The 71,227-nt window shown below is 43.7% G+C and overlaps 2 protein-coding genes across 3 annotated transcripts; one reads left to right on the forward strand and one right to left on the reverse strand.

Moving 5' to 3' along the window:
• Positions 1-5,242: 5,242 nt before the first annotated feature.
• Positions 5,243-19,010, reverse strand: MTPAP (mitochondrial poly(A) polymerase). The gene is made up of 9 exons (XM_068934477.1): positions 18,799-19,010; positions 16,554-16,726; positions 15,765-15,998; positions 15,236-15,460; positions 11,621-11,832; positions 9,396-9,622; positions 8,107-8,199; positions 7,921-7,994; positions 5,243-6,127 (listed from the first exon to the last, which is right to left on the reverse strand). The coding sequence occupies exons 1-9, from the start codon at positions 18,974-18,976 to the stop codon at positions 5,789-5,791; spliced, it is 1,755 nt and encodes a 584-aa protein (XP_068790578.1). The 5' UTR covers positions 18,977-19,010; the 3' UTR covers positions 5,243-5,788.
• Positions 19,011-20,921: 1,911 nt separating this feature from the next.
• Positions 20,922-42,775, forward strand: MAP3K8 (mitogen-activated protein kinase kinase kinase 8). 2 transcript variants are annotated; one of them, XM_068934479.1, is made up of 9 exons: positions 20,922-21,174; positions 24,673-24,797; positions 25,782-26,142; positions 28,912-29,076; positions 30,657-30,918; positions 34,574-34,680; positions 38,827-38,979; positions 39,610-39,856; positions 41,422-42,775. In XM_068934479.1, exons 2-9 carry the CDS (start codon positions 24,763-24,765, stop codon positions 41,547-41,549), a joined length of 1,458 nt encoding a protein of 485 aa, XP_068790580.1. In that variant the 5' UTR covers positions 20,922-21,174; positions 24,673-24,762; the 3' UTR covers positions 41,550-42,775. The 2 variants fall into 2 exon arrangements, with proteins under 2 accessions (XP_068790580.1, XP_068790579.1); XM_068934478.1 differs by lacking the exon at positions 20,922-21,174 and adding an exon at positions 23,742-23,997.
• The last annotated feature ends 28,452 nt before the right edge of the window (positions 42,776-71,227 follow it).

Below are 71,227 nucleotides of genomic sequence, written 5' to 3' on the forward strand. Positions count from 1 at the left end.
ACAAAGAACATCTTTATTATTTGTATCCTACAGGAAATATAAAGTTAATTGCTTGCAAAAAGCATTTCAAAGATTGAGAATATTGAAGAGGGGACCTATGGGGGGGAGGGGGGGGGACTCTATATAGACCTTATCATACAGCATAAGTTGAAAAAACATGTCGGCTGCTATCAGTAAGCATTTGCATTTTTAGGGTAACTGAAAATCACGATGTTCCGCATTTCTAAGCCAATTGCAATGCAAACTCTCTTAAACATGGATTTTAGAGCAGAACTACAATAATTGAGGTCTTTAGTGGTTCAACAAAACAGATCACATTCATTTCAAATCAGATCATACTTTCAAGCTCATATATCAAGCAGTTATAGCAACCTGTCTTCTGAGAGGTGTCTAAAGATAATTTTCAGAAGAAAAAGGTATGAGGCAGCTAAAGATCTACAGAGCCATTCTCTATACTGTATTTCTGGAGTCATTAGATCTGTGAATCCCTTTCCCAGATGGAGTCATGAATGCTTTTATTTACTTAGGTACCTAAATGATCACCTTCCCATAAACTGGACACTGTAATTTCTATTCAGTGTGCTTTCCCAAATCCCATCCTTTTGTAAGAAGTGGTGGATCTCACAGAAAATGTGTGATCTGTGGTGGCCGGCAGAAAATTGAAAGAGGAAATTGGTTCGGAGAGCCTGGGCAAGATTTCCTGTTATTGCTGGATTGCTATAGGTATTAATTATCAAAATTAATTATATATTGGAAATCTAATCTAATATCAATTACCATTTATCTAATTACTTGAAATATGAAGCCTTTTTGTATTCACCAAGTTCTTCCTCTTGTCCTGAAAGTCTCTAATATGAGTTCTTAGAAAAGCACTTTAAAAATGAAAGATGTAAATATACAGAAAAAATGTAAATAATACTGTTTTTCAGTCAACATCTAATAAATATGCACCTTCTTTCTGCAAGAAGAGCAGTTTTTTCTTGCGACACAGTTCCACGGAACCAGCAAATGAAGAGGAGTCTATGCCTTAGTAATTCATGGTGGGTTTTTTCCGCCTGCCAGCCTTAAGGATTAAACTTAGAAGACATGTTCTGGGAGATGCTCCATGCAAATTTTCAACATAGGGCCACAATGTTTGCATTTAGTACAAATTTGTATCCACAAGAGAGCTCAGCATGGGAACAAAAACCTGTCTTTGAATGTTTCTGTAGAACAAGTTGAAAATAATAACAGGGGAAAACAGAAATCATTTCAAAGGGCAAAGCATCTCTCAAAAAGTTTTCATGGAACTTCTGTTTTCTAATATTACAAGTTTCTTAAATGAACAGACTTCTTAAAATACGTGCTCAGTATAGGTGCAACCCATCAAGTCCAGCTAACTTGACCACTCCACAAGCCACTGAAATGGCAATATGAAAGAGAGACTCAATCTCCACAAAAAATTAAGCAGTAAAATTGCACTGCAATGAGAGCACCATGCCTTAAAAACAACCCGTTTCTTGGACACGGCTATAGTCACCATTACTCCACAAAACACTATGGCCAAATCAACTACTATTTTTTTTTTTTTTTTTTTAAAAACAGATCAAACCAGATGAGAGATGATGAAAAGAGCGAGCACAGGAGAAAAAGAAGCGGAGAGGAAGGGGAGTCTTTCAAACCAAAAGCACTGAATATAGAGATTCCACTAAGAATTAATTAGAAGAAACGCATATGCATATCTGCTGCAAACCCATCTCCCAGAGCAAGCATGCCGAACAGCATTGCATTCCAAGAGTGATACTCAATGCTAAAGAAGAATTTAAATTGCTTTAAAATGTCACTTTTAATTAAGGATTTTCATATTCACATCAAACAAGTTACCCACTAGACATGGAGAACTAGTTACCATCTATTTATTGCAGAGTAGCAAAGAAAACTAACTTCTGGATCACCTGATATGACATCCAGCTCAAATCACTGACTAGATAAAGGGCCGACACGTTACAAAATGAGAGACAGCTACAAAACCATGGACATAGATTTCAGTATACAGGGTGCTGAAAAGACTGCCATGCTTAAACCCACAGGTCCTGTCCCACAATTCAGTACACAATACCAAATCCTCACTGAACCAGGAGGTCTTAGAGAAAAAACAGTGGATCAGCACAAGAGGACTATGCAAATCATAGCATCCCTCCCTTGATATTGATATCTCCAGGCATAGGTTAGTCTTACATAAATTATAGTCTTTGTTTTAAACAAACCCAGTAGGATGTCACACCAGGAGGCCTAGGATGTACAGACCAATTCTGCACTAGGAGAGAACTTCAGCAGTAATTCTGTGATGAGAAAGACAAATCATTTGGAAGACAGGGGCTTCCAGTTTTCATTTTGAGTTTTCACTTTGTTGATTCATCAGATCTCCAAAGCAGCTCAGACTTGAAATCCTAGGCTTGCTTGAGCTGAACTCAGCAGACATGTAACTAGTTTGTTGGCAAAACTATTTAAATACAAATTGTTTGTCTATCTTTTCTTTTTCCAAACACACAAAATTGTGTCAAGTAAAAACGAAGCCCAAACCCCCAAGAGAGTATAAACTGAACTCGCAAATTAAAGTTGCAAGAATAAAGACATGCTGCGGTAAGAACACAACTCCTCTTGAAATACAGGCCCATCATGAGCGCTGTGAATATAGCTACGCTGCAGCTGAGAGCCTGACTGCTCTGGACCCTGAGGTAACACAGCATCAATACGGTGCCAAATTCAAGTTAACAAACTGTTGTGCAGCAGGATGGGGCACAATGCTGCATTTACAGGGCTCTATTGCTTCTACATCTGAACTACTGTCTCTACATTGTGCTGTGCAACTCTATAGATTCATCAGCACATCCAAGACTAGCTCAGATTTGTGTGCTATGCTCCACTGTGGTGGCACAGATTTATTTTCCGTTGCTCTTCTGTTATGCCATCCCTGTTCTCATAGCCTCTTATTGAACTTATGAGAAGTAACTATAACTCACTGCGTCACTCTTGCTGAGGCATCATTTTCACATCATTAGAGCATAGGAGCAAGCTCTCAAGTACAGACCATCTCCATACTCCTCTCTTGACAAACATCCAACCCTTGTTTCTACTGACAGAACAATATTGGCAAGACTGATTGTTTCTAGCCCTCTTCAGTGTGAGAAGGCTTATGCCCTCAGGAAATCATGATCACACTATCTTCCTTGCGCGGCTAACCATCCTGCCCGCCCCTTCACACCTTGGTCCACTTCCCTGTCTGGTTCTCTTCCCACAGGTGGCTCCAGTCCCAACAATGTGGCTCTTCTCCCCGAAGCAACCGATAGTCCAGAGAAGCTTACAGTTTGCTTTCCACCCCCAGCTAGCAGCTTCCTCTATGAAAGCAGCCAGGCTGGCTTGTTTATAACACCAAAGATGGTGAAGCCTACAGACTTGCAGGACCAGCCGAGAGCAGAGAACAGTAATCAGCAGTAGGCCTCCAGCTCCCTGGACTTACAGATACTTAAAGCAATCACCTGTGTGTTTTCTTTTCCACAACAATGCTTTTGACTTCCATCTTTTCTTTCCCAAAATTAGCCTGAAGCCACAACAGCTGCTCAAACTTTTCCCAAAATGAACAGAGAGTTTAAATAGACAGATGCTGTGATGCTAAAAAAGCTCTGCATATATAGTAACCATGCTCTGTCTTCCCTTTTAAGGAATACTAAGCAGCTGGAATGCCTATGCACATTTGCATAGGAGGCATTTTGACCAAAGTCATATGTTTCAGAATGGCTCAACTGTTTAAGTTTATTGGTCTTGGACCACAGGCATCTTGTGTCTCGGTGTCAAAATTCTTACCAGATCTTTCTTATCTAAGTCACAGTGAACCTATATATACGTGTGTGTGTGTGTGTGTGTGTACATTCTTAAGAGTACACATACACTGTCACAATTCTGGTGTAGGCTTGCATTGCTGGTATGCCATTTTCTTATTACTGCACTGCAATATTACTCATTCTGTTTAACTGGAAAAAATATCAAGTAACCAAGTACCACCCTAATAGCTTCAATAGCTATTTCTGGAGAAAACATCTCTCTAGGTTGTGTAAAGATCAAGGTTCCTCATAGCATGTTAGTGCCAAGCTTAGTACCAAAAAGTTTGGTTTAATGCCAGTAAAAAGTAACAATAAATTTCATTCAAGCCACCAAAAAGACGTTCACTCACTAGCACAGGGTTTTAAATTGAATTTCAAGGCTCAGTCTTGAAGAAGTTAATATGAGAATTAATTCCCATGACCAAAATAATGAATATGCGAAATTTTACACAAGTGCTCAATAAGTATCTCAGGAAAAAGAGAAAACACTCTTTTCAGCTGTTAATACTAACACACCAGTTCAGATGACACGAACAGATAGGAATTCCACATGAAATCATATACCACTGCAGCACAAAAAAAAAAAAATCTAAAAATATTGAAAATGAAACTCATCATGAACATCAATATTTCATCTATATGGTGTTCTCTGAGTTACTGTAATTTCTTGTACTGAATTTCTCTTAAGAGTAAAGACAACAGTCTGTATAGGTGTTCATATCACAGTTGCACAGTTTTAGGGTACATAAGTGGCTCTCAAACTGGGCAGATAGAAGACCTAAAAGCCTACCTAGACAATCTATCTGTCATTTGTTTCTGCTCTCCATCTCCCTTTCTGTCTGACTTCCCTACCTCCAAAACACACTCTTCTGTGGCAGACACACCAAGAACTCAATGGTATCTTTAAGCCAAGGAGAGACATTGACTCTGATGGTCAAGCCAATCTGGGAGGGTGACAGGTAGCGCTCTGCTTAGTATCTGAAAAACAAGGCAGGACTAAGGACCGCATTCAAGAATGGCAGGTGATTGTCTATGGGTTAATGTGAGGGACAGAGAGAGATGCAGGGATTATGGAAACTGAGAAGAAGCTTTTGGTGTTCCCCAGTGTGCAGCAACTTTGAGGAGAGAGATGAGGCAAAAAGTGGCTGCAGAAAACCCTTACAGAACCCAAAATACCAGTTTAAAGTGAAGTTGAAGGCAAGATGACAGAGGAGTGTATATGTATGTGGGTAGGAACCAGCCCTATGAATACTGACATGAAAAAAAGACCTGATTGAAGAAGTTTGAGAACAGGTGACATATACAAGAGCAAATCAATTTTCCAATATGAAACAGTTGCGGAATCCCTGGAGAGCAATGCCTGATGAAACTGCAAACCCTACTTATCCAGTTCCATTCTCTTTATTGTGTCTTGGCACTATCTACATGAACGGAAAACAGTTACAAAAATAGACTCATGCACTTCGATTTTATTGGCTTCCAGATTGTGGCTGCAACGGAAGCAACAGTACCAACATTCTTCTTCTTTTAAACCGTGGTTTCACTGAAAGGTGGCTACTTCCGGAGCTTCTGCTTAGCACATCATTTGTGCGCTAGCCAACAGAATTCTGGAGGCTTTTTCCCATGGTCCTTCTGTCAGTATTTTTGTTAAAAACTATGCCCAACTGAAGACTAATTCCAAAAGGTATCTGTAAAACTTGCATGTGAATGTTCTTCATTCATAGCATAGATGGAGAAGTGGAGAGTAAGGAGGAGATAACGTACAGAGAAGCAAAGCAGACTTGTCCGAAAAGCATGGCAATGGAAAATAGAAGTCATTTGACTCTCCATTTCACCATAATAGAAATGTTAAAGTAATGTCCTTCAGACTGCACGTTGCATTCAATTCCTAAAACAGAATAGCAGCTACTGTGTTTCCACACTGAAAGTCATTTTCCCACTGCTTTTTGTAGATTGTTCACATTACTTAACTTTAAAGAGTCCAAGAGACTTTTGATTGTTTCACTTCCTATTCCCTTCATCCTACTCTTGATCTTGTTGGGATTACTTTTTCCAAATGGTATCAGTAGGGCTGCCAGTCCCCAGGGCTCTTTACTGACCATTCGCTGAGTTTTATCTTCCTTCTGTAAAATCCAGGCACTTTCTCTGGCCAAAGCGACAAACTTCTCCAGCTGGGGCTGATTAACATTCTTGCTGATATTAAGGTCTTGTTCAAAGGGATTCCAGATATAAAGAGGAGACGACTCAGGTTTATTTACTTCCTTTCCCTGTAGACAGTTAAAAGAGAAAGCTAAAGCTGCACATGTGTTAAAGGCACAGCAAATAAGAAATCACTTGAGTTATTACATTAGCATTAACAGTAAAAGTGTTTTGACCTACTCAAGACCTTTTTGTGGAAAAAAAAAGTGATAATTAATCAAGTTAATTTTCCCTGTCAGTCTGACCATATGACTCCTGCTCTCTGAATCTTCTTAGAGGTTGTTTTCCTTGGTACGTTCAGCGTACGTTTCCTTCAAGACAAACAACACACAACCAGAACTTAGATTGTCTTTTTGGCCGTTCCCCCATTTACTTTTCCACAGGCCTGAAATCTCACTCACTACAGCCTCCTACTCCTGTCTCCATTTGGGTGTGGAGCATCATGAGTCAGTCATATTAACCTCCACAGCCCAGTTTGCTAAACTACTACAACCACTCCATACGTTCAAACCATTTCTCTCACAGTCCTTATCAAGAGCTAGTATAGCAAAACATGAGTACTGCCTTGGCTGAAATTCCTCACGTTCATTCTGGCCTTTAAGTACAGAGATCTTCAGATCATGGTCTACTTTTGGGCACTTGGCATAGAGAAAGACAAGTTGTTGGCACTACGTAGTTTGCTATTTAAATGCACTGCCGTCTCTACGCTTATCAGTACTCCTTTGCTGACCTTTCTTTATTACAGATCCTCTGCAAGCCTTCCATTGCAAGCACTAGCAAGAAACTACCAGCTTACTCTTGCCCAGTAAGGAAGTGTCCACATACATGCTACAACATACACTTGCCCCAGGGCCAAAAGGATTGGTTAGACAGGAAGCACATGAGCAGCACAGACAATTCACCTGTCTGCCCTAGGCTCCACCATGTGGAGGTTTTTGCTCGTCTTTTTTGAGTCTTAAAGGCAAAAAAAGGCCCCCCAGCTTAATGAATTAGTTTCCAGAATCAACCTAAGCACCGCCCCCCCCCCAAAAAAAACAAAAATAGAAACAAAAAAAAAAACCACCACCTTTTATGCAAGTAACCCACAGTGCCAAAATAGAAAGCAGAACACCCACAAGAGTGTCCACACAGCAACATTGCACTGAAATCCCCTACCTAGTATCCATATCCTCTGTGTGTCTATTTATCTATGTATATACACACACACACAAACACCAATAAACAGCATGAATGAAATGCATACAGAAATCAAAACAATAGTGCAGACCCCTCAGCAAGCACAGAATGATCCTGTTAACTGTCATGCTTACTGAATTGTAAGCATCCACACCGTATGCTGCTGCGAACCGCAGCAGGACACTGAAACGTCAGAAGAAAGTTGCAAAACTCAGTTACAAGACTTAATGTGGACACTGCTTGGGTCTGGACTCCCAACTATAAGTGCAAAGCCTGCTGACGTACACGGTTTGTAAGAGACTTCTGCTATGACATATGTCATGATATTTAAAAAGTCTTCCTCTCACAAAATCAAAGCAGTAGTCATTTTAAAACAGCCACTTTTGATACAGAGTAGTCAAAAAAAAAAAAAAAGTCATATAGGCAGACTCAGCATTAGAGTTCGTGCTTTCCAACATACCCAAGTAAAGCTACAGCATCACTAAGTTATTACATTACACTAAGTGATGACGTTCTGACAAGAAAGTTCACTTCCTTCATAAAAAGGACTCAGTTTCTGGATATCACCAACTTACTTTGAACGTACAATTACAGATCACAGAAATGGTTGTTTAACATCTGTAGTTTCTCAAATGACAAACAGAGGAATTCAGTACACAACGATGAGAGATTAAAATGAGTTTACCTTTCGAAGATTTATGGAATTCTTTCTGAAATCAAAGTTTCCAAAATATTCAAAAAAGTCACACAGCAATACATCTAAAGGGGGGAAAAAAGAGCCAATAGTAACAGTAAGAAAAAGTTTACTCTCAACATAGTTGCAAAAAAAAAAAAAAAAAAAAAAAAAAAAAAAAAAAAAGAATCTACCTACCAAGTGTTTCTGTATTTTTTGTAGGGTTGATCTTGCTTAAATCACTAACAAATGAGCAATCATAACCTCCAATTATGTGCTTGTCTTTTTCACCTGAAACAAAAATTGCAAACATATTTTGAAGTGATAAACCACAAAAATGCCCCTGTAATTAATACAACCGAATGCAGTCACATTTGATATTTACGACATGACTGAATTCAATGAATGCTATCATATAAAGTAAATTAACTCATGAGATCACAAATGAACTCTCAGGTCAAGATTCAAGATAAATGGTTAAAGACAAAAAAAAACGTACAGATAGGCAGAGGAAGATAAGCACGAGTAAATGCAGCATTTTCAAAAACTTACAGGAAGAAAGATATTTAAATTTCTGAGAAAGAAACCTGGTGTCTTTGCATACAGTTGTTTATTATCCACTAAACAGCACAAATCTCCAAGGTCAATAACTATATAAGCCTTTCAGCAATCAGACCTGAAGTGTTCAGCCCCTTTTTCTGAAAAAACTTACGAGGATTAGGAACATTCTTGTAAAATCTAAAGAAAGGTGTTTTGTTTTGTGCATAAGAATCCTACAATCATTTTGAAAGCTTGCTGATAAATCTGCTCAAAATTTGGAAGGAAGCATGCCAATAAGCACAAGACGTAAGTGAGGAATTCAGAGTTTGGGATGTCATTCTCTACATTTTCGTTAGATTTACTGAAGATAAGTGAAGATATCATACCCTGAAAACTACATATGAAATGGCTAGAACAGCTAACTTGCAAAGATGTAACAATTATTTCTGGATGTCATGAACAGTCTCAAGAATACTACAAATTGTGAGAAAAAATTTAACCCTTCTTTTAAGCACTTGAAACAGTACGCATGATTTCCATCAATGGACAAAACTGATAACAAGTGGGGAGATATTTGAGAGTTTACAAGTCTTCTTAAAAACAAAAATCAAAACACACCCAAAGCAGCCAGTACGCGGAAGGAGCACTGAGCCAGCTTTGATGAAAATAAACGACTTTTTATTTTCTAAGGTTTAGAATAACCTTAACTCCTCTAAGCAGAACTAACATTGTAGAGGAAAGGATTTATTTTGCTTTTAAAAACGTGAGGCTTCTTTTCCCACAGAAAATACAAGCGAAACTTGTATATTCCCACAAACATACGGTATACACAATATACATGGGTATTTGAGAGCATAAAGAAACGGTATGGGTTTATTCATAACTTTAGAGAAGAGAAAATAAATGTGAGAGTCACTCCAATTTCTTTCATAAACAACTGTCCTTACCTGCTAGTTCTCTAAGTTGGTCTAGTGTTGGAATGATAGGTGGTGATCTCTTTTGCAGAAAAAACATGACCATCATTGTTAGAGAGAAGTTTGTAATCCAGGCACCAGGAACACTATTTGTAAGTCCATGAACACGGGCCCAACATCGTACACTGAACACCAGCGCTCTTACACGGGGATCAAGACAACCATAGATATACAACAGTTCTGAACTTCTTATAGCAATGCTGAGGAAGAAGAAGTATGAGACACATGTAAATAATGAGAGAATTGTGAAGTACCAGGTGCAATGCTGGCCGTTCAATCCTAGAGCATCAGTTATAAGTGAAGAGGATATTTATAAAACAAACTAATACCAATAAGTTTTACCCGTTAAAAATTTAGAAGAGAATGCCTGAGATTATCCAGGATTAAATTCCTGATAGGTTCTCATAATAAGAAGGATACAATTAGGGGTAAATAATAATACTGGACTTGCATTGTTTCCTTGTTCCTTATCACGAGGGGAAAAAAAAGCAAAAATAAAAACCAAAATCAAATGCACAGGAGTAAAACTATGCAGAATCAAGGGTGAACGCACACATTTAATTTAGCCACAAATGTCTCTGTAGTACATTAGACAATCTCTACATCCTAATAAATTATAAAGTACAAACTAGAAATTCTTTCACAACTCTAATCCAAAGAGTTACAACATGACGAACTGCAAAATAAAAAAAGTGCAAATAGACAGTGAAATCTGCAAAACCAGTAAACTTGGTAGTTTCCAAACGACTAACGCTTGAAGTTTGATGTCCTTTGTTATAGTGCAGAACAGAGTTCTGAATTTTGAACTGTACAGTATTAAAGACATTTTTAGTGCGGTTGGAATAAATCTGAGGTTGTTGTGCAGTAAATGCTTTAAACAAACATAAGCAGCCACTGCTGCTAGACGTAGCAGCTTTGCTTGCAGACTCTTGCTCTCATTCCCGCACTACCACGTCCATATTTTTGATAGTTATTGCTAACAATTATCCAAATCCAGCTGAAAAGGAACTCGTCGAAAATGACAATAGTTTTCAAATGGATCAGTTTCTGATCTGCTTCATCATATGGTCATACAATTGTTCTTTTACTGTGCAAGAGCGAGGGGAAGAAAAAGCAGAAAATACTAGAGTGGAAGCAGGGTGCAAAAACAAGACTTACTTTGGGGATAGTTTTAGTCTAAAGTGCTTGTTGAACTACAGTTGCGGGAATTTTTACTCCCAATCTTGCACTTAATTCCTTTGAAAAAATGCATTTTGGGTAAATTTGCCATGTCAAAGTTTTGTAAAACCTTGACTTTTCAAATTTTGACCGCGAAGTGCTTCCTTGTAGCCACAAATATTTGTTATTACTCCAAATGATAACAAGAGAGCACACAGACAATCGCAGCTGACCAACTGCTCCACAGATAAGGAAAGCTTACAGAAAACCGCATGCGAGTGTGTATCCTTAATCCAGTATATAGCCGTAGCACTGGCATAAGCTAGGTATTTCTTAATAAAATAAGTGACAGCAAAACAAAATAATATGTCTTGCTACCAACCCTTTAGGTGACCTAAAAATGAGAGCAAGCTGGAAGAGGGAACACACAGACAAAACGTTATTTTTAAGAAGCCTGCTCCCTCTACTGGACACTCTTGTGAAAGGTCCTTATGACAGTAACAATTAAGATTTATTTTCTGAAGCAGTGAGTTAATTGATCACTCAAGATACCTGGCCAGCAAACAGGTGTACATACGCCCTTAAGAAAAAACAAAGAACCCTGAAATAACTAGAAATCCAGTCACTGCAAAGCAGCTGAAAGACTATAATGAAAACTAATACAATCCAGTTTCTTAGCCTGAAAAGAAATCCAAAGACGACCATGCACGTGCCTACGTGTGTGAAAGGAAGTAATAACTAAAGAACCCTGTCTTCTTTTAACTCCTTACAAGTCCACATTTTTGCATACTGTCAGTTTTCTTCAGAACTTCAAGGTTCAGCTAACAAGTATTTACTATACCGGAGAAGAGCATCTTCAACACACTTAAAGAAAAAAAGTTTTAAAACTCAAAAATATCTTTTGTACTTTCAGAGCTAGCACTTTTAAGCGCTCTTTTATCATCTTTGTTAAAAAGACAACACAAACTACTAAACAGTGTTCATTACAGGTTTCCAGAATATAGGGATATTCTGCCTAAACTTTTAAAATCAGGTCTTACCTGTTGCTCACTGACAGATCACATAGGAATCCTGTTGGCTGATGGGAAAATTTCACCAGTGGGCAGCGAGCGTTGAGTATCTTCTGTACGCTCACACATCCAGGACCAAAATGATCAAGGCAATCACCAATCACAGACAGAATCTTCTGAGTCGCTAATCTTTCAGACGGTAATCTTTTCATCTGATACTCCATTTCAAAGGGACCTTTTTTCTACCACAAAATTTTAAAAGTAAACTGTTAGCTCTGGAACTAAAGAGATATTTAAGAATACTTCTGAAATACTACACCACTTTGCAAAGGAGTTTGTGCAATTAGAGATTCTAAGACAAATGCATTATTTAAAGCAGCCTGCAGAACCTGGTAAAACATACTACTTTCTCTTGTATATTCTTTCTTAGCGATTCAGTTTTTCCAGGTTAATAGCCAACCACTTATTGTGAAATTAGTTGCTTAGATGAGGGAGTAGTACTACATTATACTATTGTCTAAAGTAAGCAATTCTTCAATTCCCGAGACAGCATGTACACTCTTGACTGAAAAAAAAAGCATAATTTAAGTTAAAAAAAAAAAAAACACATAAGAGGATGAAACACAATCAAACCACTGTTAACTTCATACCACTAGTATTTTCTTCTCATACCCTCAAAGTACAGTGCTACTTGATTCAATAATAGCACATTGTAAAAGAAAACTTTTCATTTTGAAAAGAATCCCAAAATTTTAGCATGCAAATTTCTCAGTGTTTTAAAACAACACTAAGTTTCTCTAAGACTTTAAATAATAATTTTGCACTTTTATTTTTTCTGATAAATAAATTTTAGAGCTGCATTCTGACTATACTGGAGATGCACTTTCCTGTATGTCTTTGTAGTTGTCATTGTCATACACATACGCGTTTTATATAGCATATGCACATATACATTTTATACTGCAATAAAATATCTAATTTATATGAAATCTCTGCTGTTTTTATCGTCTCTCTATATTTTTAAGCCTCAGCTATTTTTGTTTGCTAATCCGATACCTGACACTGACTCAGCCCTCCCTTTGGAGCACGTTATGGGTGAATGCACACTAGACAAATAGCATTAGACAGTGACCTAACCAGTCCTCCGAGACACAACTATATGAGCTCACTGTTGTTGTCACCAGGTTAGTGCAAAGAAACTAGGCACCTACAGACAGGCACAATTCAGAAGTTGCGGACCTTGTGACCCTCTTCCCGTAAACCCCCCTTTAAGACACCCAATTTCTATGCAACTCTGACAATCACTCAGGCATTTTTTCCTGCTCTTCTCTTGCCCACACTTCAACAGCCAGAGCAAGTGTTTGAACGTACCAGAACAGCGGCCCCCGATCTACTTAGCCAAGTGGGATTAATGTGCTAACCTTGGAGGAGGGCTGGCTCAAAGTGAAAGGAACCCAAATCTACACATAAAGGGAGCATGGAGCTGCCTTGAGGTACCTGTAAGGGCTGCCAGTCTTAAAGCAAGAGTAAATAGGTTAGAGATTGAGGAAGGTGACAGGAAAGAAAAAGATGGGGACTTGGCTGATGCATCAGTATGCTGGTGTTTTTACCTCTGTGTGTGTGACAAAAATCACGATGGGCCTTCCCAGACAGCCATTCAGTATCTCTCAGAAGCTAAAGGAAGATTTTAGCTAGACGACAACCTCAGTAATTGATACGACCTTCACATACAGCTTTGGTTCCAGTTGTGGGTAGGATGAAGAACCGATACACTTGCCCAGACCTGTGGTTCTCTCGCTGTTCTCGCCATGTTGCCCATAACAGAAGATGTGGATAAAGTAAACTAGTATTTTGGGGTAAATTGATACAGTACCCTCAAAAAGAAGCATAACTGTTTGAATCCAAAAACAGTGACTCTAAAATGATAATTAAACTATGCTTAAAGTCACTCACTACTATCCCAAACTGCCTGCGTGTTAAAAATACCATTTCTACGCTCAGCAAACACCATCCTGATAACCAGTCCTTTGTTCACCCATGAAGGAGAATAAAACGCACTGAAAAAAAATTCCAAGTAGTCACAGATTCCATCGTAAAGAATGCTCCCACCTTTGCTGCCTTTTTAACTCGCAATCACTGATCAGTTTTCCATCAGACTACACAAAAAAAATAAATACATGTAAATAGATGCCGAAATACCTGGTCTTCCCCCACTGCTGGTATCCTCCTGAAATTCTGCAATAGTTTGGCAGACAGAAGGTTCCTTTCTCCTGCTGCTACACTGTCTTATAATTAAAGTTACCTTCCCTCACTCACTCGTCCCAAGACGGACAATCAGTTTATGTACATTGGTAACACAATTTGCCAGGGAGAATACCATTTTTGTCTTTCTCGGAAGCATTAAGCATAGGTTGCCTATTAGGGGAGATGTTACCCACATCACGATCCCTACAAAGTACAAGGCACTGCAGGTGCTGGCATCCTGTTCTCCTTTATTCTTTGGCTGTGCCTGAATCAAGATGCAAGAGTTGCACTAGTGATTTTTAGTCCTTCACAGGACAACTCTCGAACGCACCTTGTTTTTATACATACTTTCAAATTGAGGCAGCAGATATGCCCACATTTTAGCAGTCCAAAATATTAATAAAACCAATAAGATTATCTTAATGCCTAACGACTATGCCTGTATACAAGACAAAAGCTTCACTGCATCACACGTAACAGTTTAAACGTGCCACACAGCCTATTAATGTGTCATATAACATGAAGACGTGAGCTCAAATAGTAGCCTCAACGGCTTCTGCTGAAGCAGCCTCACAGTAACAAGTCTGTCAACTGTCTGCAAGTAATCACAACTGCCGGTAAGAATACGATTAGTATGTCTGGTTTGCAGATAATGGAGATCACGTGCAGAATACTTGCCTCATTTTTAAATAGTTCATTACACATTTACAGTCTTCTCAAGTCTACTGTCAGCTATTAATTGGAAAGTACTCTAGCTGTAGGAGCTCAGTAAGAAAACTAAAATGGTTTTCATAAACCGACCAACATTTCATGTTAACACTATCAACAAAAATAGTTACAGCGATAAAGGAAGTGGCTTCAGAGCCATAATCAAGTACGACTGTCCTAACCGTGGCAAACAATACCACCTACAGATAAGATCACCTGAAACAGTCTTTGTAAACGTCGAAGGGATTATTTAAACCAAGGAAAATGGCCTGACAACCCTCCAGTAATACATGTGCACACACATGCACAACATCATTATGCTTGAAGCACGTGCCCAGCAGCTCCAGAGAAGCAAAATGAATGGCAGGATAGGAAGGTCTGGCTTTTCTGAATTAGCTCTGGGGGATGAGGGTTTCCTCCATAGTGCAATCCACCCTGACAGTGCAGACAAAGTCTGCATGAACACCGAATCATTTTCTTCCTATAACGAGGAACGCCTCTTCTTTCACGTCACGCTCAGTTTTTGAAAGTCTTCAAGTCTAAACATTCAAGTAAATTTGTTAACAACGTCTAGTACAGACTCAAGTGAAACATTTATCAGAGTATAAGCGCGTGTACTCCTATATAAAAAGCAGCAAACGAGCTGCTCTGTCAAAAAATCCCACAGATTGAAGACGCACAGCATAACTTTACCATTTTTGTAGCTTGCTTTGTTGTTTCGTGAAAGTCCAGAAACATGTCCACATCGCATCCCAATTTGCCAAAGGTGTTGACTGAAGAGCCAAATGGCTTTACCACGCTGTCTGGAAAATATGCACGTGTGAAATCCCGAACCAGAGAACAGGCCAAAAATCGGAGCTTGATATTTTCTTCTGTAAGCTGATACTCATTCAGAAGAGCGTACATCTGACTGCTTATCTAGGTAAGAAATTGAACACTGTGAAGATACAATGACTCATAATATATCCTTTTGACTACTTAATATCATTGTGGTTTGAATAAAATTTTGAATCAAAAAAGATTTTACGCAGAAAAGTATTTTGGCAATTAAAATAACAAAGTTCATCTGTTTGTTCCAGTGTATGAGAGAGAGATTCACGCAAAATTCAAGTTTTCTTAAGCAGAGAAATAAACTGCATTCTAAGTTATACAAGTTCACTTGCAAATCCCACATAGATATCATTCACTTTTAACTGAAAGAGATCTACAAAGCTATACTTACACTGTCAGCGACACAAAGCTTTTCAATAAGGTCTTTCACTGGAATGTGCGACTGAGGAGAGAGGTGAATTGGTGTCTCAGCAGCAGCTTGGCTCACTGGGTTTTTCAGTGTGAAAGTAAAAAGTCTAGATCTAAACGGAACAACATGACGTTCTGTAGCACCTGGGATTCCAATAACATCCTGTAATGAGGCTATACTGTTCCTTTCGGAAAATTCTATTAAGGCATGGATACCCTAAAACATTAAGAATGGAAACAGACAGAGTTAGATAACTGCACACGAGTCTTGAACTTACTGTACTGATGTTATCCAAATGTTTCTTGGGAGCACCACAACAAAACTATACAACAGTTTTGAGCTGAGTGCTACTTTGCATTACCTCAACACTTTGTAGACACTTTTTCACAAAAGGTAAAAAATATTTAAGATATGCAACTCTTGGCAGTGAACATTTAAGACAACAGTACTAAAATCCATTCATCTTTGCAACTAGAATATTAAAGAAATGCAAAAAAAAAAGTTAGCTCTACAGTTAGAATAGTCAGCAGCTTTATGAATAAGTTTCAAAGATTTAGTCCAAAACAGGTTGTTACTCAACACTTAGAGCAGGTGTTGCTTAGCTGACTTAAGAATAGAAATCCGTTACTCAGTACCTTGTAAACTTTATATTAAAGATAAAAATAAATTTAATATATTAGCTCTGCATAATATGCTCAACTTACATAGCCCAAATGCTAGCACTTCTTTTTGTCTAAGTCTAGGTTTTAGTTTACATTATCAATTACTTACATGATTTTCAAAAAAGAAGTGACTGTTAATGTTTCCGTGACTGGACAAATATTGCAACAATTTTTTCTCATTAATTTTTGGTGGGCACTTAATTAAAATAGTCCGTTCTGCTTGCTCCAGTCGTTCTTTCTGAACCTCAGTGAATGTCTTCTTTCTGCTATTGACTTCAGCATCTGTGCGAACAAATAAGCAACAAGGTTTTTCTACACAAACATGAAGATTTAAAACGGATGTTAGTGGATTTAATCTCGTCTTTTGGGATTGGACACATGAACAAAGGTTTACTCTGACTCGCCAAGAGCAGCACAGGAAAACAATCAAGAAAGAACGGAATATAATACCTATAAACGTAAGTGCAATTCTCTCACAAATACGTGCATTTATAAGAATGAAGAATATGAAACATAGAAAGAAAATAATATCGGCTTCCCTTGACCCCACAGGATTGTTGATGACACAAGGAATACTTGCTCTTCTCCTATTTGATATTCACTGTCAGAAAACTCAGCACATACAATCAGATTCTGCATGCTAATCCAGCAAAAAGAGACCTTGCTAGGGTACCAGGCAAAACTAGGCCTTTGGCAAGCTGCACTGAAAAGAAAGTCTACCTCCACTACCACAAAAACAGCACTTTTACCTTTGGAACAATGAAACACTTATTTTTTACAACTCAACAACTTCTTTCACAGTAAACTCCTACCCCAAAAATGCATTTAATACTATACTTTCATCTACTCATCAATTAACCCACAGATCAACCATATTCCGCCACACTACTGACGATATATACTGCTGCTGACAGCCTCCGGAATCAACATGAAAATGAGCCACGCTGGAACAGTGATAAGCATAGAAAACGTTTTTGTCGATTACATAAAGGGGGATGGCAATATCCTAAATTCAAAACAATAATCACACTCCTGCATAAGTCTCAAACTGTCAACTGACCACCTCACGTTACTATCACAGCCTGTGAAACTGCTCCTCGTTACTACTGTCATTCCTAATTCAGACTGGGAAGCCGGAGAGCATGCAGTTATTTCCCTGTGGCTGCTATCAGGTATTGGAAGGTTTAGAGAATTCTTTATTTTGTTTTTGATTTTGTGGCCTCAAGATAATCTTAACTATAACCTAATGAACCTTGTCAACCATTTATTATTAAAAATAAAATATTTTATTTTACAAGTAGTTTATTGTCTCTCTCACACAGGCTTATAAATAATAACTACCCAAAGTAACTGATTCAATAGCTTAACTTTATATAGCACTTTCCAGAAGACTGCAGAAGCACTTTATGAAGAAGGTAAACATCCTATTGTCCCCGGGGACAGAGAAGGGACTGAAATACAGAAATGACAAGTCCTATAGACCAGTCACACAACCACAAGACGAACTCAGATCTTCTCACTCCGAGAGCTCCCTCCATTAGGCCAGACTGCCTATGCAATTCTTTAATGATTTACTACTTGTCTATACCTAGGCACTGTAGCAGAACACGTGCTCTGAGCTGCGTGCTCCCAAAGCTCTGCTGCCAAAGACTGCAGAGCAAAGACTGTTGCTTTTGTCAGCAGCGATAGCCTACCAACTGAAACTGTGATACAGCCTGACCTTCTCGCTATCAAAAAGGTGCCACCTAATACTCTTTAAAAAGCCTTGAAACATGAACATCAGTATAACTACAAGACTCAGGCTCAGAACTGCGTTATCATGGTAAGTTGCACGGCACATACAAGTCCCAGCACGTCAACTCTGCATAGTCCTCACCAGAGCTCTGTTCTTGGCTTGCAACAACCATATAGCAACACTCGCACATTTTTTACTCAGTGCCTAAAGAAGCCTCTTGAGGATAACGGCTACCGCCTAATTTACCTGTAGCCGATTTCTACGTTTAATAGACCAAGTCTTAAACGACGACAGCGGGTTCTGCTCTCCCGAACCGCTCGCCGCGGCTGCAGCGGGACCCGGAGCTGCCGGGGACCCCCTGCCCTGGGGATGCCCCTGCCCGCGGAGCACCCGCGCCCGCCGCGCCGCTCGCGCCCAGGAGCCACGGCCGGGGCCCAGCCGCCCGCTGGAAGCACGTCCCACGCCCCCGCCCCACCCTGCCTCGCCTCGCCGCCCCGGGAGAAGCGGTGGGGCCGAGGCCTGGGGGGGGGGGGGGGGGGCGAGGCCTAGAGGGGGGGCTGAGGCCCAGACCGGGCCGCGCCTGTGGTGGGGAGAGCGGCGCGGCGCCTCCCGCCCTCACCTGCCTCCTCGGCGCCGACGGCCTGCGGCGCCCTCTGCACCGCGGCGCCGGCGGAGCCGAGTCGGGCCTGGCCCCGGGCTTGGCCACGGCCCGGGCAGCCGCCGGGCTCCGCCGAGGCGGGGAGGCGCAGGCGGCCCTGCAGCAGGGCCAGCGCCCGCCCGCCCGCGCGGTGCGCCATTACTGGACCGGGCAGCGGGGGCGCCGGCGGCTCCTCCTGCGCAGGCGCCGCCCGCCTCGCTCTACGGCAGCCGGCGAGGCTCAGTGTGCGCCGTTCCGTGCTGCTGCGGGGGGGGGGGGGGGGGGGGCCGGCAGACGAACTCCTCGCTGCAGGACCTGAAACGCGCTTTTCTGTAGTTGGTGGGTTCCCCCCCCCAGTACATGTAACTCCTTACAACAGACACAGTTCCCCACCTGTGGGATGGAGAAGATATAATTTTCTGTAACATTTGAACGGAGAGTGGTTTATGGTCTGCAGCGTAAACTAGGGGCCGTGCGACCGCTGTGCTAACAGGTCTCCGCCGCCTCGTAGCCGCCTAGTAAGTCGGGGCCTGCAAGCAATTACTGTGGCCTTGTTATCTTTGTTTTGTGCTGCAAGATGATCCCGAAGACGAGGAGCAGACTGCCTCTAAAATACTCAGTTTATATCTCAGGTGTGTATGCCACGGAGCAGAAACTTCCTCCACGTGCCCGTAGTAGGTGACATCTTGTGACATGTCCATCCTGAATCCGTTGATGTGGAAAGCGAGAAACTCCTCCTCTTCTTTTCCTTTGAAGCTGATCTAAAAAAGGAGAATGGTTTCATTAAAATTAATTGTGGGTTTAGGAAAACTAACGACCTAGGCAGGTTCCTGAAAGAGGATGCCTAAGTTACCTAGCGTGAGAGCTGCTGTAATGTGTTAAAGGAGCGTTACTCAGCCTTAACCTGCCACCTCCGGGCTGCTGCCAATTCTGCCCTCCCCTACGCCGCACTGCTCTCCTCATTCCTCCTCCTACAGCCTACCTTCTTCCCAAATTCCCTTTATTTCCTTCTTCCATTTTTTTCTCCCTAGTCATCTTCACCATTCTTGAATTTATCCCATGTACATTTCTTAGTGAGTGTCCTGAACAGCACAATTGAGCAAGAACAAACTCGACAAGATCCGTATCTCCTGCGTGGAGATTTGCCAATGTATCACCTATACGTTGTGGAGAAGAAGCTCTGTGTGAACAGAGGTCAGCGCTGCTAGCAGCGTTCCTCATGCTAAACTGTGAAGCTAAAACACAACTAGATCGGGCTGCAAGGAGTTACACGTACTGAAAATAAACACTGAGGCCTAAGGTGAATTCTTTGTCCTGAAATTTTATAATGACAGTTTTGCCATTGACTTCAGTAGGCACAGATTTCACATAAGTCTATTATAACGCAGAAAAAAAAACAGAACATACAGCCCTTGTCTCCTAAGATCTCAAAACAGCTTCAACTCATCAGCTCCTAGTGTTGTGGGAAGTGGTTTTGGTGATCAAGAGATGCCGCTTCTCTCTCTCTCTAAGCAAGAACTAATGCACTAGAAGAGCAACTACCGGGGAGCACAGCCCTGCAAGAGTTACTGCCTGTTCAATGAGGAACAAAACGTAGTCCAGCCCATTTTTAGCAATTATCAAACTCATGATACAATCCCCCCAAGGATTTTAATCCTAAAGCCACTGGCAAATCCTACACGTTGTTGTCCTAAATTCCAGCGGAGTTTCAGCTGAAGTTTTACTTAGATACCGCTGAAGCTAAGTGTGCGTGGCGAGCGCATCGCCTCCCTTCTAGGTTCCAGGTGCCACACGTGGGAACGTCGGGGACTTTGGGAAAGGGCTTCCCCGAAGCCATGGACCAGAGACCCTGAACTTGCCAGCTGAAAATGCCGCAGGCAGGGACGCGGTTGGGCATTACGAGAGCACTCTGCGGGATTATTGTTAGACCACTGGCTGCTGAGGTGAGCAACCTACTTCAAATCCCCGTTCTGCCGGTTTTCTAGCAAAGCCTTGAATGCAGCTTTCCTCCATTCCAGGATGACCTAAGAACTCACTGGGTTACACAGTCATGTTTCTGCCCCCCCTTCCCCCCCCCCCCCTTTCTGGTTCAGAGCGTTCCCCCCCAGACGGCCGGGGCCGGAGACCGGACCCGCTTCGCCCCCGTCCCCGCCCCGGCCGCGGGCGGCACCTTTACGCCCAGGGCGGGGAGGTGCCTTCCAGTAAAGCGAAATAGAAACCGGGGCCGGCGTTGCCCGCCCGTCCGCCCGCCCCCGGGAGTTTCCAGCGGGGCCGCCGCGTCGGGCGGAGCGGCCGCGGCGCCGGCTGCGTGCGGGAAAAGGGCAGCGCGGCCTCACGCGGAGCGCGCCCGGACGGCAGGTGAGGGGCGGCGGGCGCGCAGCGCAGCGCAGCGCAGCGCAGCGAGGGGGCGGCCGGCCGGCCGGCGCGTCTCCCTCCTTCCCTCCCTCGGGGAGGGGGGGGCTCCCGGGGTCCCCCCTCCCACTTTCCCGGCCCGGCGGGGCCCCTCTCACCGCGGCAGCCCTCCGCTGCGTGCTTAGGGGTTGGATGGGGATTTGAGGAAGAAAATACTCTTTTTTGGGCGGGAGGGGGGTGTCTTTAGGAAATATCACTTTTCAATATTGGTTAGTGACGAGCCTGCAGTTTGCGTGGAGCGAGTTAAGGCGCTGTTCGCGCTGAGCCCCGGCCCCTTTTCAGCTCGCGGCCGAGCTCAGCTCTGAGCCTGCCCTGTGAACTGCAGAGTGCTTCCCTCTAAAATGCAGCTTAACCCGATTCTAGTGCTTTAATACTTGTTCTCCTGAAAGGGACCACAGTGCTACTGCTGTATATATAGCTCAGTGACCCTGTATCAAGGAGGCAGAGAACTGGGGCTGTAGTTGGTGTAGGAAATCGGGCTCGCGTGGGAGCGCGTTCCCCCGTGTGCGGTATGGGATAAAGACGCGTCGGACGGGTCGGGGCCCCATCGCTGTGAGTTCAGCGGTGGCAGCTGGCGTGTGGCCTGGGCATTGGGAAATAGCCTGCCCTGCTGCTAGGAGCAGCTCTAGGAGCTGGGAAAGGTGCTGGCACTGCCAGCTGCCTGCAGTGATGCAAGGGAGATGCGGCTGGGAGGGTGCTGGGGTTGCCCGGCCGGCTGCTGCTTCGGGACGGCGCGCTCTTCCTCCTCTCTTCTCCTCTGCCGCTTGTCTTCCAGCTTGCTGTTTGTCAGACGGTAGATCAAGATTCACAAGGTTTTAGGTGGGCAGTTTCCCGGTTGCTGACAGCCTCCTGAACAGCATGGTATTTGCTGCTAAAATCATACAATCTCTAGCACCTGTTCTCCTCCCTAGTTTAACTGGTTCTGTATCTGCAGACCGAAAAGGAGATCAGTGTATTGGTTTGTATTGGAGATAAACTTTTAGCCGCTGTAAGCATGAGAAGGCCACTCCCCACCCCCAGTGAAAGTGTGAAATTATGTAGAAATGGAAATTGTTGAATTTTTTTGTAACTTAAAGCAGTTTTTTTGAATGGAATAATGTTTTTCAAGGTCTATCAATAGGTTTTCTTAAAAACAAGTATAGATTTTTGTCCACCACTGATGGTTAACTGCATGCAATCAGACCAGAAAATTATTAAAGACAATACAAGAAATCTTTGTATAGGTGTGTGATTGTATTGAGCCAGTCTGTGCAGATTTACTTATTTAGTTTTTTTACTCTTGACACAGAAAAAAATGCTGCAGGAGCTCAGAGGAATGGACTGTCCGGTCAACCTTATGCCCTTTAGTATGACACATAAAGACATTTTCAAGCAATGCTCTCCTCAGGAAAAGGCTTTTCAGGGAAAAGCTAGCTACTCATGACAAATAGAGAAATAAACTCCTCGCATGCTGATTGCTCATGTGATGATGTTGAAATGATGACAGCAGTGGAGAAGAAGTCTTGTGCTTTATCAAGTTTTTAAGTGCTTACATTTAGTTTTCTTTTTCCACTGTAGGTAAAAAGAAATTTTTCATTGAGGACTTAGTCACTTAAAGTCTTCAGTCACTTGGATTGTATAGAATGATTTGGAGCGTTATGTGAGTGCCCGGTACAGGTCCTAGGACAGAATTCTAGGGAGGAAAGGGAGAACGAATTCACTGCTAGCAAATGGACAACCTTTGCCAGTGGTGGAAATGTAACCTATAAGTTGCTGCATAATTTAAAAAAGATCAGATTTACAGAGTCTAGAAACTGGTCTCATTATGTAAGCATTTGGTATCTGGAATTTACTAGATGCGGGAAAATGAACAGTTTGCAGCTGTTCTCGAGCACTAAAGGCATAAAACTGAGAATAAGCTGGTTGTAATAACTTTCTTCTAGTTGTTCAGACCTTTGTGGGTAGTAGTGCACCTGTTGAGAATAATATTAGGAACACGGTGCAGTTCGGGAACATTTCGAGGAACAAAGCAGAATTGGCACTGGTGGAAAGCTGTGTTTGGTCGAAACCATACAATTTTTTAATGCATGAAGATGCTATTAAAAAGTGAGTTATTTAAGCATGTTGTTGACCTGACTATATCCAAGAAGGACCAGAACTTCTGCAGGCTCGTATTCTTTCTCAGAAAGTCCCTTAGGACTTGTTTCTAACTTACCTTACTTTTCTCATGTAGTCTCTCAGTTCCTCTTATGGCTGGATTGAGTGTTTCTTTTCCCTCCACCCCCGTGAATGCAGCATCAAAAAGCAACCAATAAAAGCCCTGCTATGGAGAAAGATATAAATCTCCTTTATAAAGAGTAAACACTTTCTAACAGCCTCTAATTTGGGGATAGAGCAGGAAGGTGGGATGCTGGGGATTAGAAAACAGCCTTTGCTTCTGTTATTTCTTGTTGTGCAGCTTGAAAAGACCTGACCCCTCTCACTACCCCAAATACAAATTCCGCTAAATTAGTGCTAATGACCACAAATTTTTGTACTCCCACTTCCCTAAAGCTATGGGTATTGTTGCATTCACTTGATGATGGGTGAACTGGTATGGGTGAGTGCTGGTGAAACTCATTAACCACGTCCGTCCGGAGGGACGGTGGGGGCATGGTGCTACCCCGATGCTGTTGCCGCAGGGCTTGGAAGGGGCACCAGGTACTTGACATGCCTGGTCGTGGGCTGTGTCTGCAGTTTTCCTGCCCTGCCTTTCGAACTTGCCGCGCACGATCTGAATTTCTTTGCCAGGTCAGCCACGTCATTTTACTCGCTTTTCTTCAACGTTAGAGCTGACGTAAATACTCTAACCCATGAGAAATATGTACCGCAAAGGTTCCACGTCCTTGTGGGGAGGGTAAGGAAGATAGTAATCAAAACCAGGGACTGCACCTAAGTAAACGGCACTGCTTTGTGGCCCCAGCGGACTGAGTCTGCTATTTGTCCTTGAGATAGCTAGACTGTGCTTCTTTCTCTCTTTCTTTCTTTCTTTCCTTTTCTTAAAGTATCTTTTTTTTCTGGCTGTTATCTTTTGCACAAAATAGGTGTTCACAGTGGATTATGAAAATAGGAAGTGAGAGCTCTGTAAATAGGATGTGTTCTACTCGGTTCTGCCAGAGGAAAAGGAGATTCTTCTTTGTTACTTGCAAGCATTAGGCAGAGAGAATAAAACTCAGAAGCTTACCATGGAAAACTTATTTTTCCCCACTACTTGGAAATCTGGATGTTCATACAATTGCTTGATTCTTGTTTGAGCTGTCTTTTTTTTTTTTCTTTCTGCAAAAAAAAATCCCCTATTTTCTCAGCGCTGTGACTATTAATTTTTCTTTCCATGAAGCCTGTGAAGCAAATGTCATATGAGTAGAGGCCGGTCCTTCTGCTTGAGCAGGTCTGCCATTACTTTACTTTATTTTACTTTTTTAATAGACTGCTACAGAACGCTGTGAAATTGTCATCAGTGATAAACACAGGTTCAAGATACATGGCAGCTTGAGGCATTACATTGAGACGTTTTTGATGGTTTTGTGTGATGTAACCAGGATAAATATAAGGTAAGCATTCACTGAAATTTGCATGTTGAAAACTATTTGTATAAGTATTTTAATGATTGACTATGCATATATGTTTTTAACTTGAATACAAAAACTCTGTCTGGCTCACGTTAGGAACCTGGTATGGGAGGGGACTTCTTGGGACACTGAATCCAGCGTCCTGTCATTAAAGTCCTCTTTAAGAAAATGGTCAAGATCTATCTTAAAAGTTATTGTTAGAAATAGTGAGGACAGAACAAACTTCTGGAAACTGCTTCAAAAGCTCATTGCTCTTACGATCAGTCCATTTCTGATTTTCTTCTTAAATGAGTGAAAATTTCAGTCGAAGTCTAGTTCTGGTCAGTAATGTCATCTCAAAACGGGTGGAGTATTTCAGCTGTATTTCAGTATCTCATTTGTGCATTGCACAATGATACTAACAGATGCTTTTTGCTGCTGTAATGGTCTTGCTCCATGACTTTCTCCTCTTTGGGGGCACATCACATAAGTTGCTCAAGAACATTTGGGGATGAATTTGTATGGTACACTTACATCTCTGTCATCCATTTCAAAATGATGAATGCACTCTTAGAGCAAAAGTTATTAGTTTGTGAGGACATAAAACCTTGTTTTTTCTCCTGTTTCATTGCTTTCTATATAAGCTCATCTATATTAAGGATACCTCTTCATTTTTGCATAGTGCAGCAAAATATAACTAGTTCACGCTTCCGTGTTGTGCCAGCACCCGTAACAAAAATCTTTGATGAAGAGAATTCCAAGAGTGAGTGATTTGGAGTGTTCACTAACAACTTTCAAACAAAATTCCACTAATAAAGACTTTGTTTTCTCTGTCTCCTCTTCACCCAGTCTACTAATCATGACTTTTTGCATAATACAACGTACTAATTTTAAATCTAACCATATAATAATGAGCTTTTATTCTTACTCTGTTGAAACAACTTTAGATGAAGTGATTTCAGGTTTGTTTGTTTCTTTTTTTTTCAGGAGTGGTTTTGCAAAGCAGACAGTAATGGAGTATATGAGCACTGGTAGTGATAGCAAAGAGGAAATTGAATTGTTGCTGACTGATTTAAATATGTCTGAGGTGATAGACATCATGGAAAACCTTTATCCAGATGGGGACCTTGCAGTTTATGAAGACAGCATAATTACAATGTGTGAAGAGGCAAATCAAAATGAAGAGCGTGCAGAATCTTTACTGTTTTGTGAAAGGGAAGTTTCTTTGATGTCATGTGTCAAATATGGGACTGTGGAAGACTTGCTTGCTTTTGCAAATCAAGTGTCTAACACTACCAAACAACGTAAAGGATGCCGGCAGCAAGAATCTGGAATCCTTTTGAATATGGTATGTCTTTTTTTTTTTTTTTAACTCAAAAAATAAGGTTAGTTACTATTAGTTGATAGAAGTGATTCATGAATCTAAACAAAGATCACCTCCAATCTTAGAAGTCACAGTCAGAACATCGTTTCCTACGGGAACATGGGGCTGGTGGGCATCTCTGAGGCCATCAAGCCTAGCCCCTGCAGTCTCAGGTACCCATGGAAAAGGGTCTTTTGTTCAGAAAGGTCTGCTGTATGTTTACCTCTTGGTATCCCTGAAGATTAGAAAACACTTCCCAACAGTAAAGACAAACATGAGACATGCAGTAAAAGAGAAAAGCTGCAGGTGCAGTGGCATGCAGGAAGGACCTGGGAGATGATAAGGGTTTTCCAGTGCCTTGTGTCCATATGGTAACAGAGTCTGTTACACAAAACTCCCAGGTAAAGGTTTAGGATCTGTTTTAGTACAGTTGCTGAATTCACTCACTCTCTCTGGACAAAATATTGTAGAAAGCAGTAATACAAAGAGAAATGGCATATAGTATCAACTCTGACTTTCAAATCACTATATTATATAATATCATATACTGCTACATACTAGCACAGATATGTTGTTTTGAGATATGTTCTTTTTTTCCCTAAAATATTTTGTGTTGCACAAGCATCATTAGAAATTAGTGTTATTGTACTTCTGTTAAAAATCAGTTGCTTTGGAAACAAAACATCATGAAATGGAAGTTTATGCAAACATCTTTGCCTTCTGCTTTAGTTTCTTAATATATTCTAAATCAATTATCTTGGATATCTTCTATGCAATATGTTTTTTATGTGAGCATTGGTTGCTTGTGTCAAATAGCAAAGTCTTGTTTTACTCTTACTTGCAGGGGATATTGCAGTGTTGGAAAACAGTCGCTTTTTAAACTCTGTAATACTGAAGTGACACTTACTAGCATTAAATGTTTCCCATACTTAGGACACTGTTCTACATACTCCTGGTTGTTTGGTTTGCCTATTACTTCTGTAGATGCATACAACTGGAATGAACCAAGTATTATTAGCTACACGTGACCCATTGGGCAACTGAGGACTGGAGGCAGGGCGTTGTTTTTAGATGCATCTCAGTGGCTGCACCTACACTGTAAATATCTTCAGCATTTATTTAGGATCAGGCCTATGTTTGTGATTGCCTGATGATCCCCACTGACCATGCTGCAGCTCAAATTTGAAGGGTCTTGGAGCACACAAGTTGGATTTCTTTTAGTTGAAACTAAGCTGGGAGATGCTCTCCAGCTGCAAATGAGCATTTGTTCCACAAGGCCAGGCTAGGAAATTGTCCATAATAAACCTTCCTGAAATGTGAATAGTGTGACAATGGTGACTCTCTTTCGCTCTGCAATCCACTCCAGTCGGTCTATATTACTTTCCAAAACAGATGTAGCCCCTGTGGCTCAGCTGATCTCAGCCCTTTGAAACACAGAAGCCTGCAGGAAAGATGCATGGATTGTTTCAGGCTTTACCTTGGTTCTCGTAATCAGATGGGAGGCTCATTCGGTGTGTTAAAAGCCGAAAGTGTTAATTAATAAAAATAAAACACCTCCCAGCCTAGCAACAGTTCATAATTTCTAAGAGTTAGCTTTCTTACTTAGGTACTAGTCACAAATGACAGTTTTAGTTGTTAATTATTTTCCTAATTGAAAAACACAAAGCTAATTAAAGCATAGGGAGGTTACGTGCATGATATCTTAGAAAGAAATCTAAAAGCAATACTCTAATCTTCCTAGCATTAGGAAGCAGCTGAAGAGCTGAGCACGTGAGACCATGTGAAGACATGCAGTGATAAATGTCCTTGGTCTGTATTTACATATCTTTGAGTTAAGAATCTTGATTAAGTAGCAGTAAACGTTCTGAATACTGGTAAGACTGTATACCATGGATTAATTAGAAACATATTCACAAGAAATGTTATTAATTCTTTTATTTTTTTTTTTTCACCTAAAGACTTAGGGAATAATATTAAACCTAAAGCAGTACTAACATTGCTGTAGCTAAGAGTTTGGTCTCCCTCTGTCATGCATAGGGGAAGGAGCTGTTTTAGAGGAAGATTCAGAGCAAGAGACTCACTTAGATGCTCTGAATTGCTTTTTGGAGGAGCCCTCCTCACCCTGTTGGCAGTATAGAGAACCTAAACTCCTAACGTTGCCTGCCTAAAGCAGGCAGTGTGACTCCTGCCCTTTCTTTAAGGTAGGGTGTAAAAGTGTAACGGAGTGGCTGCTGCAATTGAAGCAGACTTCTTTTACCTTTTACTAAGCAGCAGAAATTCTGACACAAGATGGAAAACAGAGAAGTGTTCCCCCAGGAGTACATGTGATATTAGGAAATGCTGAAACCCTTGCTCGCGTCATTCATGTAAGATAGCCTGTGAGTAACAGGTATGTGGCATAACAAGTTAGCAGATTACAGGAAGAACAAACGTGTGCAGGTAGATCTAATAACAAGAGGTGCGTAACTTCATTAACCCTGCTGCTGTTGTTGTTGTTTCAAGACAATTAATTGCGACTTACAGTTTGTGAGTTAGTCACTGGAGAGAGACGTGGATGCCTGGGCTGTGAATGAATGCCACACCTCACATGCTGTTCCCATTTGCTGTTTCTAAATAAAGACTGCTGGGCAGAGCACGTGCAGCATACACATATATAAGTGATTTTTTTTTCCCCCCCCTACACGTATCAAATTAGCATTGAAGTAGCTTTAACTTCAATGTGTTCAGTGGATTTTTTTTCTTGTTACTTCACAGATCACACCCAAGAATGGGCGCTATCAGATTGACTCGGATGTGCTCCTGTTCCCGTGGAAGCTGACTTACAGGAATATTGGCTCTGACTTTATTCCTCGGGGAGCTTTTGGGAAGGTGTACCTCGCCCAAGATAGAGAAACCAAAAAACGAATGGCATGCAAGCTGGTATGTTAGTTCAGTGGTTTTATCTCTGAGCAAACATTGTATGATACGGTACACGTAGTGTATTTTGAAATTTGTCAGCATCTCATTCTGTCGTTACCTGGTTATCACCTTGGTTTTATTGGCCTACCAAGGCCAATAAAGGTAGGAAAAATGTTCTACAATTAATCCTTGGACTTGCACTTTTAAAAAAAACTGTTCGTTTGCTTTCATTGTTTGGAACTGAGACTTCAAAAGTTTCAGCACGCTGAAAGTAGCTGCAGGTGTCTGTAGCTGCCATGTGGGCAGGCCGGCTGCCTGGCTGCCCGGCTACAGCTCCAGGGTACAATCTCTGCAGTGCTCGCTGTCGTAAAACACTGGTATGAAATCCTGTCCCCGCTGAACCCTGTTGCTGCAGATGGTTTTAGGTCTCGCCCTTTAACTGGGGCCTTCAGAATTAAGTTTTCTTTATTCCACTGCCATTAAAGTCTCTGAGAGCTCAGCTCACGCGTGAGTCTCATCCAGTTTTGGGCCCTAACTGGGCAGAAGGCTGTGACATGCCTGAAGAAAATTACTGAGGAGCATCTCCCTGTTTTTCTGCAAGTCACCGTTTTCTTTCGGCCTTACCATTCAAAGTGCTCTGCTGAACTGAGTAGTAAATGTTTAGTGTTAGCAGAAGCTCAGCTGTGGAGCGGTGCTCAATGTCCCAGCACACCTGGATGAGCACCTGCATTGCATTGCTTCTGTGTGTGAGGAGCTGGGGGAGGCAGTTGCATCTCCTTTTCCTCTTGCGCCCAGTGCATCCACGTGGCGACAGGTTTAGCGTGCCGCTCCTGCAAACCACACTGCAGAGTTAAAGCTCCCTGATGTTTCTAGAAGTGCAAACAGTATTTTGCATTATGATAAAAGTATTAACCTGTTAATTGGTTCACAACCCCAAGTCTGAGGGGAGGGAAGTGAAAAGCATGGTCAGTAAGCTTTCTGTCTGCAAGCGAACACTGCCCTTTATTGTTTTAGCTATCTGCCGTTAGTACTTTTTAAAGAAGCACAGAATTGCTGAGTGCTCATTTTAAAGCAAACTTCACTTCACCTAACCCGTAAAGCAGCGTTGATCCGGATTTAACCAAGGTCAATAATGCTCCTGAATACAGTCAGCCGGTAGACTGTGCTGCGCGTTTCTTTACTGCAAGCACTGTTCCACGTGTCAAACGAGTGTATCGTTCTTGCGGAGCAGATGAGACTGCACAAAGCTAGCTGAAAAAGCAGTGGGATTTTTATCTCCTTCACCAGGAAGTTTGCATAGAGCTTTTGCGTAACTACCAGATTTTGACGGGAATAGCTCTTGCTACATTGCTTTTTCTGGAAGACTGCACTTTTTCTTTGGGCATGATTCCAAAAACTCTCTCAGCTTTAAACAGGATGTATCTGAATTGGAAAGGAAGAACAAGTCACAGGATCAAAATTAAGCTTCGTATTTTAACAAGTGGATAGAGGTGCTTTGCTTCCTTCTCCCATTTTAATCTATAGGGAAACCAGTATTAGTACAGATAGCCTGTTTTTGGACCTGCTTTCATGTGTTTTTTTTTTTTTTTTCAATGTTGTAGGTCCCAGTGGAACAGTTCAAACCGTCAGATGTTGAAATACAAGCCTGTTTCCGTCATGAAAACATTGCTGAATTATACGGTGCTATTCTGTGGGATGAGACTATCCATCTGTTCATGGAAGCTGGAGAGGGAGGATCTGTCATGGAAAAGCTGGAGAGCTGTGGGCCTATGAGAGAGTTTGAAATCATTTGGGTGACAAAGCATATCCTGAAAGGACTTGACTTTCTCCACTCCAAAAGGATTATCCACCATGATATCAAACGTACGTGTGTTTCATTGCTCAGGGTGTCCCATGTTAGGCTGGAGCTCCCGTAAAGAGCCTGGTACTGCGGTAGGTGTGTCATGAGGAGGGAGGCGTGGACAAACCGGGGGATGTTCAACAAATAGCAACATCCGGTTTTTAGGATAACAGTTGTCTGCGCTTTCTCCTTGTTCACTTTAGTAGACTGATATTTGGAAGTCACAGTTCCTTTGCCCCTCTTGAGCAACTCAGTTTGAAATAAAAACCTAAAGAGACCAAGCAAAATTATCAGTAGGTTTTATGGAAGGCATTTCTCTCTTCATTGTAAATTTATGCTGAATGTTGCCCTGCCCCCCTTCCCCTTGTACCCTCTTATTTTAATAGTTTTGAGTTTCTGTGTGCCTGTTCCTCAGTTCGTTTCCACTTTGGAACTAAATATGTAACGTGCTTCATTGGTTTTTTTTTTTTTTGCTTTCAACAGTTACTGCAAATCTTAACATATATTTATGCAAAAAAAACCCTTCCAGATGTTAACATGTATGAATATTCAATAATCTATTGATGCTACACCTAAATTTTAATAGAGTAAAATTAAATTGCACATCAAAATTAAATTTTAATGTGTTACACTTTAATATTAAATACTGTTTCTCCCAGCAACCATCCTTACTGCAGGTGGATGTACCCTGCCTGCCTTTTCAATAGCAGTGCTTCTAATTAAGATGCATCTGTTTTAGAAGTTTGTTTTTGCTAAACAATATTTCTAAAAATAGAAATATTCAAACTAAAGTGTTATAGTAAGTAGGTGGCAGAAGATGATTATATCAGGAATTGCTAAATTTTGATCTTTTTTTTTTTTTTAAGTTAACCTGGAGTACTTAGTTGCCAAGGTTTCAAAGGCTTATTTCTATAAAATCGAATAATTTTCCCCTCAGTTGTGCTTTCTCACTTGTAATAAGTATCTTTCATACCAATGTATAGTGATTGGCATAATAATGGAGTTAATTAAAAGGTTAAAACCAAATCAAGAAAAAAACCCATCCTGCTACATCTAGAGAGTGGATAAAAGAGCTGACGTGTTGGGAATTGGGAAGACATTAGTACCTTTCAAGTTTGCAAGCATTACTCGGCGTCACTGCTGCTGCTGGCTTAGAAGGATAGAAGCAGCGGGGGGCTGGCCACCGCCACGTCCCTCTGTCAGCAGCAAAGCCTGGGACGTGAGGTGGTGAGGTGTTGCACTGGTCTGAGGTGCAGGGAGAGGAGGAAGAGGTGCGAGAAAAGAATTGAATTGAAAAAGAAACAAAAAGGCCTATAGTCAACCGGACAAAAAGAGAGTGTAAGGCTGGTTTTCATGTCTCTCAGGAAAAATTTGGGGAGTTTTCCAAGGTGCGTTTCTGTAAAGGCTGCAGGGCTGGTGACCTGTGGCCAGTTTGTGCCCCGGCGCTGCCGAGGGGGTTTGGAGGGAGCAGTGTCCCGGGTGCTCGCCCCGCTGCCCGTGCGCGTCGGGAGCCCTGCCTCATCCGCCCTCGGGCTGTGCTGGCGCTGGCAGCGCGATTCCTCTTTACCCACGTTCCCACCTTCCCTCTGGTACCTTTGCTGTCACACGTGTGGTTGTGCAGGCAGGCGGAGGAGAGAACCGGTCTGCCTGACAGCTAATCTTTGTTTTTTGGGCAGTTCAGTTCTCTGAGCACCCTTTTTTGGCAGAAGCATGGATTTAGGTCCCACTGACTCTGAAATTGTAGGCTCAGGCTTCCCGGAGGCATCTGGATGCAAACGCAGGGCAGGCCACGCGAGTGCCTGGGGGTGTGGTTGCAGGGAGCCGCTTTGCATGATGCGAGCTGGGTAGCCTGGGCTCTTACTGGCACCCGGTGCCCCCTAAGCACATACCGGAGTGAAAAGGCTGCACCGGCCGGAGGAAACTGGGCTCTCCTGGCAGGGACAAGCTGGGATGCTGCTCCTTCTTCCTCACCAGGTGCAATCAATGGAAAGGCTGCGATTCAAACATCTCTGGCCCCTTCCTGTCCGTCTCCTCTCCCACTGAGTCTCTGTTCTACTGACAAAGGAGGATTTTGGGGTTTTCAGCAAGAGAAAGATTTCCTTGAAAGATAGGACTTTTTGCTCTTAGGAGAAGCTCAGTGCTGTGACTCATTTTAGCCGTTGGATGGGAAGCTGTTAAATCATAAGGTTACTTGGTGTGGGTGGGGGGACCTAGTCCAAAGTCCGTTAAAGTTTGCACATCCACTTGCTGGAGCGAGCCTAGGATTAGCCTTGGGTATTTTCAGTCATGGCAAAAGGAAGAATAGCTGGATACTTTTCAACAGAACTCTTCAAGCTCTTACTGTTTCCCACACTGAAGCTGGAGCTGAGTGCAATTTAAATATACAGCAGAACTTGTTGCACTTATGACAATGTTACGTTCCGCATCGTCTCGTATGTAGTGTTAAAAATTTGTATCTTTAAAATTGTGCCTGAAATTACAAATTAATTTACATCATTTTGTAGTACCTAGATAACAAACTCCTAAGTAGGAAAATACCTGAAAGAATATTTTGGGATACAGGGCAGCTGAAATCAAAGTCTGTTTTCTTTCCACTGTATGGTCCTGGTGGGCATGCTTTTGCATATTATGTTTTTGGTAGACAAAATTTACTTTGAGAAGAAAATGCTTTTTGGAACTCTGTTTTTTAAGTGCAAAGGGTAGGCTTTCTGCATGTGCACGTATGACTAGACTGTGGGATGAAATGAAATGTGAAAACATGTGCATGGGGATTCTTTTTTTAATTTACCTAAAGAAAATTTAATAAAAATTATGAATAACTATCAACACAGAAAATGATCTGACCCCACAGGTTCCTTTAGGGGGAGCGTTATGTTTTTGTTGTGTAATTTGGAGACTTTATTTGTCCATGACTTCTAAAACAACAAATATTCACGAATTTCTCAAGGCTTATACAGAGCATTATCTTCCTAAATCTTTGAGCAGACATACAGCTGTAAAGAAAGCCTCCGAGTAAATAGTTGTGCCTTGGGCAGAGATTTATGAAGGAAAGCAAACTAAGCTCCTAGATACTGCTGAAACTCGGTGGGAGTTTGGAAGTCTCAGTCTTTGTTATTTTTACAGCTGTGGTCTAGCTTCTGTCTTTACGCTGAGCCACTGTTGCTGATCCATGTAAGAGGCTGACGTGGAAGCTGTGGAGGGGCTTGAGTTCTATTTAGTTCTGTCTTTGTTTAAATTATTAGTATAAAGAAGTCTCTTGGTGACCAAGAATTATGCTTACTCGTAGCAAGACCTGTGCAGCATGTGGTCAGCCTTGGGGACCATGAAAGATCATCAGAGCCGGGCAGGAGAGTAGCTATGCTAGGAAAGGGTCTACCAGTCTTCCAGCCTCCTCTCTTACCCTCTTTTTTTTTGTTTTTTAATCCCCTTATCCTGTTTTTTGTTTTTAAATGAGGAAAATGATGAAATATTGGTTCTCCTTTTATACAAACTAGTCCAGTTTGATTTCTAAGATACAATTTAGAACTGTTCTGGCTAGTAGAAAGACTGTGTAAGCCGTGGGGATGGGTTGTGCTAATATTCCGTTTCAGACTAACATCTAAATGAAACGGTCATGTTGTAAAATAAATTCCTAGCAGGCTAGAAGCTAAAATACTGTCATTTTTGCTTTTCTTTTAGCAAGCAACATTGTCTTTATGTCAACTAAGGCTGTTTTGGTGGATTTTGGCCTAAGCGTCCAAATGACTGAAGACGTTTACTATCCCAAAGACCTTAGAGGAACGGAGGTAAGAAGCTGGAGGGACAAAAATCCTGCTGTGATGCTCAGCCTCAAATTTGGAGCTTAAGGGTAGATGCTTGGGCAGAAGGGTTTTATAATAACTTATTTTTAATGTTTGTTCTTAACTTTTTGATCATCTCAATTTTTAATTTTCAACTTGCTGAATGATGAGTCAGGTGTTACATTTTGAAAGCTATGTTACCTTCTCAGCAGTTCCATTTGTTAATGATCATTAAATCAGAAGTCAAGGAGGAAACCAGGATGCTCTCCAGCCAAAGGCAGGAGGGGTACTCTGAGGAGGACTGTTTGCAGTTAATCAGCTGCTAGCTGAAGACTCTTCAAACTGGAATTTGTTTCTTTCCTCTATCAAAGATTTCTTCTGAGATGTCAGATATGGCCTTGGGTGACCTGTTCAATGCAGTAGTTTGACTCCTCCTTTGAAACCACAGAAACTGCAAGCCTGTGGGTTTTGTCCCCTTAGCATTTCTAAGCTGTGTTTCCCCTCTATATGTAACCTTCCCGTCCTATGGGGGTTACGTATTGCACGGTTGATGATTATCTGGTGAGATGCTTAGACATTACAGTGATGGAGGCGGGGGCCTTTTGAATATCTGTCGTGGTTTGGACTCTGACCGTGCGCAGAGTTCCTGTGTGCCACTGGGGCTACTCTTATGCTGAAGTGTTTTCAGGGTTGGAGCTTTAGCAGTTAGCTTGGCTAGCTGCTGCAAATTTGGCTTTGCTTCCTTTTTGCCAGAGAAGGTTGGTTGCAGAAACATTTCAGTTGAAATGCTGGCACTTAACGTTTTGATAGTCTTCCACAGCACTGGCATGTGTTTAGAGGAGATACACTTATAACTGACAAGAGAACATTTCACTCCTCAAAAAAGTAGGGTAAGCTAAGGTTTCACAGAGTGTCAGGCTTATATTTTTATTTGGTTTTAGATTTTGGGGAAAGTATTTGAACATTTATTTTCACTGGTTTCTAGTCAGGGGAGTCAAGAACTTAAACTGCTCACTGTACTGAAAGTAACGTGCTCTGTGGCATTTCTCTTGTGCTATGATTTTATGTGCTGTTAATAAGCACATAATAAGCAAAATTATGGGAACAGGGTGGAAACCCTGACAGGGAATAATTTCCCAAGGATGGAGATGTGTGCGAATAGAACATTTCCAGGTTTATGGAGTGGACTGATGATGATCCACTCCTGGTTCTTGGAGGCCAGGCCAAGTTCACGTCGGAGAGAGCAATGGCAGAATACACTTAGTCTTCCTTTAGCAAAAAGAAAATGGCTCTGCACCGCTGAGTGCCTAAGTCATATCCTCAGAAATTGGTCAGTCCACACAATCCCTAAACATACGGGTACATGGCTTTTGCTTTCTCTGGGGAGAGGGGTGGTGCAGAGAGGTAGTTAATTCTTGGAGTTTGCATTCCTTTTTTTTTGCTGCAGTATCACAAATCAGAAGTAAGGTTGCAGAGGAAGAACTAGGAAAGGAGATTTTCAAGTGCCAATTGAAAACTTCTAGGAACATCATGCAGGCTACCCTATAGGTTTTTCTGCTCAGAAGAGTCTGATACCGTGCTTCCTTTTGGTTGTCGTCTTCCTCTCCACAGTGCCTGTGTCTGCCTTTTGGAGAGCCTGATCCAGTCACCCAGAGAGGCCCTCTGTACTCTTCGCTAGCACTGTCTTTCTTGATTTTCAAAGTGAGATCTCTGCTGCTATGCCAAGGTCCTCTGAGCTTTGCAACCTGCATTGTGCAGCCTTGAGAAATTGTGTGGCTGTCCAGAAGTGCTGTTGGTTTTTGCCTGTGGCTGTGCAGATGAGCTGTCCGTGTTACAGCTATACCACTGCCATAGAGAGTCTTGCCTGTGAACTGCCTGGCTTATGTCTGATGTTGGCTGGGACTGGTTTCCATGAAGGAAGTGGTAGTTGGAGTTATCTTTTTCCTGTACATGTTCTCCTTCCTTTGAGAGTTTAAGGTTGTCATTCACTCTGATAGCTCAGAAGGGCTGAGTGTGGTGAATCTTCTTTGTGGTTGGGAAAATGAATAGGTTGCAATTCTGGGCTGAATGATTGAAAGACAGTTAAAATGTTTAGTCTGTGTAACATGGAAGAGCTGGGTTTTCTGAAGAGTATATGTACCATGCCCTCAGCACAAAAGTGACGCTTGTGATGAAAGTGCTCTGCAGGAAATGCCTTTTCTAGGCATTTCCTACACTTTCTGTTATGCTTCTGTCACCGATAAAATGCGTAAGCTTCCGTTACAAACGTTCAAGGGGAAGGAGTTGTCCATTGAGGTTATTCAAATGTTGAGGGTGTGATTATTTTCAGCAGTGCTAAAGTAAAGCTAGCACAGCAGGAAGAAAAGGATTAGTTTTTAGCTGGATTTGTCTCTGGTCTGCCTGGCAGACGAGGGCTAGTGGCAGCAGAAGGAAGGAGTGTGGATGGCAAGATAGGTGGGAGCTGGGCTGCCTGCTTTGGCAGCAGCACAGCCCTAAGTCGATCTGAATCAATCTGAAGTCACAGCCTCGGTGCACATCTAATCTTTGCTTCTGTCCCTGTGCAATTAAGGTGCACCTTGACTGTTTTTCACAATTTGGCTAGAACTCCAGACAGATTCTTGTTTCATCCTTTTCCCTCAAGAAGGGAACTGCTTTTTCTCTGTATAGTTACTTTCACTGAAGTTGCATTGTGTGCACTAAACACTTCTTAAAAAGGTAGAAGTTCCCTTCTTTGCTCACACAGCAGGTGCAGACAGACTTTTTGTATGTTAGCTTTGAGGAAGGCAATGGATAGGAGCAACTAGCAGATGTAGACTTCTGCTGAACCTTTGCACACGCTTCCTATTTGAAGTTCTAGCTGCAGATATGATGTGTGATTTACTGGGAAATATTCCTTGGAATTTGCATGAGCCCCACAGCCATTCTCGATCTGTAGTAATGAGTACTCAAACTATGTGGTGATGAGTTAACTTCCTGCCCTTGTCTCAGTTAGTCACTTTTAATGTGATTCTTTGTGGCAGGATGACTTGATCTAATCAAAGTCCTGTTTGGATCCTCTAGAGGGAAATTGGGCGAGGGAAAAGTAGAAACCAGAAGCAAATAGGATAGCTTATTAACTTAGTGTTTTGTGGGCTGTGCCAATGTCATGTTGAAACCTCCTGCCTTTGCCAGGAGTTTGTGTCAGTGCTGTACATGGAGTATCTGCCAGCGACAGGGAGTGCCTCCTGCATCCTGTCTGTCTGGTTCTCTTCAGCCTAAATGCGAAGCTGCCGGGAGCTGGCAGGGAATTGCCTGTTGAATACCTCTTTTGGATTTTGACAAATCTGACTCTTTTGGTGAAGTGTTTGGATGGAAACCATATCTTGGTTTAGACAAGAATGCAGTTTCTGGTCAAAAAAGGGTGGAAGAGGAGCGCTTGCCTTAACAGCTACTTTAGAGATAGCCTAGCGGAAAGGGAGCGCAGGAAGACTTCAGAGGCCTGGGTTTCAGTATGTGTCCTGCCTTAGACCTGGCTTGTGCCTCCTTACCCCATTTCCTGGAGTAGTGCCTCACGTGCAGGTTATTGGATAGCAGGGGGAGAGGGAGAGAGTAAGGGAAACAGAAAGGAGTGTATCTGTCAGTTCTTCTGTAAGAACAGTATAATTGTCAGTGTAACAGGTATTTGAGCTGTGGATTCCTACACCCTAACTGGGTGACTAGCAGTGGAGTCATCTTCTCTCCCTTTGGCCTAATGAGTGTCCATTTCCTTCGTGCAGAACGGAGCAGTGCCAGCAGGGCCCCATCACAAAATAAACTGGCAATTCAGGCAACTCCCTGTGCTGTGGAGGGCTGTGAGGCTCCTGCTGCTGAGCTGAACAAAGCAAACAGTGGCTTGAACTTCAGCCTCTCACAGCTCAGGGAGGTCTCAGCCACTGAGCTGTGGGGCAAACCTAGAGAATGAATTTATTCTGGTGCCAGACCAGAAGACCTCTGAGAATTTGATAATGCGCAGAGCAAAACTTCAGTTCCTCAGCTGGTGCTTGGTCCTCAGGTTGCAGATACTGATGGGATTTGCCCCTTCAGGTGGGGGATTCTCAGCTCACAGAATGTAATGATTGGTCTTTGCTTGCTGTTTCCCCCTACTAATTCATCTTTTTCCACTGTTCTTCCCAGATTTACATGAGTCCTGAAGTCATCCTCTGCAGAGGCCATACAACAAAAGCTGACATCTACAGCATGGGAGCTACTATTATTCATATGCAAACTGGCATCCCACCCTGGGTGAACAGATACCCTCGCTCTGCATATCCCTCCTACCTTTATATTGTAAGTGTCCTTAGAAAGCTAGAGCTCAGTTTCAGTTGAAGAGTTTCCTGTCCTCCTGCTGGGAAAGCTCCTGTCTTATAAAAGACTATCAAAATATGTGTCAGAGAGATGATATCATCTTTTTTGCTTTGGGGGAAGGAGGGAAGAAGTGGGTTTTGACCATTTAGGGGAAGACAGAGGCCAAGCTGGAGTCATCTCTGTGGTTTGTGTTGCAATTTACAGGCCTCGGTTTTCTTCAGGGACAGGGTTAGAACAGTGTGAAATTTGATTTTAACAAGCTCATCTGTGCTGTGCTCTTCTGTTTGCTTAGAAGTTACAGATTAAAAACTGGAGCCAAGCAAATTTGAATCTCTGCTTTATCCAGAGTGGTGTAGAAATTTGGTGAATTTACATTGCAGCAGGTCTTGGACTTGCTTGAGTTGCTCCAAGTTTTTAAATTTATGATAAAATCTGATAAAAAAAAAAGGTGGATTTTGCCCAGTTATGTGTTATGTTGTAATTGATCAGCCCTGCTTAGAGAGGTGATGAGTTGTAAGTGGGGAATTTCCAGACCACTAATGTGGTTGTCCATGACCTCCTGTCCTGTTGCTTTTGGAACAGTAGTTTCGATGTTCCTTTTTATTCCAACAGATACACAAACAAGCTCCCCCCTTAGAGGACATTGCTGAAGACTGCAGTACTTCCATGAGGGAGCTGCTAGAAGCAGCGCTAGAGAGGAACCCTAATCACAGACTATCTGCAGCAGACCTGCTGAAACATGAAGCCTTGCACCCCCCGCCAGAGGAGCAGCCACGGTGCCAGAGTCTGGACTCAGCATTGTTTGAAAGAAAAAGACTGCTCACAAGGAAGGAGCTGCAGTTGCCAGAAAATATTACAGGTAATGGTATCAGCCTTACTTGCCTTGCACTTTTTAAATTTTACTTTATGTCAGAATTTGATTTGGCTAAGTTTTTAGAAACAAACTAAACTCAAAAAGCTGCTGGAAAGAGAGCAATAAAAATCTCAGTCTGATGAGATCAGACCCAGAGCTCATTAAGTGTTAAATAAAACGCCCATTGACTTCAATAGGACAAGAACTTAGCCTGAATTCTGCAGCTACAGAAGGACTGGCTCATGAAAAAACCCTGGCAGTTATTCAGGACAGTTCTTTATGAAGTGTAAGTTTCTGTCAGAAAATTACGTTAATTCTTCTCAGTATTAATGCTGTTTTATTATTAACAGTGGTTGGGTTTTTAACGAAAACAAAAGCCCCAGCAACCCCTGCCACCAGCACAAAACCAACACTTTTTACCTCCCTAAAAAGAAACAAACAAAAACCATAACTGTAATGATTCTGAGTGTCAGCAGTAAAATACAAGCCAGTTGTCTTTAAATTCACTGTAGGATAGAACACAGTTCCCTTGTGCATTAATAAGCTAACAAAAACTCAATGTGTCCTTGGATAATATCAAGCCCAAGGGAAATTTCGTGGCAGCAAACAGCTAACAAGCTTCAAAATCCTTTTCTCCTACTTGCAGAATTTGTTGGGAGGGTCCTGGCAAAAGGCGTTTAAAAACAGATCACAGACAAGTGGTTTATTTGATTGTGACAATTATTTGAAAAGATAACTGTGCAAAGTTCTTGGTGCGCTAATGCATAGTTGTCGTTGCAGTTGCAGTGAAACCATTTAGCATTTAAACTACTCAAAACATTCTCACCTATAATGGCATTGCTCTTCTGGCTTTTGCCTTATTGGGTGTACAATCCTTTGACCAGCACAGGTTATCTGAATCAATTCTTTTGAAGATGAAAGAATATTTGGCCATTAAGCTGGAACTCTAATTTAGGTGCTTGAGATTCCAGCATGCTCATTATACAAGTATTCAGGGGAGTTTTGCAGCTGCAAAGGTTTCTTCAGAGCTCTGACAATGCATACAATCGCTTAAAAAAAAAAAAAACAACTGAGACTGACAGTGTCAGATTTGTTCTGTATTGTCGCATCCAGCGATACAAAGAGGATGTAATTTGTCTAGATGAAAATTCCCCTGTAATGAAGGGGAATTCTCAACTAGCAGAGAGCTTGCAGAGGGTGGTGGGGTTCTTTTTTTTCCTTTATTTTTTCTTGTACCAAACTCTCCTTTGGCACTGTGGCTCAGTGGATGAGGAAGCTCTGTCCAACTGTCCCAGATGATGGGGGATATTTTAAAATACTGTACAGTCTTTGCTGTTTTCAGTAGCAAGCTGTAGCTGGTTTCTGCTTGCCTGGAGTTATGACTTGACGTGGTATCTTATGTTTTAGATAAGACGTTTATATTATATTTTCCTTAAAAATGAAGCTTTCCAAAACACAGATAAATAAAAGCGAATGTTAAGCCAATTATTCCCCAAACGTCTGCAGTTATTAAACTGAACTAATGTAGCTATTTGTACAACAATTACATGTTTCATTGCTTTTCTTTTTAGATTCCTCGTTGTGTACAGGGAGCACGGATGAGTCGGACCTGCTAAGGAGGCAAAGATCGCTCTACATAGATCTTGGAGCTCTAGCTGGTTACTTCAATATTGTTAGGGGACCTCCAGCATTAGAATAAGACTGACTCGGTAATGGTTTATGTCTGCAGGTCGGAAATGGACCTCTACCTCTTAAAACTGGTTTTTAAAACTTGATTTTCAAATCTGTACATAAAAATATTGCGACTGTAGGCTGTCAAATGTGAATGGTGTTTAATTGCACAGGTGATTAAGCTAAACCCTTAGGGGCTCCAATAAGCTGATTCCAAGTGATGATGTCTGTGTGTCTGCTGGGATCAACAAGAAGAAGGCAGAAAGAAGGCTGCTGGGAATGTCTTACTCTGGGGAATCTTCCTGTGCTGGGCCTGCACTTTTGTAAGACTCATAAAATATGCTTGCAACTATTGCCATCAAAAAGTTGAGCATGTGGGCTGTAAGATCTGGTCCATCTGAGCTATCCTTAGTGAAAGACTTAAAAAAGTCTTTGACCTAACTCAGTCTGTGGTCATTCTCAGTGCAAATCAAGGCCTCCCTTTGGCTGAGCTAACTTGCTTCAGCTGACTCTAGAGCCAGAGACGTCCAGAGCCAAATGTCACTTGATTAGAGATATGTTTTAGCTTTGCACCTTCCCTGGGCTGTCAGGGCTAAGTTGGGTACTCTGCCCTCTTCTACCTGGGCAGAGGGAATCCTTCACTGGCTTTTTTTTTTTTTTGGCTTTGGGAGAAGCACAGCAAGCCAGCCCTTGCAAAGCAGGGCAGTGACTCCAGCTGCGCTTGATGTTACAGCTACTGCAAGGATAATTTGGGTAGTGTTCAAAGGCAAATGTTATTTCCTATTGGTAACAGTGGGCACACTCCAGACTTTTGCTTTTTAATGCTTTGACACTGTACACTTATATAATTGCCTTGAATGCTATGGTATGGAAAGCGCGTCATTAGTGACAAGCTGTGTTTATGTTCCTATGGAAATGGAATTACATTGTTCTTGCTGTGCCTCATACATTTGAAACATTATGTTTTGGATGATAGTAAAACTATGTAAATTGCATAGTTCTGTACATCCCATGGGATGAGAACGTAAACTTTTATAAAACTCCCTTTGATGCTTAGGATGACTCTTTTTAAGCATTTGTGTTAAAGTGGCATACTATGTATGTTGTACACTGAATCTTTTCTGAAGCACGGTCTCTTTTTCATGTATCTGTTATTTAATACTGCTCCTGTCTAACAAATGATCTTAAGCAGATGATTTCCAGTTTGATACTTATCAAATGTCAAATGAATAAATCTAGCTCAGTGCCTTCGTACATCGTTAGTCTGTCCTTTAATCTTTGAAAACACTGTGGGCCTGTGATAGTATTTGTGCCAACCTCCCCTGTCATGGCGCAGGTACGTCACATGCGTCATCCACACCTTGGGGAGCTGGGCAAAGGTCAACGTTGACAAACCTTCGGACTCAGGTCATAGACAATGAGCGTTTTTAGCAAAATCTCATTATCAGACCACGACAGAATTTGTGGGCTGCCTGAATGGTGGACAGTGGTTGGGTGTAACATGCAGTACTTCAGTCTTGATGTTGGTTGCTACAAAAAGTCCTGGGAGTAATCTCGTGTTCCAGTACTTAGTACAAAATCTCTAGAAGACTGGCTGTTTTGAGGAGTGCAATATAGGCCTGCCCTCTTCCAGTTTATACTGGCTGTAGTGATCCAGATATTCAGGGATCAGACTTTCAGTGTAAATTATTTAAAGGAGAGATGCCATAATGGTTTGGATACTCACCTTTGCCTTCAGAGACCTGGGTTTGATTTCCTGTTCTTTTTACTGCTGGTTTTTGGCCTTTAATGAGATTCATGGGATCAGTAGGAAGCAGCTTTTCCAATAACTTTGGATGGTGGTGGTTTAAAAATCTCTGTTCCCTAGTTTTCCTGCTATAAAATTAACATATTTAATTTTAATCTGGAGCAATATTGGCTCGAGCATATCCCACACTCCCTGTCTATGTTGTGTTGGCACACCTATTTGTGTGGCTGTGTGGGGAACAAGGTCAGGAAACTGGGTTAAAAATAGCCTGCGAAGGGGAAGGTTGTTTCTGGAGCAGCTGTGCAAACGAAGCAACTGAGGCTGGGGGAATGAGGGGAAGGGAATGAAAGGGGATGGTAGTAAAACTCTGCCACCGCAAGCCCCAGCATCAGGGCTGGCCTGCACTTAGCTCTGGGATTTTGCAATGGTTGGTCTCTCTTTGTGTTAATTTCTTTGGGTGTGTAATTTTGTTTTCTCTTAGGGAAATACTGAGAAAGTTGCTAACTGTAGAGAAAATCTAAGTGGGCAGAGAAACCCACTGCTCTTAGTTTCGGTTATGGATGAAAAAGGTCTGGACAGCAGTGTGTTACCTCTTCCTGGGCTGAATAGGTCTTGTCTGCAGTTCAGGCAAGTTGCCTAAGACCTGGACCACTAACACTGTTCTCCACAGAGGGTCTTGCTGCAAGCTGCTGTTGGAGCAGGTCAGGAGGGATTGTTTTAAGACATGCTGAGCTCCTCCACTCTCTTAATGAAGGAAGATTGGTTTTAAGTCATGCCTTTGACACATGTGGGGGAGGGAAAGAAGTCAAAGCCCCTTTGCTCCCTGTTTCTTGTAGCCATTGCTTCTTTGTCCCTCCTCTCTAGCCCCCTGCCTTTTTTTCCATGTTTCCTGTAGTAATCTAGTGTCTTAACTGCTGCTAAAATCAGGACCTTGTTTTCTACTCCTACAAAAATGTCAGTGGGCAAATACTGAAAGACCTAGAGGAGCAACTTAAAGAAGCTGAAATAAGGGTTCTCCTGTTTGGGGGTTAGATGAGCTCGCCTCTTAACCAGTATGGAGGTCTGAGAAAAATTAACGGCAGAAGTACAGAGAAGTTAGCCAAGTGCTCCTCGCATGCAGTGCTGGAGGGGATGGGAAGGCTGTGTACTACCCCCTTTCATTTTGTTCTTGGGGAAATTGGCAGGTTGCTCTTCTGGCTAAATGACAGAGGCAAGTATGCTAATGGACAAAGGACAGTTGCATGTGTAAAAGAAACTCATAGTAGTAGTTGGGAAGACCTAACTCAGGGAAAGCAAAGGACTGATTTGAAAGGACCGAGGCATCAGCTGAGAGGCTACATGGCTCTGTGCATGACTGAAACTGAGGAGGTATGTCTGACTGGACACAACTTCCCTTGCGTCCATACTAGCTGCTTCTAAGGCAGGCCCAGAAGCTATGAGCAAGGACTTTACTTCCTGTGGCTCATCTGCTTCCTGTGCTCAAGGAAGTAAGACTTTGCATGTTCTCTGTAAATGAACACCAAAGTGCTACTTGGAGCCATAGCACCCATTTCTTTTCCTTACAAAATTGGCCCAGCAAGGTCCGTTTTTGAAACCACCATCATCTAAAGCAATGTGAAAATTCGTCCTTCACAAACTCTGCCTGCTGGCCAGACTCAGGACTCAGCACCACCTGAGAAATCCAGCCGGACCTTAGAGCAGCTCATTATCCACTATACGATGGGTGCGCTAGTACTGCTGCAGGCTGTCCACCAGAAATAGCGCCCTGCTGACTGATACTGGGGCATGGTGACTCACCAGGGGAGGAAATGAGCCAAGGAGCTGCTGCAGCTCCAGCCCCATGCCCAGCCCACAGCCAGCGTGCCAGGAGCTGCACCACAAGCCTTTGCTGACCTGCTATCTCACAGCCCTTGTCTGAGTCAGAAGCCTGTACTTGATGACCAGAGGGCTGGCACAGGTGTGTTAGCCTGACCAGTATTTGGAAGCAGGTGGATTTGTTTGGGGGGAGACTGACAGATCTGTGGAGGAGAGGTGTGGATGCTCCAGCGTGAAATGTGGAAGAGACAACGTCCATATGTATTCAGTCCCCATGGAAGCCATCATGCAATAGGTGCGTCACGGTCAGCCATAAATATGGTCTCAAGTAGGGACCTTGTTAGAGTCTGTGCACAGTGGATGATGCCCCCCTTGCAGGTTATAACGCCAGCCATGGTTTTTCCAACACAAAAAATCAACTAAATGATGAAATTTAAAATGTTTAAATCCCTCCTGATGCTGATAGTGCCTCCTGTATAAAGCACATGCCATAGCTCAGCACAGCTGAAGAACAGTTACAGATAAAAATGAGAGACGAAGACAGGGAGAAACTTGGAGATGTGTGTGCGGAGCATGAGAGAGGAGAGGGTGTCAGTTAAACTTCCTTTTGAATTGAAACGTCCTGGAGCCAGAAAGCAACCCGAAGCTTTTCTGGGATGCTGGTGGTGTAAAAAGGAGCGTGCTCTCCAGCCTGCGGTAGCCAGACGGTGTTACTGGGCAGGGAGGAGGCCTGCAGTACTGATATCAAAGACTGATATCCTTCCTCTTTAACTCTGACTTACATACAGTAAGCCAAAAGCAACATTTCTCCTCTCCCTTCCCCTTTAAAAGAAAAAAGAAAAAAACAATTTGCACAAAGAGGAAACCTTCAAGACTGGTGTCTAAACTCTCGGCATAGATCTTTTCCCTTTGTCATTTATTCTCTCACCCATCTAAACTGCAGGAGGGAAGGAACTGCTGTGTACAGTACTGACCTATGTAAGCTCTTTGCAGAGCTAACTGTGAACAGGCCTAGTTCTGTATAACACGGTCATTGCAGACAAAGCTTCAAGAGCTTTATCCACCAGCGGCGTGAAGATCCCTTCCAGTCACTGAGTTGTTCCAAACAGACTTGGAAATTACCAAGTCCCCATTACCAGTCCCAGCTGCCCTTCCCTTTCTTGCAGAGTGTTTCCTCTCCCTTTGCAATCCTAGCCAGTCTCCAGGCCCTTGCTAGTCACAGCTTGTGCCAGCACATCCCCAAGGATGGCTGGGCTTCCCTCCGGCACCAATGCAAAGGGATATCGGAGGAGACGTATCTTCGACGACATATCTTCTCTGTGTAACTAAGAAGGAACATGGTTCTCCCTTGAGCGTCTTTACAACAGGATTCCTTCCTGCCTTCACAGCCAGGGCTTTTCAGAAGGGGTTCGCAGCCACACAAGAAAATGCTTTTTGTTGGGGACCATCACTAGTAGCTACATGCGGCGGCACAAGGACTACTAGGGGCAATAGCAGCTCTGCCACTGTGCTGGGCCATCAGCTTCTCCAAAGTGACTTGGCCATCACTAGTAGTAGTCCTTCAGCCAAGACCCTGCCTGCAGCATCCTGGGGGGCCTGGGTTTGCTTGGGCCCCAGCTTTGCTCTTGGCAAACAGAGAGGGTGACACTGGGTGCCAGGGATGCCAGCGGAAGTTCCTGGTAAGGGATGTGTCTGAAAAATAGTGTGGAAACCTTACATATTTATATCTGGTCTAGCCAATGCCCTGCACTTTTCAGGGTGACCTGCTGTGTCAGAGTACACTGTTTCAAGGCGGTTGGCAAACATATGCTGAATCCATGTGTTCATCACTGGTGTTGCTACCAGAGTGACTCTTTAGGTTCCAGTACTGATAACAGCTATACTCAGGCGTAAATGGTTTTGAATGAACAGAAAGCCAGCTTTCACCATCTTATGCACAATTAGCCAAAGGCTATTTTCTATATACACACTGGATTATTTTATGGGAAAATCGAACCATTTTGTACTAAAAAAAAGATCTTTTCAAGCAAGGAGGGAGTGCCTTTTTAAGTTAAGTTGGTTCTTCCACAGGAATAGGAAAACGTCTTTGGCCGCAACACGTCAATAACTCATCTTGCCAAAAGAACAATATTTCAGAGCATATTCATTTCAGAGACCTAAATGATTATAAAAATATTCAAGAAATTTTGGCTCCCTTTCTGCACAGTTTTATATCTACTACCCCAGTTAGGTTACATTTTTCAGCATTGCAGCATGACTCTGTTATTGACTACAGCATCTTTTCTTAGCCTTCCCTCTAACGCATGTGAATGAGAAGAGTAAGAAATGACATGGAAGGAGGAGGCCTCGAGGTGTGTCTCTGAGCATGCACAGCTTAAAGAGAGGTGTGGTATTTCCTTCTGCATCCCATTAAACCTATAAATGGGGCTAGAAACATTCCTTCTTCCGTGATGAGTGTGGGGTGACTTCCAGTGCTGATGGCTTAGCGGAAGGTTGCGCAGCCTGACACCTGACGGCGGAAGCAACTGCGTGTGCCTGGCCCGGCTGCCTGCCAGCAAGCTTCGCTGCTTGCAGTGTATTCTGAAGCTCGACAGAACAGAAGGTGCCACCTAACAAACCCCTCATTAAGCAGCAGGTCATGGGCAAGAGCTAAGTTTTATGTGCACCTCCAGACTTCACAGGCAATGGGAAGAAGCTATTTTTTTTCATTTATTTGAGAAGCCTGGCATGTTTGCAAAGTCAGCTTGCCATGACACTCAGGAGATAAAAAGGGAACCGTAGGAAGGCATACTGGAGATGATGAAAATTCATCTCTTCAGCTAACTAGTGGAAAGAGGAAAACTTTCGGTTTAGATAAGGAAATGTTATGCTTATTGCAAACTTCAGTTCATTTCAGCTCTTACTAGCTGGAGTTTTTCTTCTCTCAGATTTTCACTTTTTAAGTGCTGAGACATTATATTTCAGTTGATATTATTCTTCTAAATTATGCAATAGTGATGTTTACTTCTTTTATTATACTATTTACTTAACAAAAAAATCTTATTTATATTTAGGAAGTGGTTTTAGTGAACTGGAGAGCGCTACTATGAGAAAAGACATCACAGCAGAGTCAAGCAGCTCACAGAAGTAATTAATGCCAGAAACCTTGAAGACAGATCACCTTCTCAGAAATCATATTGTTGTTTTTTTATTTGCAAATGTTGTCTCAGACAACATTACCTCTGCCCTGAATGATTATGAAACGAGGCAAAGGTTAGACACCAAGGAAATGTCCATCTATTAAACATCGGACTGCTCAGAATGACTCATCTTTTGTAATATTCTCTCCTGGGTCCTCCTCTCACAAGAACTGTCCTGCAACATTGTGATTATTAAGCTAAAGTCACATACGCTTAGCAACAAAGCAGTTTCAGACCAGTTTTTAAAATACGAACAATAAATCGAGTGCATAAGATTGCATGCACAATTTCTAATCTAATTTATAAAGTCAGCAGGCGCCTTAAGCATGCATATTGGTGCTTCTAGAGATACAGGTACACATTTTCAAAACTTGAGTGGGCATGGCCCTGAACAACCTGACCTAACTGTGCAGTTGGCCCTGCTTTGTGCAGGGGTTGGATTAGAATGGTCTATGGTCCATGGCCCGTGGTCCCTGATAACCTGAATTTTTCTGTGCTTCTCTCCTGGGTGTTTCTGAGGGAACATTGCCAGTGGGAGGCAAGTGCTCCAAGGGCTGCGGGCAGCTGGGGAAATGCTGAGCTACGCTGCACACCATTCCCCACTGACTCACGTTTGTTACGCAGAGCAGAGCCTGGGGCTGATGGTGAGGACACTAAGGGGTAGCCTCATCCAAAAGCTATCTATCACAGACCTTTTCTCCCTTCATCTTCTGTCTGCTCTTCATATCTGGCTAGCTTCCTAAACGAAGTCTTCCTCTGTTTGCTTACTTAACCTCACTTACCAAACGATCACTTCTCCTTGAAAGGTCTCAGGAATGTTTTCTATTGTTTCCATTTCACCATGATAGTGTCTTTTACTCGCTGGCCCTGTCAGCTCTCCCCGGCTGTTTCTTACGCTTGTGGGGGCTACAGAAAGAAACCGTTCAGACCTCTTTTGACATGCTGCCGCACAAGGACATGCATGGCACAGGGCACGTGCCCTCCAGCTTGGGGGCACTGCCTCCTTGTCCCCCACTGCTGCTCCACGGGCTCACTTGTCTTCTACCTCTTCTCCTTAGGGACACTGGGAGAGACTATCAAATTCAGTGCCTGTCTTGAGCAGAAAAGTCCACCTAAACACAAACATTAGCACCTCCTCTTTTCTGCTAGCCCTTGTAAGGGCAAGTTTTATTTGGAGAGGAACGAAGCAGGAAACTTGGAATGATACAAGCCTTTCGTGTAGGATGAGACTTCTTATAATTGCATTGTCACCAAAATGTGCTGAAGAGGGGAGATGGTCTAGAGCAATGGCTCAAGGATGGCTAATTTGAGCCAATCCACTGGCAGTGCTGGAGGCTGGCTCAGATGTCAAGTATTTTGAGGAAAGACGATTTTTGTGGGAATGTGTCCTGTGCTACACATGAGCCAGTGCTGAGTAGTCACCGCATCCAGCAAATCTATGACTCGTGCACCAAAGTATTACTGTAATACAGGGCAGAAGGGTTAAAGATTATTTCCACTTTCCCAGCGGTGTCAGTGTCTCCATCCCATCTCCTCTCAGGACATGAGGCAGTAAATCCAAAGCCTTTCCACTGCCAGCTTGTGAGTCAAAGCCATAGGGTGATGTATATACTGAAAGGGCAACAGGGGAGACAGAAGCTGGCTGAAGACATGCGACTTAGTGCAACCCTGCTGGTTCGCCTCATTCACTTATCCATAATGCGCACAGAAGTTTCTCTTTTGTTCAAATTAAGTGTCTTATATGCCTTCATCTACCACACCTGCCTTTTTTGCAGGACATTAGCTAGCAGTTCACTGTGCCTGCCTGAGCTGGCTGGTGTCTCTGGATCTAAATCTCTCCTCTCTGGTCAGCAAACAAGTAGTTACGGACTGGTTTGTGCCCGGCCTGCTTGGGTCACTTGCAGCTCATGCTCGCAGGGCCTAGAACACTCACAGCCTTGCTGGGCTGGTGGTCTCACGCGCCTTGCCGTACGTCCTCCCAGATCCCATGCAAACTGCAGGATCTGTCAAGACAGCATAAAGGACAACTGCTTGTACTCAGTGACCCTCCTCTTTCACAAGGCTAAGCCGTGGCGGCTAGGCTGCTTCCTGCCACTCAGATACTTGAACTCTACTCACTTATGACAGGACTCTTGTAATTACCTACCCCTTCGTCTCTGCAGCCAATAACTTAGTCTCACTTGTATACCTCAGAAATGCCATATGGAGTATGCCTACTCCACATATGCCTGGACAGTAGCTAGTCATATGTGTTTAAAGAACTAAGCAATGAGCTTCACACAGCTTTCCACACGAGTGATTTACGTAGGATAATTCACAGCCTCCTCAGTTCCCACAGGCTCATGCCTGTAGCTTAGCTGGTTCCCAGTGTCGCTCCATGGACTGTATGGGCACTGTACCAGGAACAGAATACCTCAGTGTGTGTGTCCCAGTTTGCAATTGGTTTCTCAGCCATGTACTGTGGAGGTCTCAGCTTATTTCCTTGCTGTCAAGAGCCAAACACAATATAATGTTTATTTATGTGTGCCTGAACTGTGTTTCACTTTTCACAGGGTGTGGGAAGGAAAGGCTCATGTCCAGAGAGCAGCATGTCCTGAGTGCTATCTGCCAGATCACACTGTCCCATGCAAGGCAACGCCAGCAGCCCTGCTCAGTCCCAGAGCGGAAAGCCACAGCAGCCGCGAGGACTACTTCCCCTGGGCATGCTGCCTCATTGCCTGGATCTCATGGCCCTGGCTAGGTAGAAGATCCGTGGGCCACCGCTGCAGGTAGCGCTGCTCTTTGGCCCTGGAGGTGGGTCAGGCACTTTCACAGCTCAGCAAGGAACAACACACTCTGGCTTCTGCGTTTCTTCACCCGTGGTTCCCCTGACCCCCGGAGGTGCTTTCCACAGGCAGTGTCTGGGGAGTCCCTGTGGGGCTACAGGAGATGCTCTGGTTACCAGACATCACTGCAGACCGGCCTGGCTGCATTCAGAGGGGAAAGCTCTAGTCTGGGGCAGAAGGAACAGAGCAAAAGGGTGAGATAGAGAGAAGAAATGGTTCAGAAACCTTAAAACTGGCAGGGATGATTATCATCTTGTCTGATTTTTTGCATAACAAGCTAAGGGACTTCTCACAGAAAGTCCCCTGCTCTTCTTCTCTGCCATGCTCCCTGGAGCAAGAGGTAAAAAAGAACAGTGGATGAAATACTTTAGAAATACAACAAGACCTGAATGCCATGATTACATGACACAAACTGCAAAAACTGGCCTCATACATGTCAGTTCAGGAACTTCTGTTTAACATCCTCAGATGAGCCTCAGATGGGAGCAGAGGAACACAGCTGCTGAAGAGAACATAGACTCTCCCGTGCTGTGTGGAAGCATTTGAGCATCCCAAGGCTGTAGCTATCTGGATCAGAAAGACATAAGAATGCACATCTGTGTTGGACCAACTGGCCACCTAGCCCACTCCGCTGTCTCCAACAATAGCGACAAAAAATTCTGTTAGGGAGAACATGTGAGCCTGCCGCTGTCTAGGATGCATCCCCTGCCACTTCCTCCACAGTGCCACCAGGGACTTTAGAAGCTGCATCGCAGCCTATTCCTCCATACGTATCTATTGAATCTCTTCTCGAGCCTGCTGCTCTCCACCTCCACAACCTCCAGTGGCAAAGCAAATTCCAGAGGGTCACTCCCTGCTAAGTAAAACAATACTCTCTTTTCTCTGCTCTGAAATGATCTGCTAATTTCAATGAGCACTCTTCGTTCCAGTATTGCAGCATTTAGTGAACAACAATTCTTCATTTGCTTCACCCAGTGCCTTCATGGCTTTGTGACTCTTGATAGACTGCACTCTGAGCCATCTCCTCTGTGGACTGCAGAGCCCCAGGTTTGTGCTGTCTGCCCCAGGCAGCTGCTTGTGCTCTGTGGGTTTCTGTTGCCCTCCGTTGCAGACCATGGCTGCAGGCAGGGCTGCTGTGGAGGGTGCACAACCTGCAGCTCCAGCACGTGCGCTGCTGTGCACCTGGGGCTCCTCACCTGACGCCTTTTGAGTCACAGCTGGGTACAGTTCCCTGGTATGAAGCTGCTGGTATTCCCCTGCCACCCTCCTATACTGTGAGTTATCTGCTGGGGTGCCACGTGCTCCTCCCGTGCTGCATCTGTGTGTACATGAAAGGCAGGGGAAGGGAAGGTAACCCAGGGGGTAGCTCTTGCTTGCATTTTACACCCCTCTTGTCAACTTTCTCAGAAAACCATGTCTCAGGCTGATGTTTCTCATGCACACGATCAGTAAAGAAATGAGTTGGCACTGTGAAAAGTTTACTTTAAAAAGCACTTTTACGCATCACCTGCATGCAGAGAAAAAGTCTTTTCTGTTACTTTTTCAGGTGCCTTTCTGTACTTTGGTAAGTCTGAGCTTGTTTTAATTTAAACCCTTCCGGGTTGGGGATTTCCTGAGAGCTTAAAGGAGGAAGGTGTCTGGAGTTAGATCCTAAAAAGGACTTAGGAACTGAAGTCCAGCACCTGATCAGCTGATGTCAAGCCCTGATCATGTCTAAAGGCTCTTTATTTTATTTTATTTTTTTACTTTATGCCCAGACTTTTATGGAAACTGGAGGAAAACTAGAACTAAGCAGGAACTAAGAGGATGTTGTAAAAATACTGGCAGGGAGAAAGGTCAGCACAATCCTGCTAGTCTTTGCAATATCTCAGGCATTGCTGCATCATGCAGCAGGCTGTGCAAAAAAAAAGAGGAAGAGTTCCTGTCGTAAGTTCTTTCTCCATTTCATTTAACCCATATATTGCTGTTTGATTTGATGTCCTTCAACTAATGCAGCCTGCCCCATGACAGCTCTCGCTTTCCCTTTACACTGTGAGACTTCCAAGACGTAATCTTGGCTGCTCAGTCCCTTTTCCCACCTTGGCAGGCTCCCTGCTTATGCCTAAAACCCTTACTCAGATATACAGTCATCCCATTAGGGATGGAGCCTTTCTATACTTTCTTCTTTCTCTTGAGGGGCACTTTTTCAAAAAACTTCTTCATCTTCAGCTTGGGAGGGGTTTGGATAACGTATAACCCCTAAGCTAGTCATCGACTGACACTCAGTCCTGGATGGGGAATCGCCCTGGCTGCCCACGACCTGTTCCCTGTGACCCCTGTTACCACAGGCTCTGTGTTTTTTCCCTCTGTTGTGACCTATATGCATCTGTCATGCCTGTCAGACACGCAACAGCCACCCATGTGGACATGTGGAAGATGTGGGCAAGTGTGCTGGAGTCGTATGATGGGCATATATCAGCTTATGTAGTGGGGAGGGACTTCACACACTAGCCCCACGTGCTGGCTCACAAGGAAAAAGCCTGCTGGCCACCGCCTCTGGGAATAGCTGGGCTGCTGCTGGTATGGCCTCTACCACCTATTCAGTAATGCAGAAACCAAAGTCCCCTCCCCATAACTGTCATTATTGCCCCCTCTCTAGTAGTATTTAGAAATTGCTATCAGTCTTCAAATCTGACCTTGAGGAATTTATAATAGATTTCTAAAACCGCCCAGCTAGCACTCCTTCAAAGTCTGTTCAAAAAACTGGTCTTATACGAATCAAAATTGTTTTCTTTCCTGTTTCAGAAATGAAGAATGCTGTGCCATCACTTCTCCTGTTAGGATTCTCTTTCCTGCTCTTTATATATCTGTAGCACTTGAATAACTTTCTCCCTGCTGTTATCTCTGTACTAGATGATTTCATACCTTTCACTGGAAGTTCAAGAACCTCCATTTTACTACCCAAGCTATTTGCATTTATGTACAATCATCTTATTTTTGTTGTTCTTGTTGTTCTTTCTTTCTGTCTGACATCACTGTATTTCTTAGTGGAAACAGACACAGTCTCATCAGTTATTGTAATGTTTCCTTAATAACTGCCCTTACCAGTATGTCTACTGCCTTTCTCCTTGATGCACATTCTTTTATCTTCTGGCATTGTTTTATCTCCTACTGTATCTTATTTTCCTCTTCTTTTCTAGCAAGACCAGGCACAGCAGATATAAAGTTTTTCAACTGTTGAAACTTAGACCTGAACAGGGAATTGTCATGATGTTAGGTTGTAGGCTGCCAAAAAAAATTTCCCTGCCCAAAACTAAGTTTCGAAGTTCACTCTTTTTTTACCTTAAGTATCACCTAGTATCAACTAGGCCAGATCCAACACGCAAAGAATAGTCATTCAGGTACATAGATTTCATTCTGCGAATGCCTTTCCAAGGTCTCTCATCCCCAAAATGTCCATATAGTTCAAAGCCTTGAAATATCTGTTTATCTTCAATGTGCAGCCAGGACTTTGCCCTCCATCTCTGGGGCCAGAAAACTTGACTGGATATTATCTAAAATGCCTCTTCCTTAAACTTCTTCCCTAGCCTGCTGTAGTTGCGTTGGCCTATTCCAGGATGAACTGTTCATAGTTAATTGGTATTATCATAATTAGTATTATCATAAAGAAATATTTATAGGCTTTCATTGCTCCCACCTGATCTTTTCAGCCTTGAGTCCACTCTTGCTGTCATTGCTCTTGGCAAACATCTTTGCTCTTCAGACAAATCCATCACCCTCCCAAGCAGGAAGTATCCAGATACATAGGCAGGTCTGGATCTCACCTCTCCATCCTGACCGGACTGTTTTTTCCCAGAGCTTTTCATTCATCTTTGGCTTCTGGGTCCAGGCTGTTTACATTACACTGTAACATTGAACAATGAGTATTGATCAAAGTCAACGACAGAAATCAGTGTGTTTATCTGGATTTTTATTCCAACATGTCTAATGATATCTGAGTGAATGTGAAGAAACCAATGGCCATAGCAAAGCCTTATGCTCCCCACTGTGTCCTTGGCCCATGGTAGGAGAGCAGCCAGTAAAGAAGGGTGAGCAGCTGAAGTATGGCTGGGCCTTAGGCTTAATCCTCAACTCTGCTATTGGCTAATACCAAATCCATATACAAGAGTGACTATGAAAAGGAGCCAGTTACTATTTATATCAAAATATGGTCATTTGCTGAAGGAAAATCTGTAGAAATATTACCTATTTAAGGAAGCAGAATGTCTGTGCTCTGTCCCAGAAATGGAGCATAAGCTTGGGCAAGGAATGTAAGGCCCAGTGTTCAGAAACGCTTTTGCTCCTCAGTTCCTACTTTGGTGAAATAAGAGTTATGAGTTCTTTTGAGACCTTCAGAGAGGGATTCCTACTAAACGGCAAAACATTATTACCCATAACCTTTTTTCTGGTAGGCAAAAGTGGAACTGAACTGTGGATGTTTTTACCCAATGGGTAATTCAGAGGGAGGAGAAAGTATGTGGCTAGTTCACAGGGACAGGCAAACGTCAGACCTGGTTTTCCGTTAGCTAAGCACACACTCACTTCATAACGCCCCTGTTTGTTTCTAAAACCTCCTGATGCTGGTTGAGCCTAATATCCTGAGAATAGCCTTTCTTGTTGCTTTTCACTTCTGCTTTCAGCTGTAACGAAACCAGAAGCACAGGCACACATGAAAATGAAAACTGTGGTGATAAGAGAAAAAGAATTATATCTACTCCTTTGAACTACCAAAGGAAAAAAAAAGGCACTAAAATTTCCCAAATTGCTTTGAGTTTCAGGTGGAGCCTGAAGGGAGCAGGCTGCAGCTCTTCTCTGAACTGCTTTGCCTCTACCTTGCAATTGTAGCTACTATTGTCAAAGTGTAAGGTTGTATGCCAGTTTATCTGTTCCCGGGCTGGCTGGTGGCTGTCCATCCAGATGCAAGGATAAATATTAATTGGCTGACATTAAGTAGGAATGGCCAAAAAGTAGCTTTAGAACTTGTAGGAATTTCTTTTTTTCTTTTTCCAAGTGCACTGATTGCTCAGGACTCAATCAAAATCAGCAATTTTGAAATATCCTTCAGGATGGAATATCCAGTGTAATCCCAGAATCAGAAACTTACCTTGGATGGAGAGAGGGAGGCATTTGACCAAAAGTCCTTTGTTTTAACAGGAAACTGCCTGCTAACTCAGACTGTGGTCTTTGGGCCTGTCAGAGGTTTGGTGAGCAGTTTCTGCTGGTAGGAGAAACAGATCACAGAATCACAGAATCACAGAATCACAGAATGGTTTAGGTTAGAAGGGACCTCTGGAGATCATCTAGTCCAACCCCCCTGCTCATGCAGGGTCCTATAGAGCATATTTCCCAGGATCACATCCAGATGGGTTTTGAATATCTCCAGCAAAGAAGATTCCACTACCTCTCTGGGCAACCTGTTCCAGTGCTCTGTCACCCTCACAGGAAAGAAGTTTTTTCTCAGGTTCAGACGGAACTTCCTGTGGTTCAGTTTGTGCCCGTTGCCTCTTGTCCTGTTGCTGGGCACCACAGAGAAGAGACTGGCCTCATCCTCTTGACACTCCCCCTTCAGATACTTATACACGTTGATCAGATCCTCTCTTAGTCTTCTCTTCTCCAGGCCGAACAGGCCCAGCTCTTGCAGCCTTTCTTCATAGGAGAGGTGCTCCAGTCCCCTCATCATCTTTGTAGCCCTCCTCTGGACTCTCTCTAGTAGCGCCATGTCTCTCTTGTACTGGGGAGCCCTGAACTGGACCCAGTACTCCAGGTGAGGCCTCCCCAGGGCTGAGGAGAGGGGCAGGATCACCTCCCTCGACCTGCTGGCAACACTCTGCCTAATGCACCCATCCCAGGATACCCTTGGCCTTCTTGGCCACAAGGGCACACTGCTGGCTCATGCTCAACTTGTTGTCCACCAGCACTCCCAGGTCCTTCTCTGCAGAGCTACTTTCCAGCAGGTCAACCCCCAGCCTGGACTGCTGCATGGGGTTATTTCTCCCTAGGTGCAGGACCCTGCACTGGCCTTTGTTGAACTTCAGGAGGTTCCTCTCCACCCACCTCTCCAGCCTGTCCAGGTCCCTCTGAATGGCAGCACAGCCTTCTGGTGTGTCAGCTACTCCCCCCAGTTTCGTATCATCAGCAAACGTGCTGAGGGTGCACTCTGTGCCTTCATCCAGGTCATCGATAAATACGTTGAACAAGACTGGACCCAGGACTGACCCCTGGGGGACACCACTAGCCACAGGCCTCCAACTAGACTGTGCGCCACTGACCACAACCCTCTGAGCTCGGCCATCCAGCCAGTTCTCAAGCCACCTCACCAGCCACTCATTGAGCCCACACTTGCTGAGTGTACCTAGGAGGATGTGATGGGAGACAGTGTCAAAAGCCTTGCTGAAGTCCAGGTAGACAACATCCACTGCTCTGCCCTCCTCTACCCAGCCAGTCCTTCCAACAGAGAAGGCTATCACATTGGTCAAGCATGATTTCCCTTTGGTGAATCCGTGCTGACTACTCCTGATCACCTTCTTGTCCTCCAGATGCTTAGTGAGGACCTCCAGGAGGAGCTGTTCCATCACCTTTCCCGGGATGGAGGTGAGGCTGACAGGCCTGTAGTTTCCTGGCTCCTCCTTCTTGCCCTTTTGGAAGAGTGGGGTGACACTGGCTTTCTTCCAGGCCTCAGGCACCTCTCCTGATCTCCAGGACCTTTCCAAGACGATGGAGAGTGGCCTAGCGATAACATCCCGCCAGCTCCCTCAGCACTCGTGGGTGCATCCCGTCAGGGCCCATGGATTCATGGATGTCGAGTTTGGACAAAAGATCTCTAACCCGATCCTCCTCCACCAAGGGAGAGTCTTCCTTTCTCCAGCCTTCCTCTCTTGTCCCCAGGGTCTGGAATTCCTGAGGGCTGGCCTTAGCAGTGAAGACTGAAGCAAAGGCAGCATTCAATAACTCTGCCTTCTCTGTATCCTTCGTCACCAGGGCACCCATTCAGCAGCGGGCCCACGTTTTCCCTAGTCTTCCTTTTGCTATTGATGTATTTGAAGAAGCCCTTCTTGTTGTCCTTGACATCCCTTGCCAGATTTAATTCCAACTGGGCCTTAGCCTTCCTTGTCGCATCCCTGCACGCTCTGACAACGTCCCTGTATCCCTCCCGAGTGGCCTGTCCCCTTTTCCACATTCTGTGTGCTTCCTTCTTCTGCTGGAGTTTTGCCAGGAGTTCCTTGCTCATCCATGCAGGTCTCCTGCCCGCTTTGCTGGACTTCTTACTCAGAGGGATGCACTGATCTTGAGCGTGGAGGAGGTGATGCTTGAATATTAACCAGCTTTCTTAGACCCCTCTTCCTTCTAGGGCCCTACCCCATGGGATTCCCCTAAATAGGTCCCTGAAGAGGCCAAAGTCCGCTCTCCTGAAGTCCAGGGTTGCAGTTCTACTCATTGCCCTGCTCCCTCCTCGGAGGATCCTGAACTCCACCATCTCATGGTCACTGCAGCCAAGGCTGCCCCCAACCTTCACGCCTCCAACTAGACCTTCTTTGTTTGTTAGTACAAGGTCTAGCAACGCACCTCTCCTTGTTGGAGTCTCCACCACCTGGGTGGATGATGTAATCCTGCATTTTTCTCAGGGAGTCCTCTGTAGTTGCAGAAAATACCACCCAGCACCCTTGATCATGGGAGGAGCCAAGGCATTAGGTGAATTTCCCCAGTGAGAAGCCTGCCTTTCAAGGCAGCACTCTGCCCTTGCAGCTCTGAGGCATGCTTCAAAGGCTTTCGGGCCATCTCCTTAATTCTCTCTGACGGCCCTCCGGCCTCCTTTCACAGGCTAGGCACACACACAACCCTTGCGCACACAGGAGCCTTGAGTGCTGCCTGGCCATGTCTCTTCCAGTTTCTTTCTTGGGTTGTGTCTTCCTGCCAGCTCCTATCACAAGTTTAAGTGATGTTTAAGGAAAGGAGCAATGTTGTTTCACCCTCTTTCCATAAGAACGCCTTAGAAACAGAGAGATTCTGTGATGTTCCCGGATTTCCAAGCAGTGGTAGTTAACCTCTTCACAATCAGATGCTCGGTGGGTGCTAACACACTTAGACTGCCAAAAGAAAGGAAAAACAGCACCAAATGTAGGATTATCTCAAAATTTTCTACAGCACATTTTCTGAAAGATACCTGCCTTATAAACAATGACAATGGCGTATGGAAGGTATGTGGGTTGTGCTACTGCTTTGGGAATAACCAGGGCAACTACCAGCACTATCATCTGTGAGCACCAGCCTTATTCAAAGTCATGCAGATAATCATCTGGTAATAATAATGGAAACTCATCATTTCAGGTATTCTGTCTTGGCACAGCAGATGCTCAGTGACGAATTTGCCCATGGTGCTGTATGGCAGGGTCCTTCTGGCTGCCAAGCTTTGCAGTAGTTGAGTAGAGCGCTTGCAAGGAGAAATGAAGTGTCAGAGAAGTCCATCTTCTCTGCTGTCAGCTCCCCTGAGTGACTCCTTTACCTGAAAATGACCTAACTCTGACTGAAAGAGTGGTTCAACGGCTGGGCTGGGGGTGTCCTCCAACTCTGGAGTCCTGGGTACAACTCTGCTACAGGCTCCCAAGGACACCTGCCAAGTCGCTTATTCTCCTGATGCCCTGGTTCCCATCTGCGCTTTTCCATCTCACAAAGCTGTTGTGCAGATAAATACTTCAAAGTCTGTGCAGATGGACTCTGCACTCGGACAGTTGGTAGCTAGAAGCCAAAAGAAAGACTGTCATCTAGGCGGTAGCCCTTCTATCTCAGGGAGCCCAATGTCATCCAGACCCTCACTGTATGACGTGAATCTGTAGGATATATAAGACACGGCAGGTAGGGGGTGGCACAAGGATGTGAAGCCCATGAGAAAGTGCCCTTGCTCTTGATTTCACCCCTGGCACTGGAGGGCTCATTTTTTGCACTACACAGAGACCACCAGACTCTGCCCAAGGTTACGTCCATCCTTAATGCTAAGGAGGAGACAAGGAGGATTTCCTAAGTCACCAGGGAAATCTGGGGCACAGGCACATATAAAGTACATCAAAATATGCCCTGCAAGGCCATGAAGCTGATGTGCTGTAGGAACTGGAGAAGCAGGGGACAAGATCCAATGCCACAACAGGACCTGCTCTCCCATGTCCTGATGCAGTGGGGTTGCCATCCCTTTTGGGGTGCCATCTCTGCTCCCCCTTCCACAGCAAAACCAGCAGCAGCAGAGCAGAGCGCAAACAGGAACATGTGGCAAAAGGGCATACGTGGCCTTGGAAAATTCAGTCATATTCCAAAGTGGATCAGTTAATTAAGCCTTTGTGCTGTTACAGTTTTGCATGATGGGCCAGAAAACACTAAAAGTTTACTCAAACCTTTTCTTAAAATTTTACTTCAGCTGGAACTTAAATTTCTGTGCAGGCTGTCTGACAACAGTGAATCATAGTCAAGGGGTCATTTATACAGAAAAACAAGTTAATCATGTTTACAGTACATAATAAGGAGATACGCCTACCACAGCTTCCCCAGGGAGTAGATAAACACCCAAGATGTCAAGTAAGGGACTTCATTGAAGATGATTTTTACTCTGCATAATGTTGAAATTATTTTTAGTTTGCCCTTCCTCTTTTGCTCCATTTTTGCCTCCACTTTTGCATTGAGTCAAATGAAAACGAAGCCTGAGAGGAAGAGTGTTTCTGAGGGATGGAGACCTGTCAGGTGCAGGTGTTGGTGGTGAAAGACTCACCTGTGGGGAGGCAGTGTGCTGTGGCCCAGGAGCTTCACAAGGGACTGAGCTCAGACAAACGCTTTTATTCCTGAGCGATGTGGACACTGTAGTGTTATTCTGGTCCATTGACCAAGCTCAGGTTACACTACTGAGGACAATGGGGTACAGCATATATATAATAGGATGTGATTATTTGCTTTACCCTGTTGGCAGACAGAGGCTTTCCAGCTGGGGTAACCTGCCCGTAGATCACCACCCCATGCACTCTGGATTCCTAACTTGAAGCAAATGTAAGGATAACATAGTATATGTAAGGATAACATGGTGTAGTTTACTGCCTTTCTATGAGGGAAAGCGGGTTGTGGCCTGAGAGAAAGAGGCGCATGAGCAGTCCATGCTATAGTTTCCACCTCATAGGGTTATAGGTGGGGGAAGTTAGGCTGTTGTCCTGGGACTGTACAGGGCAGTACTAATATAACCTTTAAGGCCTTTCCTGCTTTCTCTGACTTATATTTTCTCCAGATCAACTGGACTCCAGTTGCAGGTCTCACAAAGTCAACCTCATTCCTTGCAGGTGGTGCCAAGAGCTGATTTTGGGGCGCTAAGGCCTGAAGCAGATCCCTTATACTTTAGGCAAATCCTGAGGAGACTGATTCATTACCAACGGTTTGAAAACTTCTATCGCCATCTAGTGCTGCTCCTTCAGCAGCCACGTTTTTGGCAACTGCAGAGCTTGGACAAATGTGTCTCATCCTCTGGAGCTCAGAAAGGGATAGGAAAAAAAGGAAGACTAGCTACCCTCGAAGGAAATGGCATTTTAATTACTTTCACCTTGGTGGACTAACGCGCTTGTTCTGCATTGTATCAGACCCCTGCTTTCCTCCAGGGAAGTCACTGTTCCAAAACGTGACTGACTGAATCAACGACCAGAACAGCACACCAGCTACCACGCTTACGGGTAGGTATCCTGCCCAGGCCCCACAAGAGCTGTCTGTCACTTTGTCACCCTCTGCTGTACTGTCAGCAGTCAGTTGCCCTGTAGACTCAACCGCTAGAGAACGCTGACGGGTGTTCACAGACTAAAGGACAGGATTACTGTAATGCTCAGTTTAAATCCACAAGCACTGTGTGTTCTTACTTGTATTTTACAGGTTAGACTAGCCATATAAATTTCCTCATCATTTAGGGCTCTAAGCATTTTATGGGCAGTTCAGTTTTACTGCTGCAAAATATATGACAAACCTTTAAAGCTGTTCAGAAGAAAATGTCGTGCACTTGACACTTATTTCACCAGAAGTGCAAATTCGATCCATTGCAGATGAATCTTCTTAAATAGGAAATTTTCAAGAGATAAAATGAGCTATCTGTACAGTAGGATCAGGAGGATCCAGATTCATAGGATGAAAAGTAAAGTACAAATACAAAAATGTTAAATAATGGCACTACTTGTTCATGTTTTCTGTCCTCCAGTGCAGCAGCCAGAGGTTGCCATCTCTCTTGGTGCTGTTCTCACAGGCTGACATTTCCTGAAAGCTGCCCTGTGCTGCAACGCTGGAATAAGGAGCTCTTCTCTCTACCCCAGGCACTTGTTCCCATCCCTACATGGAGTAAGTCTCCCTCTCACTCCTGCCAGCAAATGCAGCTGAGTTAAAATCGATCTCTCAACAAAACTGAATAAATTTGAGAGTGAGCAGCCAGGGACAGGGAGCTGGCATGCCTTAAGCTGCATTGCTGCTGAGTCGCTGCATCCTGAAATTGCAGTCTCCATGTGCTGCGGAAAAACACCGGATAAATGTAGCTTATCTATTGCTTTCCTTTTGATTTTAAAGTTTAGTTCTTTTTTCTGGAATTTCTTTTAATTCCATTCTTCTATTCCAAACTCTTTTTTCTCCTACTTCCCCCGGGGCACCCACGTGCCATCACTTGCAGGCACATGCTCATGCTGGTTGCTGGTGTCAATGCTCTCTGGGCACTAGAGGCACAGCTATGCCACTGATTCATCATGCTGTTGTGCAAGTGCCACTCTGCGCTTTCTTTCCTGCGTCTCTGCTGATACGCAGTATTTCTAGTTCTCCCTTTGTTTCTTGGTCTCACTTTCACCCAAATGACTTTTCCCCTTTAATAGTAACACCCCAAACTTAACCAGCCATGACTCACGCTCCAGTTCCCTTTCTGAAGTGTCACAGAAGAAAACAGGTATGCTGAGATCAGACAAGTTGCAGCATATTTCCGGTATCGGGAGCCCTAATTATTACACAGTCTTCACTTAAGCGGCTGTAGCTTTGATGACCTGACTTAAGAGGTCTGGGCTGGCCTTTCTACTGGATGCTGAACTGCTGTGCTTTTGCTTGCTCTCCAGTTCTCCAGTTTTGCTCGCTCTCCAGTTCTCTTTTTCCTGTCCTCATTCCTGCCTCCCCTCTGGGAAAGTTCGCACCTCATCTCAGCTTTCATCAGCGTCAAACTCACATGGTTTCTCCTCTGCAAAGCTAGCCTGTTGCAGGTCCTCTGTATTCGCTGCACTCTGCACAGGTCTTGTCATTACACATTTTTTTTCTGAGCAGTCTTCTAATATCACCCACCGATTTCATGCGTTTTGCAAGGTTTTTTCCCTGGCTGACACCTAACTGATTCATTATTTCTGATGGCAATTGCTAAAAGTGCAGAAAGATAAACTTAGTCAACATATGGATATAAAACAATCTAAGGTTGTTTTAGAGAGGTTTTATGCTGGCTATACTTGTTATACGAATGTTTTTATTACAGAAAAGCATGAGCATGTTTTTCTAAGAGCAGCTAAGGTTGGTAAAACAATGCAATGAACAATGCAGATTAAACTCTGTGAGGATTACAGTCTTAAGAGAGAAAATATAAAATACACTTTATATTTTGTTTAACGGCTGAGACTTGGAAGATTTTTGTTGGGACCGTACCCCAGTGCTAGAGCTGTCACTCTTTCGTAATTGTATCGAACTGAAAAGGACATTTATGAAACCACATTTTATAACCAAATGGGAAATAATAGTGTTTTTTCTTGCCTTGGGAGAGTTTGCAAATTTTATACTGAGGCTTTCCTGGACTTTCCAGTGAGGTCACTTGTGGTAGAAGGCAGAGGACAAAAGAATAAAAGCCTGGGTGAAAATAAATAAATAGAGGGAAGTAATCTTTGAAAACAAGTAGAGATACAAAGAGTTGATAAAAATTTATTCACTGCTACTAGAGCTGAACTGATTTTGTTTATTTATTTTTAAATCTTGGATGGAAGTTTAAAACAAGGTCTTTCTGATTGTTCCTAGCTCTTGTCATGACTATTAAGTGGTATTTTAGAAAATGAATTCACTGGTAGAAACTGCCCAACAGGTGCAAGGGATTTCCAGTGGATTTCAAGTCAGCAGTGCAGAATCGTTATAAAAATTTAGCCTAATGCCAAAAACCACAAGTCATTTACCACCTGAAATCGCTTTCTGAAATTTCTCAGAACACCAATGTTGACCAGCTCTGTTTTGTCCAAAATAATAGAAAAAAAGTTTGAACATGGCATAGTTATTACAAAGTACATACATAAGAAAAAAACCCTACAGACGAAAAATTATTCAGGACCCCTGCTCTGTCCAACATTTGGCAAATAATCTCCAGGTAAAAAGGAATGTGCCCCCCCTGCTAACTGACTGCATCTGGATAATTTGTGATCAGAAAAAAATAGTTATCCAAGTAATGCTTGAGCATTGATTTAGATTTATTGGTAAGAAGCAACTTTTCTGTGCTCGCTCTTCCTCTCCTGGCACTGAGAAATAATTCAATAATTTCTTCTGGTTTCTGGATGCAGTGCCTGAGCTGGGCAGGCGTTATAAATAGTTGCCCTGATGGCATTTTAGCAGAAGTAACTCTTCTGCTGGGGTATTACTGTTATTTAGAGCACATACCCATGGAGAAAAGAGAAGAGATTAAAATTAGTATAGGAAGTCAGCCCGACCTCTCTCAATAATGCCCCATAACTGCAGCCCATGGTACAGCTAGGTCGTCACATGTGGCGTGTGTCATGGGACGCCTACTCTGCGGTCACAGAGCAGAAGTGCCATGAGCACCCGGGGGCTGTTCCTGAGCACAGGGAAACCAAAAACCAGCATCAACACTGCCAAAGCCACGCCATGGCCAAGCCTCTCGTCCCAGGCACAGCACAGAAGACAAAAGCTTCATCCTTTGAGACTTCTGACTTTCGATGGCTTCCCCAGCATTCTGTAAGGAGAGGCACTTGCTCTTAAGCTCAAAATATTACTACGAGAGAAAAAATATTATGAGAGTATACAGCGGGTTTTGAACAGATATAAAGACCTTCAAACTTACATAAATGGGATTTGATGAAGGAACTGGTGTTCCGTAATAAACACGTGCCAGAAAGGATATATCAAGTCAGTGTCTGGGCTTACGGCTCAGATGGGAAGACAATAAGCCTGGAAGGAATCAGGACCTATCCCATCCAATCACTGTGATCACTCTCCGGCCATACTAATGTCACCTTACCTGTACAACCATACCCAGTCTAGAGAACACTGTTAATCAGTTGACGTATTAAACAGGAACTATGGATTTCCCAGAAGTTCATATCATTTCCTTGACAATTATGCAAGGACTTAATATGTTCAATATATTCTGGTATCTCACTCCTTCATCCCCAGACAGGATCCTGATTGCTGAGCAGAACTGCTTTCTGCAAACAGTTTTTCTTTTGTTGGCAAAGGGTTCTTGTTTCACATGAAGAGAAATCATGCAGTAAGGGCAAGATTAGCCTCCTCTCAAAAACTTTATTAGTTTATAAAAAAAGGCCAGGAAGTTCCTCCCTACGTGGCTATAATACAGCTTCCTCCAGTCTGCAAATTAAAAACTGCCCTTTGGCTGCTCTGCTCTGTATACTCTAGAGTTATTATTAAATAATATTTGACTGAAAAGGATCTGGAAAATCAAATACAGTTTACAACTAGCTGATAGAGATAGAGGAAGCTACATAAAGATAAGGGCTTTCAAGTTTCAGTAACAACAACAAGACCTATAAAAATAATCATCAGTATACAATATCATTTCCTTGAAGTATAAACCACTGTTCCTGTCTTATACAAGGCTGGAACTTGTATCTCAATAAAAGTCATACACAAACCACTTATTTTCCACTGGCATCTTAGCAAAAGCTTTAGGTTGCAGTGGTTTTTTGATGAAAAAATGTCTCAGTTATTTGAAGTTTTCTGAGTCTTTGGGTACTAATATATTTTGCAACTAAGCTGGTTTAAGGGCCTGTATGCCTCAAAGACTGTCATTATCAGTTGCTTTTAGAAGCAGCTCTTAAATCTCTAGATATTGTTACAAATTTATATATGCTGAATCTTTCAGACTGACATTTCCTGGATTTTGAGGGAAAGTGGTCATTTTTTTTCATAATTTGAGCAGAAATGGTTTACTTATATTTAGGATCAGGTGAAAATCATATGTTTACCATTAAAACTTTTGTTTGGGATTGAGGTGGTGATGAGCTGGCTCTGGGAGGATGAAAGTCTTTCAAAAGATTTTTATGCTGAAGCTTGTGGGAAGAGCATATTGACATTTTGTGCATAGGTGAGCTCACTGTTCCAGCGGTCTGGGATTGGGAATTGGCCTTACTAGGATAATTGTATATCTCTTCTATATACAAAAATTTATAAAACTAAACACAGCTAATGCTTTCATTAAAAAAACCTTAAAAAATCTAACTCAAATTCATTTCTTTTGAAGCTAAATAAAACTTGATATTTGTTGATCAAATATACACCAGCAAAAGCTTTACTGTCTTGCCTGACTATTGAGTGAAAATCCTAGGATAGGGAAATTAGTTGCTTAAATACATTTAACATCTCCCTCCCACTTATATTTTGAGTAAATGCTTTGCACAGCCTTCCTTCTTTAAAAAGCACTACTTCTCTATTTATATCATAGCAACAGCAAAGCTTGTAATTTACCCCAAATTTTGCAATAATGTGGTGTTTTTAGACTCCCTAACTCTTGGACTCAGCAGATATTTATGCAAATTTTGTTTTGCATTAAAAATAGTCTTGCGAGCTGCAAGATATGTCTGCTGCTGTAAAGTTAGTGTGCCTAAAAACCTCTGAAGCTAGAAAATAACTCCTCCATCCCTGTGCTTGTACTAGAAAATGAGCATTTTGTGACCTCTAAGATAATTTCAGGAGCAGGGGAAAGGTCATTCTAACTCCCCACATCTCCCCGCATCCTGGTCACTGGTGTTCAATAGCGTTTCCAGCAGATTTCGCACTGAACCAGCAGCTTGGCCTCTGCAGAAATCCTTCCTGTCCGCAAACCCGGACCGAAGGCATGATCAGCTGTGAAAAATGCTGACCGAGCCTGTTAAAGAAAAGAAAAGAAAAAAAAAAACTGTTTGGAGGGTGCAGCTGTGGAGCCGCAGACCGAGGACTCCCCGTCCTTAGTTGGACCAGGGGTCGGGCTGGCCTGCGATCCCGATGTGTTCCCTCGCAGCCGGTGGCAGGCAGGCCCCAGCCCTAAGCCGCTGGAAGGAGCCAGGGTGGCGGGTTTCCGTCCTACCCTGCAGCCGACGGTCATCTCGTGGTGGTGACGGGGCACCGGGCGCTGGGCCAGGGCGCTGTGCCCAGCAGCAGCGGCATGCCGCGTCCGTCGGAGGAAGCCACGGAAAGTGCCCATGCACTGGAAGGTGCAGCGCTCATGAACCCCGTTTTCTAGGGTGATCAGGGGATTTTGTTCTGTGATGCCAGGAACGTTTTTCATTGCCTTGCAAGCGAGCAAGGCAGCAAGCGGTGGAAATGGCTAATGCGTTACGGAGGTGGGTGCTGGCCGCGCTTGGCAGCCGCCTTCTCTTCCCCAACGTATCACGGGGCAGCTGCTCTGTGAGGGTCGCGATAGAGGGTCGTGATAGTTGTATGATCCAAACTATCCGTATTCCTCGGAAAGCTCCTTTCCTCTCGACTCAGCGGGGGAAGGTCGGTGCTCAGCACCGCACAAATTCACGCTCCCGTCTCGCTCGTCTCCGTCTGTTCAGCAGCCGGGCTGCGTCCCCGCACAGCGTTCGTCAGTAGATGGCAGTACGCTAACTGTATTTTGGAAATGATCTGCCTGCATGTGCCTGCCTAGCTGCGCTGTGGAAGGAAGGCCGGGAGCTGGGAGGCTGGACAGGCCGAGCGCCATGGTCCGCGCCGCACCAGCTGGCAGCGCGGCCGTGCCGGACGGCTCACGAGAGCCGCCTCTCCCCTCCGCCGGGGAAACGAACTGCTCAAACCCAGCGCTGTGGAGGCGCCAAGCGGCAGAGCCAGTCTGCAGTGGGCTCAGCCTGGGTGATTCAGAAGTACCAGTGTCCCCATGGCCGTGCGTGTGCCACCCTGCCACATGTGCCCACAGCCAGACCCCCGGGGCAGGACCGGGCGCCTCACTGGAGACCCCCTCCAGCCATAAGCACGTGGGGCCGAGTCTCGCGTCGCCTGTTCCTGTGGGTGGCTGCCGGTGCCAGCTGCAGCCAAGGGATGTCCCAGGGATCCTGTAACCGGCAGCTGAGAGAGAAGCTGCTACCAGGGCAGGTTTCCTTTCAACCCTCAGTAGTTAAAGTTTAGCTTAGCCCTAAAAGCACAAAAACCACTTCTGCCACAGGCACGAGGACCCTCCACGCAAGGTTTCAGCCTTGCGACTTTGAGGTGCCCAGGAGAGATCTCTCCCATCGCAGCGACAGGCAGGACCCAGTCTCATCTGGTGACAGCAGCATGAGTAAAGGTGGTCTCAGCTCAGTGGGGACTGGGGGAGAAAGAGGACAAGAAATCTCATATTTCGGGAGACTGTTACCCCAGCTTTCCCCGGCTGTGACCGTGCTGCAGCCCACCAGCCCCGCTCCAGTCAGACCCATGGCTCAGACCCAACCAGGGACACCTGCGTTTCCACGGGAGCTGCTGCCCCGGGGCAGGTGCTGCTCGTCCGCAGCGGCCGAGATGGACCTGCCCTTCCCACGCGCGGTGTCACTGGGCCCGCTGCTCCGATCTTCTGCGGTGCAGGAAGCGTCGCACACAGGTGACCGTGGTGGGGCGGGAGGGTGCCAGGGAGCCGGGCTCTGGTCTGGTGCTGCCGAGCTGCTCTCTTCCCCAGCTCAGCAGGCAGGAGCTGACTATCACGTCCCTCAGCTGCCTGCCTTGCTATTTTTACGTATTCATTATATATCCATTTCTGGCACTTCTTTTGCAGTTTGGCACTAATGTATCCAGATTAGCCTTATACATAGCAACTTGGCTGTACGGAGGAGGAAAATCCTGTGCCTCACATCATCTCCTCCACCCTCAGTGAGTGCATTAGCCATGCCCAGCCAGCGTTATCCCATCAGCATGGAATATAAAACTTCCTGGTTTGTATTTCCCGCATGTCAGCATGACTTACTGTTGCTATACCACAAGCCCACATGTTGTATTCCTTATAAGAGGGAGGATGCAGGGAGAGATTGTATCTTCTAGTAACAAGCTGCAGTCGTGACGAGGATGGCTTGGCTCTCGCTGGTTTTCTTCCATGTGTGAAAGAAAGATCTGGGCAGGGAGGAGAGGCACGGAAAATATATGGTTGGCCAGGAGTAGGAGTATTTAATACGCTGTCTGAAGTGGGCCAAGAGAGATAAGTGACATGTCTGATAGTATTTATGGAGAAAGATCCCCACACAGCACCCAGCTCAGCAGAATCCTTCCTTTTTATTAGATATATTTACACGACAGGAAATAGGCAGTGTTGGCTAACGAACAGACTATGAGATAGGAATCTCTTGGAGCCCACAAGTTAGTTTTCTGTTGATTTGCTGTGTGACCTTGGGTGAATTATTTAAATTTCATATGGTGGTTCCTTGCTGAGTTATTCTGGGCACACTGGACTTTTCAATGGTAGCTTCCCACCCACACAAGCCTAAAGGCAATGGGACATGACAAGTTACAGTTCCTCAAGGCTATCTTCCATGGCAGCTCACTGGAACGGCCCCTAGAAAGTCTGTTTGACCAGTTCTGCTGTACTGAGGGCTAGGTTTTATTCACTGCTTTCTTCTTCTGCCCTTTTGCTCCCTGAGAAAGTGGCAATAGGATCAGCACAGAAGTATTTCAGTGACAAATACTTGCTGCTTCATAGAAAGTACAAAAAGTCCTGTAATATACAGCTATGGAATAAACTGACTGAGTCATGAGAGTTTTATATTTAAAAAAATTTGTATTTTTACAACCTAATGATATATGTCTTCATATGGATCTAGTTTATCCACATCTAGGCCTTCTTGGAAACCTAATATATGCTTGGCCTCAATAAAATCATGTGGCGGTGAGTGCCAGAGATAATACGATATAAACATTTGTTTCTTTTGTTCATTTAAAAATTATCCTTAAAAGTTTAACTTTTCAGTTTTATTGACTTACACAATTTTAATCTTTCCCATTGCTCTTTTTTCTACCTCTATAATCATTTTCATTTCCTGTCTTCAGCTCCCTCTCTCTCTGCATCATTGCTTGACACGGATCGACCAGAATTGAGCAAAGTATTCTTGTTAGAGTAGACTTAGGATTTATCTAGTATTTTCAAATACTTTTTCATTGACTGTGAAATAGCTATGGCTATTTGTGGTATATGAGGTTTCAACCTGTGAATGTCATGGCTTTTTCTTCAGTCTTGGGGCAAAACCCCAAACCCCTGGAAGTCAAAGGCCACTGCCACTAACAGTGAAAAGTGTCAGGCTTTATGGATGAGATTCATCTCGCAGCTAAATGTAGGCGTCTTAGCCTGCAAGGGGAAGCGCAGTCATGTCTCTACTGCAGAATAAAAAGCAGATTTAAGAAGGACCATGAGCACACTGCACCCTACAACCCTTGTACTTCCTTCCATCTGGCCTGTGTAACTTGTGTGTTGGGTGTCCACGCTTGCCTTGGAAGAGCTGCGTTTGCAGATGGCCTGGGCTGCAGCACGCAGGGTCTGTGTGCGTAGCTGCAGGGGTGAGACCTTATGCGAGGGTGCCAAGAGTACCGAGGCTGTGCCTCTCTGGGTCGTGGCACAGCAGGAGCTCGTCTGGGCGTGAGGCACCTAACAGGGAGAGTGAGCAGCCCTGGTGGGAAGAGCTGGTTCAGAGCCATGTGTAGTGGGGTAGATATGAGTTTTGTCTGATTTTGGAAATCCCTCCTGCCTGTGGCTAATGGCTCAATTACTGTCCCAAAGTCAAGTCTCCTTTAACGTTAGGATAAGAAGGTTGCTATTGCACTGTGAAGTGAGGACAGACAGGGCTGTAGCAAGTGCAGGCTGACAGACAAGTGAAGCAAATATGTGATTTCACACTTCTTTGCTACATACAGTGGCATTTCCAGTTCTGATACTATTGCGCTCTGT

This window comes from Struthio camelus, chromosome 2, assembly GCF_040807025.1.
Source record: "Struthio camelus isolate bStrCam1 chromosome 2, bStrCam1.hap1, whole genome shotgun sequence".
NCBI lineage: Eukaryota > Metazoa > Chordata > Aves > Struthioniformes > Struthionidae > Struthio > Struthio camelus.

Coding starts and splice junctions, on each gene's coding strand:
- MTPAP (XM_068934477.1), bottom strand. CDS start 18,976: ATGGCGCACCGCGCGGGCGGGCGGGCGCTGGCCCTGCTGCAGGGCCGC. Junction 15,461..15,764: donor AGCTTTGTGTCGCTGACAGT/GTAAGTATAGCT, acceptor TTTCTTACCTAG/ATAAGCAGTCAGATGTACGC. Junction 9,623..11,620: donor GATCTGTCAGTGAGCAACAG/GTAAGACCTGAT, acceptor CTTCTTCCTCAG/CATTGCTATAAGAAGTTCAG.
- MAP3K8 (XM_068934478.1), top strand. CDS start 23,860: ATGGTGCTACCCCGATGCTGTTGCCGCAGGGCTTGGAAGGGGCACCAG. Junction 38,980..39,609: donor ATCCCTCCTACCTTTATATT/GTAAGTGTCCTT, acceptor TTATTCCAACAG/ATACACAAACAAGCTCCCCC. Junction 39,857..41,421: donor GTTGCCAGAAAATATTACAG/GTAATGGTATCA, acceptor TTTTCTTTTTAG/ATTCCTCGTTGTGTACAGGG.